Genomic DNA, 72,089 nt, shown 5'->3' on the forward strand with positions numbered 1-72,089 from the left:
CCTAACTTAGACTTATAATGTTGTTCCTTTTTTTATAATATTGTGCCTTTCTGGTAAATTAGTGGCAGGTCATTAAGGACTGTGAGGTTAGATAATAATGACAGACATTAGTAGTTCATAACTAATAACCCTCAAAACATTCATACTAATGAATTATCCATTATTCTATCAACGTTCTAACTTTGTCAGAGGAATATTTAAAATAGTCCCTATTTGTACTTATTTAAATATGTCTTTGCCCAGATGTCTTAATCTGAAAGGTTGAGAGGTATGGTTACCATCTTATTCGTATGCATGTACGTCCATGATAATCACCTACATGACACTGATATAAGTCCCTATGTCTTCCCCAATGGTTTACACAATATCCAGTAGATGGGTTCTTCATTTTTGGAAGGTATAGGCGTGTGCTATACCCACATAGGAATATTAATCACTCCCATGGGGCGGACCTAATAAATCTGTGCCAGCCAATACCTGTGAACCTAGGCCCATTATTGCATACCCATGATTCCCATACCTGACACCCCTCCACAGTACTCATAAGACATATATAATGTGAGCGATAATAAAGTATGAAGACACTTCTAAGCACTATCCACTCTCTGCGTATCGGGACATATGTCATACATTCTGTCAACCCATGTGTTATTACCCTTGCACAAGCTACTTTTGCATGTACAGCTATATTGTAGCTGCAGATGTGATTTCCTTTGCTTCAATCATTATAGGATGGTGCCTTTAGTGGGCTAATTTTTGGAGTCCTACAAAGGACACCTATATCCATGTTTAAAGAGTAGAACTTGCAGATTTGGCACACTGGTACTTTCCTGACAATGGTTTGGAAAGCAGCAATGTATTTACCTTTCTTGCATGTCTGTATGTCTATCCATAATAGCTATGACGTAACCTATTTATGTACATGTGTTATATTTACAAGGACAAATGTTTATATGTTTGTTATGTATATATCGATTAATGCAATTGTGTGTATATATACATATATATATATATATATATATATATATATATATATATATATATATATATATATATATATATATATGTCTGTACATTCTTTATTTCATATATTTATTTAGTGTAAGTCTGTGGAAATATATCTATACACAAATATATATATATATCCATATATAGATATATAAAAAAAGTGTAGAAAACAGCATTCATTTGCTATGCTGCGAGCGGATTACACACACGCAGGCGCACTTGCATATCCTTATTGTTGGTTACATATGTTTACTAAGTCTTTGTGCTTACGTGGGCTTTCTTAATCGTGATGGTACCAGTACAATATCTGTAATCCGGTTAACTGACATATGCGAAACACATGCTCACCTTTACATATTTAAATGTCTTTACAGCACACGCATTCATTAACTCATATGTGCTGTAGTCGTAGTTGACCCGGGACTGCATTCATGTTGGCCGGATGCTGTAAACAGTATACTATTGGTGTTTTGACTCATTTATATGCATACCCATAGTACATAGCTACATTAACATACGCCTCACCGCTTCACTTACAACACAAGCATCCATTCTCCTGCTGGGAAAAACGCGGTACTACATATTACACATTCCCTGTTCCCTACTGCTCTGGACCCAAGCTGCATATTTAATCACTCCAAGGATATGCAGAACTCCAAGGCTTATAGTCCTGGCACATACAAATCTTTGATTGTCAGGGTGTTGATGTGGTGATCTGGGTTTAGGCTTGTCCGCCTGGTGAACGGAACTGCCCTGATCGAGTTCAAATGTCAGACGAAGAATTTGTCCATTTTATAGAGGTTTACCTGTGTTTACAGACACAGGTCTTTCAGCACCTGTCAGCAGCTTTTTATGTTGGCAATACATAATATGGGTAGGGGTGGTTACAATACATAATCCACGGTGAGGGGCGTTCCCATTCACATTTGACTATTTCCTGTATGCATTCATATGATGATTATTATTTTGGACATGAATTAACTACAGGTATGCAGTAGTACAGTAAACAAATGTGAAGGTTTGTTACTGTAAATATGTACGGACCTCTGTAATACACTGTTGTTTTCTGGAAAATCAGTAGCTAGTCATTAAAGATGGAAGTCAGAATGTAATGACAGACAGTTGAGTTTCAGACTTCATACTCTTCAGGAAATTAATGCCAATGTACAAACTGTTATTCTATCAACTTTCTAAGTTTCTAAGAATTATTTTTACAAATTGTCCATACTTTTGGGCCTTTGTCCCACTTTTATTCACAGCTTTGTCCAGATATCATGCTCTCAGAGGTTGACAGGTATGGTCGGTCACACCTACACACACATTAAGTGTCCCTCACACAGTAGATCAAGGTTATCCTGTTTACGTCAGTGCCTTCATCACCCTTATAACATTTGCCACTATGTGAATGTGTGCAATATATTTCCACTTATTTATATCGGGACACGTGCGTCACGGGCAAGGGTTTGATCTTGGGTAGTAGGTTATGCATGACCTCTTAGGGCTGGACAGTGTTATGCACCTCTAATGCACATTCCAACTTCTGTCCAGATATCTACAGGAGTGGACTTCATGTCTTCTGTTCTAATGTTTACACAGGTTACGTATCCCATGAGGGATATCCAAAAATTGTACCAATCCACAACAAGAGGAATACCGAACATCGTTTTGGAGTTATGAAAATGTGCTGAGGTCATGTGCAATCCTGCAACCACCTGGGGTGACACTACCTACTACATATGCGTAGTGGTCACTATTTGTAGCTGTGGCTGCACCAAACCAGTAGGCCATGTACGGCTAGATTTGGTGGACGTTCAGGTACAGGAGCAGGTTGTGTGATGTGGAGGGGATGCTGGGTAGTCCATTATGCATCCAGGTGTGTTGCATTTGTTATGGCCAGTTCCATCCAGGTGTGTTGCATTTGTTATGGCCTGTTCCATCAGGACCAATCTGTGGGTATGTGCCGGTGACATATCTATACATTTGTATTGCACATTTCAATATTCATCTGTTTGTGGGATTGTGTTCTACAATATGGCCTGTCTGCTTGTATTTCAGGTGTTTATACATGTGTTTGTGTTTCTTTCAGCTTTATCCGCTGCTCCCTCATACACCTCCGGTTTACCTATTCTGCATGCAACACAGTATTGCCATGGAGGATTGTACCATTACCCATCCACCCCACACACACAGATTCCTCACACCCCATACATCACTGCTTTGGTTGTTGGCCCATGACACGGCCAGAGTAACACATTGAATACCCTACATGTGTCTGGTACCTGTATGGTTGTGTGGACTACCCTGCCATGTTTGCTTTCCACATGCTATACCTCACGCACATAGGTACACACCCATACTTCACTTTCATTACATGTTTGGTATACCCGGGTACTTCCCGTTTTACTGTGACACATCCTGACAAGTTCGGCTTGTACCGCTGACTTCCGGATTTTGGTGGCCTGTTGTACTCATTGGTAGGATGCCACCTTTTCCTATGTCCAGGATGGAATATATTCCATACACATATCCGACTGTAGTGAACAATGCCTCCCCACAGTCGACGGTAGGGTTGCCACCTTTTCAATTGGCCAAAGTGGGACATTTTTGGTACACACATCACATTTTACAGGCCGACACATACACACGGTCAGTACACAGGATAGAACTTAGACTTCTTGCCTATATAAAAGCTTATTCTTGTAGCAGTTCAGTTGCTTATTCTGTTTCTTATAACATTTATGTAATTTAGATACAGAAAACCTGTTTAATGTAACTATTACATAATGTATAGGGAATAATTTTGTCCTATAATCTCAGGACATTTGCCATTGTTACAGGTTTTTGTCAGGACACAACTACCCAAAGAGGGACTGCCGCTCGCAAAGTGGGACAGGTGGTAATCCTAGTCAACGGTACAGTTAATACTGTTCCTTTCAGCCTACATGTGTCCTTATTGTTGTGGCTGTTTGCACGCTCCTTCTGTTTCGTTTACATGCTTATTCTATTTCCTATCACATTTGGTATGTGAAATACGGACATACCTATTGCATGTGACTATTACATGCCTTGTGGGATATAATTTGGACATACGGTCACTAGATATCTACATTTCTCGTGTATTTTGTAATGGACACATCTGCCCAGCTGTCTACCCTCCCTCACATTATGGGTCAGCTGGTGACCCTCACCATTGGGCTGGACATACCTACTGGTGGATCGCTAATATATGATGCATTTCACTTCCACTTGGTATGGCTATCTATCTACTACGAAAAATAAAATAAAAATAGATGTCGCTGAGCAAGACAATGGAGGATGTCAAGATAACACAGTCACATAAATATCTGGAGTCCAATGACTAATAAATAGAATAGTCCAAAAGCAGGCAAAATAGATGAAAAAGCAGGTTTATTTATAAAAACAGGTGAGCGCTTTCGCAATAGCTTCTTCAGACCATAATACATTAAATCATCGGAAAGCACTTCTTTAAAAAGATAAAAAGGCGCCAAAAACAAATCAACCACTTAAAGGTATATGACTCATTAGAGCCCATTAAAAACGTCATGCAAACACTGTTGTCCCTCACACACACACATACTTACATTAAAAACATCATAGGTGCATGCCCATAAGCAATAGATCTACAAAATAACACATGATTGTTTCAAGACAAGATGCTCTAAACACACTACCATCATTATAGGAGATAGAAGAGATATAAGCAAGGGATATAACAGTGTCTATAGTATTCAAAGCACATATATACATATGCACTATGTCAGATAAAACCCATTGGCCATAAAATAAGATAAAATTTTAAGGTTCTTAACGTCTCTTAACCAACAACCTCCTAGATTTCAGTAAAGGACGTAGGGGAACCCTTCCATTTAGACCTGGGGTAATATCCGCCCTAAACTTGATAATCCATGACGTTTTTTATCTATTTTGCCTGCTTTTTGACTATTCTATTTATTAGTCATTGGACTCCAGGTATTCATGTGACTGTGTTATCTTGACATCCTCCGTTGTTTTGCTCAGCGACATCTACCTTCATTTTATTTTTCGTTGTGCTCAAAGTTCGCTGAGCATTCACTCCACCGACTCATTTGTTTTATTCCTATCTATCTACTACGGTCACACGGTCTTCCATGTCATTTGTGCGCGGGATAGGGACCCTTTATTCCCTACCGTGCATTTGTGTTTGCTTCGTCACTTTGTGTTCGTAGGCACTTTCTTGCATGCTTTGCATACATTTCAGTATCCAGGGACACTGACGTGGTTACTATCTTGCAACTTGTTATATTCAAGCATTTTAGGTTGCACATCGACAGCTGCCATTTCCACGCCTCCGCGTGGCAGTTTGACAAGCCCTATGCCCTCACGTTCCTTTCCTGTGCACGTGGCTGTGTCGGCAGCACGCCTTCATTACTATGCATTTGGCGCTACTGTGACATCTTCACGCCGCACAGTCGGCGCAAGCGCCGGCCTTGTGCCGAGCTTCATGAATCCCGGGGAGTAAGAACATCCAACCAATGAACTTTCTCTTAGCCAGATGTAATATCTGTCAAGATAATTGGCTCTGTATTCAATCTTGTTGAAAATAAAGTGAGAGTGTCAATAAATCTGGAAACTGATATTATACCAAGATTGATACAACTATTCATATGGTGTAGTTTGATGAACATTGAACAAAAATTAAGCATATCACCTGTATATAAAATCCTACATGAAGACGATTACTTTTGACCAACTTTTTGGAATTACTCCATAAAAATTAATGGTGAACCTTCATCTAATGATAATAAGAAACAGTTATTAAATTCAATAAAAAACACTTCATTGTCTTTATACTGGAGACTATATACCTGGAGATTTATTCATAGAAGCTTTTACACTCCACACAGAATTGACCTTATAACCAAGAGTAATGAAAGCAAATGCTGGAGGTATGGTGATATTCTTGAAGCCAACTGGATTCATATGTTCATAGAATGTAGAACTCTCACACAATACTGGAGTGATTTTAAACATTTTGCAAAAGCCCTGTGGTCTGATAACTGTCAAATTACTAGCTCTTTGATATTATTCAATGTCATTACCCCAAGTGTAATTACTAGACACCAGTTACCTGTTCTTTGGTTAATTCTAGCTATTGCTTGAAAAATAATTACATTGAACTGGAAAAATAAGCAAGATCTTATGTTTACTGAGTTGATTTCAATAGCAAAATCTGTATGTAAAAAATAAATGCAAACTATTTATCAGAGATCATCAAATGTAACACACAAAAGACTAGCTTGCCAAAAATTGGAGAGATTGTTGGATAAATATTGATTACTTTTCTTGGATAAAACAATTTTTTATCATGGATGTTTGTATATAGTGTAAATAGTTAAGTATTGGTTTTTAATACATTATGTCCATGTTTATTAACAACATTTAATAAAAATGTTTGTGGAAAAAAAAAGAAATAGTTTTGAGACTACCATTTGTACATTTTTCCACCTTTTCGTAAATATCTTATTCTCATGCCCAACTCCTGGCTCTATAAATTGACATCACTCACTACAGTAAACTCAGAGACAACTATGGATATCTAAATAATATATATATACCATTAAAATGTATTGGCTTGGAATTATGGATTCTGATGGATCTGTACATTTTCTAATAAACAAATTAAAGACAAAAGGCAATCAAAGCCATGTCGTCATAGATAGCAATTGCTAAGAATGGGTACAGGACTTATGTGGGGAACACAAGTAACACACTCAGCCAAGGAAAGTGGGACATGAAAAAGAACATATGGGGTATGAGTGAAGAAGAGAGACACATGAGAGGGATGTTGGAATGGGAAAATCTGAGGGAAAGTCAGAGGGTATGGGCAGTTTTTTTTTGGGGGGGGGTTAGGCCTCATTTTTTTAAGACTAGAAGGAATGGTAAAAATTGGGATAGGGAGGTGAAGGTAATCACAGCAGGTATACCTACAGAATACATAGCACAACACAAGACAGACAAAGCTTGGTAAAAACAGTATGGACAGGTAAGTTACACAGAGCAGACAGCACAACATGGTCAATGAAAAGTTGACAAACAGGGTGGGGATGCATACCAGCCATGGTAAAATACAGAAAAAGCATATTTAGCTATGCACGATCATGTTACAACATGTCACAAAATGTGTGGCCATCATACCTGTATGTGTATGATCAATGGTGTGAAGATAGGTAAAGGCTGCCAGCCTAGCCAGATAGAATTTTGTAGATAATTCTGTCATTTGTAAATATTAATGTAAGCCACAGGCTTGTTTTCTTACATGTGAACAGACTGCATTGGATATTGAACTGCAAAAATGTAACAACAGTGCACTCTGCTGTAACAAAGCTAAGTCAAATCTTTGATGTCAAAATTTGGAGCAGATATGTCTGGATGAAGGACATCTGGCTATTGTCTCGAGACCAGAGTTAATTGTTAGAATTTGCATGTATAATTTCTTTTATTGCCCTGGCTGCCTAACCAGCTGCAAGATCAAAAGGGGCCATTCACCTCTGAGTTATGTTAGCCTGGGAACCAGAAAGAAATGATGTAATCTGAAATGAATTAGTGGTACTGTGTTATCAATTTAAGGAGAGAAAGAATGACAGCATTAGAGCATTTGTCTTGAGAACATCCAACATCACCAGCACTGCCTGTGCCTATATCTAAGTAGAATTTTAGAACTGTGTTTTCTCTTAGGTATAGCTAGGAATTAGGAAGATTAGACTAAGTGTTTTTCTGTTATGTCAGAACTTTTCTACTATATTATTTTAAACATTTTTCTGTGATCTCTGAACTCTTGACTAGCACTGAGTAGTAAGAAATATTGTCTTGCATTTTTATTAATTATTATTAAATATTTTTAAACCTTTCAACTGTGGCTGTTTTGTGTAGAGATAATTTAAGCTCTAAGAGTACATTGCATGTATATAGTGATACTGTACCAAGTCACTCCAAATAAGCTTTGCTGTTCAGTCACACTTACCATTTGGATAATAATATTGCACAGCAATAATTGGACACCCTTTAATAAGGGCCTTTGAGTAGCTAATAAATATTAGCTGGGTGGTGGCAGTGATTTCTACCGTATAGTATGGGTAAAAGGGGCACAGCTGGAGAACCTGTGCTAGCCTTTCCCAGGAGTGTCTGTGTGGTTGTATATAACTCTTATCTCAAAGTAAGTGTTTATGTGTGTGTGTGTGTGTGTGTGTGTGTGTGTGTGTGTGTGTGTGTGTGTGTGTGTGTGTGTGTGTGTGTCAGCTACTTGGGCAGGGACAGGAAGCACTGGTTGTACAGAGAGGGTGCTGGAGGTTTTATCTTGCCCAGCTAAGATCTGGACCCTATAGCTGTACCAGTGGGGAGTCTAATTGGAGACCTGGACAGAAAGGGAGAAACCAGCCCCAGACTCACTGTGATATCTGTGGGCTATTAAGGGAAATTGTACTTTACTGTGTGTGTATTAATTATCCTTTCCCTATATGGATGCACCTCACTGGTGTTAGTGGTGAGGACTGAAGCTCATTGATTGTTAGGCCAGTGCACGGGCATCACAAATTACATATTTGTGTTCCAGGGTAATAAAGTGGGATTACAGTACACATTTGATAAATATACACATATCCAATTAGTCCATCAGCAGTGCACATGTAAGCCAAGCAAAATCACTAAGGAGCAAATGCAGATCTAACAATACTAGATAACTGAAGTGGACAGAACCAAACCTACAACAATGCATATGAAAGGTGAATAACCAAGCACAGTGCCAAACAGAAGTACTGCAAACGAGAAACACATGCTCTTACATACTCAAGTAGGTGTACACAACCCAAGCAAATGTGTAATGGAATGTGCATGTGTTACACACATATGCCATGTCAAAGGCAAAACACAGGTGTAGATATGTATATATGTCAGTGGCATAAATGTAAAATACAGGAAGTCAAGGTCAGTACATATATATATATATATATATATATATATATATATATATATATATATATATATATATATATATATATATATATACCAATGACATGAAATAGTATTTTCAAAAATGTAACAGTACAGCATAATGAATATAGCAGGCTGTACACATGGATGGGAAAGAAATTCTTATTAACACAGAATTATTAATCTGACTAAGACATATCTATTTCATTTGGTTGACTTACCACAATGTCAAAAGTCAAAACATTGAGATATAATGTCAAAAACTCAGAACACTGAAAAGTTATAACTTTGACTCCCAAAACACTGAATTTCTCAAAGCATGTGCTACAATACAATCCTGTCAACTTAAAGATTGCTGCACATAAACACATACTCCATTAAATGATTCTCCAGGGGGCAAGACCCATGCAACATATCCAAACAATTGCTGAAGTATCCACCTGTCCCTTCGGAAAACACATATAAACTACCAACACAAACATTTCCACTACTAGTTACTTTTGACAGAACTGCAAAGCACACTGACACAATCTCCTTTTTAAAAATAAATCCTACCATAACTAAATAAACCTTACTAACCCTTTTCTTCAGAACTTATACTACAAACCTTGACAAATTCTGTTCACCATAAAAAGTAATGTCGCATGTCTCTTTACCACAGTTCACAACTTCTTAAAGCAGTATTCATACCCAACAGACAAGAAATGTTACCATTTTCAATGTTTTGGGAGTTGATGTTATAACTTTTCAGGGTTCTGAGTTTTTGACATTATGATCTCAACATTTTGGCATTCGACATTATGGTAAGTTGACCAAATGAAGTAGATCCACAAGGACATATAGCAAGCATAAGCCAGCAACTTGTGTGTACATGTCCTGCATTGCACAATGGGCATACATGTGGCACATACTCCTTTTGTCAAATTAATAGACGGCAATGGACAATACTGTTAACAAAGGCAAACCTAACTGTAAAAAATAACAGGGAAATATGAAGGTGAAATGAAGGTGGACAACATGAGCACATATCAGGGTAAAGCAGGACATGGTAACTTGACACAATGCAAATGCACTTGTAAAGCACACAGGGTGTTGCAGAAGCCACACAAACATACAGTTTATCAAATGGAAAATATATGTCAAATAGCTAGATGGATTGCCGATATCCACAAAACTGGAAATGTATAAAACACACATACACAGTAATTTACAAACAAGTCACATCAACATGCATAGGTAAGTAAGCTAAAAATTAAAAGCAGCTACAAATCTACTGTCATGCAAACGTCATCTAAAGAAATGCAGGTGAAGTTCAACCACTCTGCTCATTATGGAGCAGAGGGCACCCCTGTGAGCATCATTACAGCACATCATCAGTAAATCACTGAATGCTCACATGTCAGAGGTACCTTTCTGTGTTTGTTTGTATGCGACTATGTGCACACATGTACCATCATTTAATGTGTACAACTGTTTCTGGAAGATGTACATTGATGCTACTATGTTGTGTGTGTGGAAATGCAAACAAATACAGCATAATGTATTGTGAAATAATGTGTTATCTGTAACATTTATTTGTTTATTTGACATTTGTTGACCGGGTTGGTCCAGCTGAGCCGAAGCCCTTTTTCAGTGGAGACCCAAAGAGAAAAGATCCACAAATACATAGATATTGCAATGCATAACTACAAAGACATAAAAATATAGATATATAAAACAAGATTGACAATTTAAGGAAACTGTACAGATTAGAGATAAGATATAAGACTGTTAATAGCTTCTAAGAATCAGGCAATATGCAGGCTATTACAGTACAGAGTGAATGTTACACAAATAGAAAAAATGTCCATTCTTTATCATCAGTTCCTGTGAATAGAAGCAGTGGGAAAGAACTTGTTAGGTAATTTTTTTTGTGTTTATGTGTATAGTAAAATGCAGGTACAAGGTAGAGTAAGATAGAAGAAGTAGGATTAATGCAGTGAGATTAGGTGGAAAAAAAGGAAGTAGGGTGATACTGGTGAGAGACAGGGAGGGAGACAGGTTAGACAGAGAGAAGACTGATCAACCTGCGGGATAATTACACTGACATAGTCTTATATTGCTTAGGTGTTTTTTAGTGCATTTCTGAACTGATATTTGGGCTTAATAATTCAAATGTCAAGTGGAAGTTTATTCCAGTTTTCAGCTGGTGAATAGCTGTAGAAGTTTTTGCTGAAGTTGATCTTTGGCTTGTATATAGTAAGGAGATGTTGTTCAGAGCTTCTAAGTGTTCAATGTGGGGAGTAGGAGGAGATAATAAAGTTAATGCTGGGACAGAAAGATGTCTGGTGCAGTATAGAGTGAATTATCTGAAGCTGAGAGAGAAGAAGGTTATGAGGAAGCTCTAACCAGTTTAGTTTCCTGAGTGTCAAGCAGTGATGAGAAAAGTATGGGAATTCAGCAGGAAATTTGACAACCTTGTAGTAGGTGGTTTCTAATTTAGAGAGGAGTGTGGTTTATAAGTTTATGAGCATTTGAAAGCCATAGAGAAGGGTTTGTAGTACTTAGGCATGAGATAGAGCTGTCTTGGCATTACTAGACAAAAAGTTTTTGTTCCTGTAGAGCAGTCCTAGTTTTGGCGAGTTTTTAAAATATTACTGAGCACATATTGGTCAAATGTTAGCTGGTTATCAATAATGACAGCAAGTAGTTTGGTGTGAGTATTGACTGTGATGTGTGTCATTGTAGGAAGAGATAGAGAAAGAGGGTTTTAGATGATACACTGTTTGGGGGACAAAAAGCAAGAGTTTAGTCTTCTAAGGATTTAAGATTAGTTGGTTTTGTTTGAGTCATTTTTCAGTAGACAAAAAGAGTTCTGAGTTATAATATGTAGATCAGAGAGGGTATCGGCAATGGTGATGACTGTGGAGTAGATTTAGATAATTGATTGTTAAAAATAGTAAATAGTAGTGGGCCTAGTATTGAGCATGGAGGGACTCCCATGTTTATAGGAAGTTCTGGGAGATAGCAGAAGGCCATTTTACAGATTTAAAGCAATTGCTAAGGTGCTAGAGAACCAAGATATTGTAGAGTTAGATAAGTTGAGTTCAGAGAGTTTTGTTTTTAAGAGGAGAGGGTGAGAGACAGTGTCAAAAGCTTTTGAGAGATGAAGATAGAGGCAGGAGACAAGCATGTTCAGGTCTCTGGCTTGAGAGATAGTGTTTATAAAGGAGATGAGGCAATAGAGGTACTGTGACTAGGGTGAAATCCATGCTGGGCAGGGGTGATTAGGTTCCCTTGTATGAAGTATTGTAAAATTTGTTTGTGAGCACATTTTTACAGGATCTTTGAAAGTGGTGATAGAACTGCAATGGGCCTAAAGTTGGATATTTCAGTGGAATTGCCACCTTTGTGGTTGGGTCGGGTGAAGAATTTTTTCAACATTTATGGGACTTTGGCCTCAGTGATAGATTGGTTAATGAGAATAGAGATGGGTAGGACTATGGTGATGGTTGCTTTCTGGAGAAAGAGTGGAGGAAGATCATCTGCCGAGGAGGACCATGACTTAAGTTTAAGAAGTAAGGATTTAATGTAGATGGTAGATACAGTTTTCAGGAATAAGGCTGGAGAGGTGTTGGAGGTTTTTGGAGGGTTGTTGGGTGAAATATAGTAAGAGTTGGAGATAGGATGATTGGTTAGTTTGCTGATGGAGTCTATAAAACAGGAGCTAAAATTAGTAGCAGTTTGGAGAGGAGTGTGTGTAGGACTAGGTTGGGGAGAGGAGGGTTTCCAGGATAAAGGATATGGTGAATTGTATGCCAGAATTTCTTTGGGTTGTTTAGGTGTGTGTGTCAGGAGGGTTAGTATAGTAGTTTCTCTTATCATTGATGACAGCTTTTTTAGTAAGGTTGCATAGGTGTCTATACTGTTGGAGATGGGAGGGGAGTTTGGTTTTAGTCCAGAGCTTCCAGGATTTATCCCTCTGAGACATTAGGGTGTGGGTGGCATTCGTGAGCCAAGGGGATATGGCTGATTTTATTCTAATATTACATATGGGGACTAAGGAGTTAAGTATGTTAAGGAATATTTTTTAATTTCCATTACTGTGTCATCAAGGGGTAAGTTTCTAAGGAATGACCATTTGATAGCTGAGAGCTGGCTGTTGGGTTTCTTTGAATCATAGTTGTTTAATTTGCGACTTGCTTTGATCTTGTGTTTATCCAAGTAAGGAGAAAAATGGAGGACTTTAATAGGGCAGTTGTCACTAAGGGCATTTAGTAGAGTTTCAGGGAAATTATACTTATGGGGATGTGTTACTATTATCTAGTCAAGGAAAGATGAATGATTAGTGGATTTAGAAATATAAGCAGGTGTGGATATTAGTTGGGTAAAACCATGTAAATTAATAGAGGCAGAGGAAGATTCAGAGGAGAGCATTAACTAGTTGATGTTGACATCTCCAAGGAGTATAGTTTCTTTGGCAAGGTCAGTGCAGAGTGAGGAAAGTATACATTCCAGTACTGCAATGTTATCACCAGGTGGAATGTAGATTGCAGCTATATTTATTGAGGTGTGAGTATTCAATTTACAGTTAGCTACAAGGATTTCTACAGGTGAGGCTGGGAAAGAGGGGATAGTTAGTGGGGTAAGGGTAAGTTGATCAGAAAACATGATAGTAATGCCACAACCTTTTTTATGGATTCTATCTAGTCTTAAGATGTTGTAGTTGGGGGAGGATGTTTTTGTCTGGAACATGGGGTTTTAGCCAAGTTTCACAAATGGCTATTATGTCTGGAGAGTGAAGAGATATTCATGAGTGGAATTCAGTGGTTTTGTTTAGTATGCTTTTCATGTTAATAGATTATACAGAGGTGTGTTTAGTTAGGATATAGGAGTGGGGAGGGGTGTATTGTGTGGAGGTTTTACTATGTGGAGGGTGGGCCAGGGGTGGGGTGTATATTGCCTGCAAGTAACAGGGACAGGAGATTATGGATTGGCTATAGAGTAGGGATATATGTAAGATAGTATTTAAGTTTTCCTTTTTGGAAAGTTGACTTAGGAGTGCCTAAATTTATGTTAACAGCAAAGGTTTTAGATAGAGTGGTTGGGAATGTGGTTATGTGTGAGTGGTGGAGTTGTATGAAGACTGGAGGATTGGTAGAGGTAGGTGACTGGTAGTTAGGTTTGAGGGGAAAACTATATGTGGTGAGGTTGTATAGGATGGTTAGGGTAGAAGCAGTTAGAAGTGCTAGGAGGAGGGTAAGGTTTGTCATGGCGGAGTGTTGAATAGATGAAGGAAGGTGAATGTATGGGAGAGATGTAGGTAGGATAAGTAATAAGAGCATGGGGAGTTAGAGTGTGTTAGCTAGTGGAGGTGAAGTATAAAGAGGAGTGTTAAGGTAGACAGGTTGAGGTAGAGGTTGGAAAAATGGAGGGGTATGTGATTGGAGATTAGGGGTTGGAGGGAGGGAAGGAGTAGTGGGTGACTGGCTTACAAGGGGTGAGAATAAAGGAAATGATGACAGGGGTAGGTGGGAATGGGGGTAGGTAGAGGAGTGAGCCTGAGCATAGTGAGGGCAAACAGAGCGGGTTAGCCTGACTGAACCTGGTAAGTGGATTCTTTACAAAAACAATCTGGGAGTTTATACAGGAGAGTATTTCAGTCAGAAATGCAGGAGGTTACTGTAGGAGGGATATAGGGAGATTGATACCAGAAAGGTCTGGCACCTGGATCCTATGTCTCTAGTCAAGGCAGGCACTAGTAGGCAAGTGTGGTATTCTCATTGATGCAGTCAGAAAAGAAAGACTGCACATACACAGGATATATCTGTATATGGTGCCACTTGACATCAATATTGCCAAACAATGACACACCACATCATGACAGTGCGACATCATGAAAACTGTCATCCAAAAACAGATGGAAATGACGTTTGTATGTTGTACATACCTGATATGACAAAACAGAAAACTAAAACATATCACATTGTTAGTGAATGAATATTGTCAACATATGATGTCTGTCACTCACCTCATTAACACGCATGTTTACTGGCAATATCTGAAGGTCAGCTGCCACAATGCATGGACAGTTGAATGTGCGGAGAGTGTTATGTATTAATGTGTGTCATGCACACATTAAAGCCAAAGTAAAAGTAAATGTCACATGATAATAACACATAAGCATGACAGATACATGGTATGCATGCACAAGAGTCCATATACAGTTCACTCAATGAAATGGCATTCACCATGTTGACAAAATAACACAAGTGGAGCACACAGGCAATACTCACTGACTGGAGGGACCAGGCTGATGGGGATCAGACTCCTGAACAAATCCCACGTAGCCCATGTCATAGCCTCAAAAAAAGTCCCCATCATGTCCCTCATCTGTGCTCAGAACACATCAGTCATGACCTGCCAGAACTCCCATGAATCTTTTCTGTCCCAGTCATGTCAATGTCTTCTCCAGGGTCCAGACATGATGTCTTGGGCAGGGGTGGATCCAGATGCCTTGGCATCATCATCATTACTGCCATCCTGAGCAGATTCCGGCAGTGGCCTTACATTTGCACATTGTCATCTTTTGACACAGAGTCATAGAGTCATAGATAGAGTCATAGATTAGTACAAGGCTAACTACCCTTGTGGGCCATTTTAAGCCTAGTGAATTACCCCATGTAAGAATCAGACTGGAGAACATCCATGAGTACTGTGCTCTGTAAAGTGTCATTGCAAAATACAACAGAAAAGAAAAATAAATGTCTACCATGCAGAACAATCCCATGAATATCATAGTACAGCACAATATGATTATGATGGCAATTTACACAGGGGCTGAGACATGACCATTAAGGACAGAGTTATTTATGGCCCTGTATGTAGTTCTCCTATAAAGGGCCACAGTATTCTTTTCTGAACAATTCTATAAGCTTAGACACACACACACACACACACACACACACACACACACACACACACACACACACACACACACACACACACACACACTCACACACACACACACACACACACACACACACACACACACACACACACACACACACACACACACACATCATTATCTTTGTAAAAAATGTGTGAATGCTCAAATCAACATATTGTACTGTCTGCATTCAATGATTTATATGAGCAGCAACAGCATGTCATTATTAAAATGGGGAGAAAGTGATCTGACAATATTGTGGATAACAGGTAAGCCATATGACAAACGTCTGAAACAGACAGCATGATATTTGGCTGAACACACATCTATATAATGAGTACCACACTAAAAACAATCTCATATGTTCATTCAGCAGAATTGTTGACATATGAGAATCTAATAAATATGTTACTAACAGTATTTTATGTCTACAACTGTATTCATTATCTACAAAAACAAGCAGCAGTCAGTACACTGAAAATAAATAATGGAATATGTTTATTGATGCTGAAATGCTGCAATGAAATTTGTATCTGCTCAAGTGTTAGTCAACCTGGGCTGTAAAATATGAGTTTAAAAAACACCCAAGGGGTTAGAGACAGATGCAGTACCAATGTTGACCTGCAGGGCATGCTGAATATGACCAGCAGCACTGAAATATGTATCTGCTCAAGTGTCACTCAATCTAGGTTATAACTGTGTTTCTACAAAAACGCCAAAGGTGTCTGAGGCAGGTGCAATACCAATATGGACCAGCAGGGTGTGCTGAATATGAACTGTTACAATCACATGGGTGTCTCTGGTTCAATTCTCGGCTGGAGAGCCTTCTGTGTGGAGTCTGCATCTCCTCCCTGTGGTCGAGTGTGTTTTAAAGACATGCAGGTAGGTGCGTGTGTGTGTGTGCCATCTGTGAAGGTTGGACACTGGGTTGGCAACTTGACACCATAAAAATACCACTGCCTATCAATCTGTGGACCAGTGATCCACTGTGTTGACCCCTCACTGGGAAAAGATGAAAGACATTGCTTTTAAAAATCAGATGGATGTCTGTTCAAGTGCCCACCAACATAGGCTATAAACATGTTTCTACAAGAACACCCAAGGTATCTGAGGCAGATACAATACCAATGTTAACTGAAGAGCATGACACACAGTCTGCAAACACTAACACAACATATACCCATTCACTCAACGAATAGGCAATCTATGCACAACAGACCAATCATCAGAAAACATGCCCAGACATACAAGTGTGCTAACCTATACAGCATAAGCACTAATCAAAGCACTTAAACTTGTATATATAAAAAGAAAATCCACCTTAATAGGTGTGTGACAGATACACAAGAGCAACCCACAGAGTACATTTAAAAACATGTGTGCTTAACAAATTGCTCAAAGATACATAAAAAAAATCAACATTGTTATACTTAATCCACAGTTATAAACACAGCTACCATGTAATGATTTCACATACCCCACGGGTGCCTGATGGGTATTCCTGCATTCTAATCAATAAACATGTTATTGTGAAAAATAAAGGCCTGAAAAGAGGGTAAGATGTTATTCAGTTCATAAAATACATGAAAAAATCAGTATACCTCTCTCCCTCCACTGATTCTCAAGCCTGTACATCTGCTTGATGCACATGGCTCTGTTTCAACTGCAATCCTCATCACCTGAAATCAAAAAATAGAATGTATGAAAAATGTATTCCTCAAATAACACTTTTATACATTTCTCAACACAGTTTGCAAACATTTCTTTCTGAAAAGCATTAGATAAGCACAGGTCACAGTTAACATTTTTATATTCAGTTGTCAACATTTTTGAACACAGATTGGAGAACAGGAGATTCAAACTAGCAGCCAAAATCTACATCCAATCTCCAACCCTTGAGGGATACTTACCTACTTAAGATATCTTAAGTGGACAAACATCTTTTGCAGGCAATAAAAAGATTTTATGTTACAACATCATCTTGATGAGGACTGGTCTACTAATAATGCTCTTGGCTTGGGACTGCAAAGTGTGAGCATATATTGCTCATATAGCTAAACAGTTGGAAAATAATTCAGGTTATCACTGTGTTCAGAAACATTAACTGTAATACAGAGCATACATTCCTCATGCAGTGTAAATATGTCATGTAGCATACAACTTCTGTGAACATAGCCATACAAGTCACTGTACATTAAGGATACTGAAAGGTTCATGTGAGGACCAATATTCCTTGTTAAATTGCACATCACTAGGAAAATACATATATACATGCTCTGTTCTTTATTTCAGCCATTAGTCTGCCCATTCTAATCCCTCAAAATTTGAAAACGATGTTGTTTTACTGTCGACTTCAATATTTCATGACAAAACAGACCTTCACAGCATTTTTACAAAGTATACAATATTAAAAAAAATTGTTCAGAAATACAACACAATTTAACAAGATGTACTGTCCCCACAATTAAATAGCTAATCTTAATGGAATGTTACAGATTATGGATATATTAGTAGGAATTTGACAAATAACCAACTTATTTGCAACAACACTCAAAATATATATTAACATCAATAAGTGTGTTATGCTCCTATAAATCAATGGTATAGTTATATTAAAGCAAGATACCAGTTTCAGATATATATCCTCCCTTTCCACATTTGAACACACAGCACACCAAAATGTAAACATGCTGGCCTGTTTCTTTACAAGCTGAGCTAACAGCACATGCTTCTGTGAAAAAACAAGTACTGTTCTCCAAACACTGTTCTTTGACAGCTGATATTATCAAAGTATTATGGATTACAGCCATATTTACAGAGATTCAAAGACTATATCAGTGAGTCATTTCCCATAAACATTAATATAAAGTATTGCAATATGTTCTTCCAAAAAATGCTGTGGGTTTAGTTAACCACGGTAAAACATACAGATATATGTTTTCAAATGTAGTTTGGAATCTACAACATGCCAAAATTTAGCTAGCTAGTTGTTTTACAGGGCGAGCTAACATTTAACAAGGGTTTCATGGTAGAAAATAGGTAATACAGGTGTTTCTTAGAAATCCTGTGATAAACAGTTGAATATGGAAAATGCATACAATTTTGGACCTTTGATAGTAATGAAATAACAGCTATCAACACATAACTAAAAACATATGTGTAAGTAATGAGATGGGCATTACTTTTTAAATTAAATAAATGTGTCTGCATAATTGTTTAGGAGTGATGATGTAAAAAAGTTATACATGTATCTGTATTCCAACTTGTAATGGTCCAATAGGTTACACAGTGGGACTGTAACAGTAAACTACAAAATGCACAGTCATCAGTGGCCTAGACATTATAGGAGTTTGTTACACATGAGAACAAAGGCTATGAGAAATGATGTACATAGATGTAAAACATATGTACATATACAAAGGACATACGTATGGATATTATACGTGTCATTACATAAAATAGCAACATGGGTATCAAACCCATAGTTAAGAGAACAGTATTTATGAAGTCTACTTAATTATCCCATGAGCTAATTATCATAGCAGCTAATACAATGTTATAAAAACATTTATATGATATATATGATACAGTGATATATCTGTAAAATCAGTAGCAATGCTCAGGTGTATATAGAATATTGGTACTTATTATAGGGATCTACAGGTTGCCTCAGCCCCTCAGCAACCCCCCTTTGAAGCTCCTCTGCATCCTTCCAATGCAGGACATCATAGTGGTGATGAACCTGCACTCCAGTGCGGTAGATCCCCATCCTCCATCAATGCTCCCTTGCAATCTGGTTCCACATGATGATCATAGTGAAGTTCCTTTGTCTGGCTCTCATCCTCTACTCTAACCCAGCCTACATGGTCAACATCTGGGTCATCTCCTCATCTGTCCAGTTGGACACATTGATATATGTTGGCCTCCTTTAAGTAGCAATCATGATCCTCAAGTAGAAGAAATCTGAAAAACACAAAAACACAGAAATGCTCACTGAGGTGCAACTCATTTTGCAGTTAACAGTAGTCTGATCAGTAAATGTACCAAAATCAGTATTTGAAAGTGGTGCTGATGATATGTTATAAGATCCTTGGAAGATAACAGGCACATGCAACACATGGTACCATCAATGATATATATTTGGTGTTCATGCAGTGTATCTTGGTGTTTTGCTTTATAGCGGCAATTTATGCAGATGTGTGTGAATGGGATTCCAAAAACTTGAAACTTATTTAACCTTATTAATTATATATGCCACAAATGGTTCTTAAAGTTAGGTGGACACAAGGTGCACTTTGATTCTGTGATTCAGAGTGACAGGTACATTGGCAATCGGTAGAATTTAAGTTGTGGTGATTAATTCAGCTGTTCAAGTTACTCATTTCATAAGGTACATGTTTAAATTCATATTTACTCAAAATGGTAATTTTAACAGAGGTTGTCATAAGTTACTGGAGTGATGTTGCCTTGAACTTTATTCATACAGATGTTGTCCTTCTAAATAGTTTATTTCTGTCTCATATGAAGTTGCATAGACAGATTTCCATTGCAAATGTTAACATTATATGAGGGATGATTTATGGATCATTCTCAGTTCTTACTGGTAATTCCTTGCACACTGTAGTGTAAATACGGAAAGCTATGGATTACGACATTATCCATAACTTAGCATGTGATGTTGATATTATCAATATTTTTCATTTCATGTCTCCTAGCCAAACCTTATAAACATGTGCTGTTGCTGTTATGGATATAGCTTCAATGATGTTTCTTTACAAAGGTATTGTCAGTACTGGCTCAATATGCTGCATAGCCGTACTGTCTGTGACCTGGCTCCATATGCTGTGGAATGCCCGTGCATTCTGTAAGTTCTTCAGATTGTTATTTATTGTAGTATTGGAATGTGACCTGTAAGCAGGCACATTTGGCATAATGATGTTGGCTTTGGACCTCCGTGAAATATATATGTATTGTGTGGGGTGTTAATCCCACTCACAATCTGTATATTACATGTTATGTTGATTTTACCAGTGTTATGTATGAAGGCATTGTTATTACTTGTAATAAGTCACATAAGTATTCATCACACACAGTGTTATACAGACGTTTTCAAATCACTGGAATGCATGATGTTTATGTTAAGATATGCTGTTCACAGAATGAAATGCATAAATGGACTCAAAAATGAACATTATCATGGGCGTATCACTGCCTTTCAGATGGTCAAGCATCCTGGCATGGCAACTTCTCCCCACTGGAAAATTACATCATCATAATTGATGCTCTCTGCTGAGACTCCTAGGCTGTTCAAGTGATGCTGTTTGGAGTAATGAAATCTGGAAAGACCTCAGCAACATGATCAATGCAATCAGAGGCCACAACCAATCTGATGAGACTTGTAGATGACACTGCTAGGACATGATTCTTCATGCAGCCAACAGAATGACATGTTATGACAGATTGAGGGATGACATCAGTGGTGGACCACCACTGCCCCCCCCCCAATGACATCCCAATATTTCTGGCCTCACTGCATACAGCAAGAGGTTGAAAGTGCATCCCTGGTAGTGGGATTAAGGCTCGGGTTCCAGGATGGACATGTATGTATTTCTTTCCATTACAGGGATGTGTATTGTGACAATCACTGCAGATTGCTGTAGCACACATGTTCATCTTTTGCTGTGTTTGATTTACAGAAGCAGGGATGAGTCATGAGCACACTTCAACACAGGGTGAAGATGATGAAGATAAGTGTAATTTTATGTATTGGTTCAGGTGAGTTGCAGACAGAGCAGTCCAAACAACATTTGCAATGATGGTTGCATTATTTTTCACAGGTCCATCTACTTCAAGTGCACAGCAGAGATCAAAAGTGAGCGTCTCTGTACTGCCGCTGTGAACATTACCTTGTCAGTGCTTCCACCTTATTTCATGACACTGTTGTTTACTGTCATATTGTTGTTTCTCTACCATTTGACACTATAGGTACATCCAGCCGAGGGGCAAGCCATGCATTTTCAAGTGCAGACAAAACAGGTATGTTATAGCAATATTGTCATAGTTTTCAACAACATGTAGCACATGTGATACCTGACATTTTTAACAATATTTGTCAATACAGGCATTTCTGGTATACAGTTGCAATGTCCATCACATGAGTACTTGCAGATATTACTGTGTTGTATATGTGATGCTGTCAGTATTTTTTTCCTAAATACATGACTGTGCTGTCTTTCTCTTTACTTTGCTTGTGTTATGTGTGATGCTCAGTGTGTACATTTCATTGGAAATTGCCATTAGATACAATTGGTTTTGCTGTGGGGAGGTAACACATGAACATCAATGCTCAATCTGTGTTCTCATGTACGTGAAGGCTTGTCTGGGTCAGATGCTGCCATGTTGCCTAGGCCTGCACTTGTGGTTGCACCCTATGTTACATATGCCTGTCACTTCTGACCCCCATGTCATACTGCTCCTCTTCTGATACCTGTAGGATGTCATGTTCAGACATTTGGGGGTTCTTGGGGTAGTTCACCCACACCTGCACCTGGAAGACTGCCATGTGCTTGAGTCAGCATGTTTTGCTGCATGGTGCACACTGTTATCATCTGTACTGCCTTCTGAGGTATGTATTACAGTGCACACCCAAATGTGTTCAGACATGTGAACCTTGTTTTCAATGCACCATGCACACTCTCTATGGCATTTGTGGTTGTTGAGTGTGCTCTATTGTAGGCATCCTGTACAGGGTTTGATGGTCTATGGTGTGGGGTCATTAACCAAGGCTCAAGTGGATAACCACAGTCATCTGTTGTGGGAAATCAAAACATTGCTGTGAAGGATATCCTTAACTTGCACCCTAGCTGTGTTCCTGCACTTATCCAGTAACAGTTCCTCAGGTAGTTCACCTTGCTGGAATGCAGCCCTGAGACCACTTTCCCTCCAAATGGCAACATCATGGACACTTCCAGGGTGTGTTGCCATGATGTTTGTTATGCTGACATCTGCTTCATACACCACTTGACAGATGGTGGATGGTCATCCCTTTCTGTTTATGAATCGGTTTGCTTCAAGATGTACTAGTGTCTCAATAGGTATGTGTATGCAATCTATTGCACCAAGTACATATGGGAAGTTTGCAATGTTATAGAACTGGTACATTCTAGTTCTCTGCTTCTCTGCTCCATGGGGATGGATGGGAAGTGTATGTAGTCATCCACCTTGCTTCACATTGCTTCACAGAATATTGCCTGGATACAAGTGGCAGCTGTCTGTGATGCTCACACAACATCTCCCATGTGCCTCTGTAATGTCCCAGATACAAGTACACCCAGGCTGAGACACTTTGGTTTCAAGGGGGATGGGGTTTCCTCACTGGGTCTGTACACACATGTGTGGGGCACACATGTTGCAGACAGCCTCTACCAGTTGTTTGCTTAGCTGGTATCTGTCATTATTTGCTGGTCTGACAACTGGTTTAGTTGCAGCCTTGCTCTGGCTCTAGCAGGCTGCCTTCTAAGATGCACAACCACAGCTTCACTTATGGCTTGTGTCACTGCAGTCTTTTGCAGTATATTAACATCAGGTTGCATTTTTATATGATTTTTTTCAGTTTTGTTGCAGATTTTGCTGTACTCTATAATATTCGCTTGAACTTCTTGGCATCTGAAAAGTATGTGCTGGTGATTTTAGAAATGGAGTTGGCATCACTGTTTGCCACAGTTGAGTTGAGTTGTGAGTGCACAGTGTGTTTTGGAATCAGACTCAGAGCCCCTAATTATCCTACACTGAAAACTTAAGTACTCAGTCTACCTTCAGCATGACTTCTGGAATTGCATCCACAGCAGGTGAGCTGACGTCTTCCTTCGGTGTGCTGCAGTGTCCATAAATATCTTCCACAAACTTTACAGAATCCAGCCCAAAGTGTCAGCAAAAGAATTTATGAATAAATAAATGAGTGAAATACTCATCTCATAATTCTATCTGCGGTGGTGGTGCTGCGGTAGTGTTGTCGCCTCACAGTAAGACGCTGACCGGTTCAGCTCTCAGCTAGAGCATCTTCTGCGTGGAGACATGCGTGAATGGGCGTACCTTCGTTGAAGGTTGTGCGTTAGGGCTGGCAACTCAGCACGTAAAAATCAACTGCCAATCATTAGCGGACCGGAGTTCCGCTGTGGCGACCCCTAACCGGGAAAAGCCGAAAGACACTACATCTCATAATTCTAGCTTGGTACTGTTCATTTAAAAAAGTATTTGTTAAGGATTTCACGTCTGCACATTACTTGTCACAGATCAGCCTTTTATTTGTGCCTCATTTTGTGTTATTTTGAATTTTTGAATGATTTATTTTATTATCATTCTTTTCAGACATTTTTCCAGTTTCACAAGCACCACCAGAATTTAATGTATGTCCCTATGATTCTGTTTTGCTTACAGGCATATCTGGCTCATCTGTTTCCTATGTCTTTGATATTCCTCAGCAAAATTTAATGTAGTTGTACTAACAAAAATATTAAATTATATACAGGAAACCCACAAAGAATAGCACACAAATAAAAAAACACACGGTACACACACAGAAATAACTAAAGTTTATAGGAAGGTGACTACACCACTAGCTGCAGTCATTTAGCATGACTTTTTCGTAGAAGAATAAAAACTTTAAAAATACTGAGTTCCAAACAGCTTCACATCATTTGGAGCATATGATTTTAGATATTACTATCTCTACTTCTGCATCCTATAGGAACCTTTACTGTGTTGCATATAGCTTCACAGAATATGAAACATATTGGTTTAAATTACCAATATGTCTTCTTTTACATCCTATGAGAGGCTATTCTAAATTTTATTTATATAAAATGTGAATAATGTTTATACCCACTTTGCTGACTGTATACTAATTGACTGCTTTGTGTTGTTTTGTGCATGTGCAAATGAAACAACTTGCTAAGCAAAAACAGAAGTGTTCATGGAAATAAAACAGCTCATCAAAAACATTTTCAATTATAGTCCAGAGACAGAAAATGTTTTATAGTTCTACCATATACAGCTCTGAAGAACTTTAGAGAATCTGTAACTCCCTGGCTGGAGAAGGAACACAGGGTGTTACTGTATAGGAAATGTCTGGTAAAAAACAAGTCTGCTGCTTCATGGCAACATACCAAGTTGCCATGAAGGACAGGCAGAAAAAAAAACATTCACCATTTTTTATGCTTGCTAAACAAGGATTTGCTATTTAGTGAGCATAAACTTAAAAAAAAAGTGTGTGTGTGTGTGTGTGTGTGTGTGTGTGTGTGTGTGTGTGTGTGAGTGTGTGTGTGTGTGTGTGAGCGTGCGCGTGTGCGCACGCTCTTTGTTTACATGTGGGAGACAGAGAGGGCCTAAGTGAGAAACAGAGACAGTACTTGCTACTAATGTCTTCCAACTGTAACAGAGAGTCCATCAACGTGCATTCTCTAATAAATAAATAGTACAAAATTCTAATGACTGCCATTATTCACTCACTTTAATCCTTAGTCATCTACCAGAAAATTAATCATTCCATGAGTGACAGTACAGCACTATATTGCAAAATCAAGGACAGTAAAACAGGAATTGCAATGCCTAGTATTCTGTGATTTTTTTCCCCTTTTATTTCCTCACCATGAGACATCTGAGGTGTATTCACATGAAGTGGCTGTAATGGCTGGACAACTATGCATGTATGTGTGTGTGTGTGTGTGTGTGTGTGTGTGTGTGTGTGTGTGTGTGTATGTGTGTTTGTGTGTGTGTGGGGGGGTGTGCGCGGGTGTGTGAGGGTGTGTCTGGGTGTGTGTCTGTGTATGTTGGTCTGTGCTTATGAATAAGGTTGCACAAGTGTATGTAGACATTAAGATGTAACATACTTTCTCCAATAGTTACAAATACTACACCAAGTTTGAAACACTAGGTTGGAGAGCTATTTTACATCAAAATATAAAAAAGTATATACTAATAGTAATAATAAAAAACCCCAAAACAATTTAACAGATAGCCTATTCTCAAATGCAATAATGCCTGACAGGGTCTATGTGTTATCGGGAAAATAGATTATTCCAGGGGTATAGAGACCTGCACCACACCCTGTGCAGAGGTTATTTCCCCAATAACACACACCCTGTTCAGCTTTATTGCTTGCACACATGCTTATCAATAAACCTGTCACTGTGAATAATAACTTACAACTGAAGAATTATGTGGTATTATACCATGACCCCCCCCAAAACGTGCACGCTGATTGGCCAGCGTGCCCGTTGTAAATCGAGTTATACTAATGGAAAAAGGTCCGGTCGCCTGGACTTTTTTCCATTAGTATAACTCGTTTTAAACATTGTTCGCTATGTTAAATGGGTTTAACATAGCGAGACAGCTTTAAAATAAGCAACGGAGATCTCTGTTGCTTATTTTAAAGTTGTCTCGCTATGTTAAACGCATTTAACATAGCGAGACAATGTTTGTAACGGAGAAAGCAAGATCTCCGTTTTTTTTATTCGCTATGTTAAATGAGTTTAACATAGCGAGACAGTTTTAAAATAAGCAACGGAGATGTCCGTTGCTTATTTTAAAACTGTCTCGCTATGTTAAACTCATTTAACATAGCCAGACACTAAAAAAAAGCAACGGAGATCTTGCTTTCTCCGTTGCTTTTGCCCACAGCTCTGATGTACTGCGCAGGCACGCAGTACATCAGAACTGCTGCGGATGCCAGACATCTGCGGAAGGGCAGTAAACAGGCATTATACTATGCCATTATTTAAGAAAAGTAATAGTTTCTTTTCTTAAATAATGTCATGGTATAATAGCAATAACCCACTTCTGGGTGTGGGTAATGCTAAATTTACCCACGGTTGGCTTTGTTTGGTCCCTCAGGCTTCGCCCTCGGGACCAAACCACGCCAACCGTGGGTAAATTTAGCATTACCCACACCCAGGTGTGGGTTATTGCTATATTATTTCTTGCTATGCTTTCAATTTTATCCAGACTTCAAAAGAAAGTTTGTGACATCCCGTGTGCCTACATGACATTAGGAGTACTGCTACAGCTATAAAACTTTAGAAATAAATGTAAGTATTATTTTCTGGTTAAAAACATGACACCAACTTCTTGGTTATTCATTGCATGTCTAATGCAGCTGAAAAGTCATAAGAAAATCATTTTCAGTACACTGAGTCAGGCTTTCAGTTTCAGCTAGATCTTGTGCCAGTGCATGTAAAAGCATCATACTGATCTGAATGACAAGATATTTACATATTTTGTTTGCTTATTTGTTTTGCCTCCCCATATACAGCTCTGAAGCACTTTAGAGAATTTGTAACTCCCTGGCTGGAGAAGGAACACAGGGTGTTTATGTACAGGATATGCCTGGTAAAAAAACAAGTCTGCTGTTTCATGGCAACATACCAAGCTGTCATGAAGTACAGGCAGAAAAAAAAAACAGTCACCATTTTTACGCTTGCTAAACAAGGATTTGCTATTTAGTGAGCATAAACTTAAAAAAAAAAAAGTGTGTGTGTATGTGTGTGTGTGTGTCTGTGTGTGAATGCGCGTTTGTTTGTTTACACGTGGGAGACATTGAGGGCCTAAGTGAGAAACAAAGACAGTACTTGCTACTAATGTCTTCCAACTGTAACAGAGTCAATCAGCATGCATTCCCAAATCAATAAATAGTACAAAATTCTAATGTCTGTCATTATTGACTCACTTTAATCCTTAGTCATCTACCAGAAAATTAATCATTCCATGAGTGACAGTACAGCACTATATTGCAAAATCAAGGACAGTAAAACAGGAATTGCACTGCCTAGTATTCTGTGATTTTTTTTCCCTTTTATTTCCTCACCATGAGACATCTGAGTTGTATTCACATAAAGTGGCTGCAATGACTTGACGAGTATGTGTGTGTGTGTGTGTGTGTGTGTGTGTGTGTGTGTGTGTGTGTGTGTGTGTTTCTATTTATGTGTATGTGTTTGTGTGTGTGTGTGTGTGTGTGTGTGTGTGTGTGTGTGTGTGTGTGTGTGTGTGTGTGTGTGTGTGTGTTGGTCTGTGTTTATGAATGCGGTTGCACAAGTGTACGTAGACATTAAGATGTAACATACTTTCTCCAGTAGTTACAAATACTACACCAAGTTTGAAACATTAGGTTGGAGAGCTATTTTACATCAAAATATAAAACAGTATATAGTAATAATAACAAAAAATCCCAAAATATTTTAACAGATAACCTGTTCTCAAATGCAATAATGCCTGACAGGGTCTATGTGTTATTGGGAAAATAGCTTATTCCAGGGGTATAGAGACCTGCACCACACCCTGTGCAGAGGTTATTTCCCCAAAAACACACACTCTGTTCAGCTTTACTGCTTGTATAGGTGCTTACCAATAAACCTGCCACTATAAATATTAACTTGGAACTGAATAATTATGTGGTATTATTTTCTTGCTATGCTTTCAATTTTATCCAGTCTACAAAAGCAAGTTTGTAACATTTCATGTGCATACATGACATTAGGAGTACTGCTACAACTATAAAACTTTATAAATAAATGCAAGTAATGTTTCCTGGTAAAAAAATATAACACCAACTTCTTGGTTATTCAGTGCATGGCTAATGCAGCTGAAAAATCATAAGAAGTTCACTTAGTCAGGGTTTCAGTTTCAGCTAGATCTTGTGCCAAAGCATGTAAAAGCATCATACTGATGCGAACAGCAAGATATTTACATATTTTGTTTGTTTATTTGTTTTTCTTCTCCCAACTTAGCCTAGAAATAAGCATGTGCACCTGCAAGGTGGATTTGTAGCTGATCTGTCAATGTGTTCAGCCATTTTAAATGCAGAAAAATTTCAGCTTGCTTGCTTTTTTCTTACCAAACTTTTGTTATCCACCTCAGAATAGTGTTACCCAGTATGTGTTGGCAAAGATTAAGAGCTCAGAGGTCAAAGGACAAAGGTAGTGTAGTGATCTTACATTTCCAGGAAGAGCTATCAAGGAGTTTGTTTTGAGGTTCCAGTATTTGTGTTACTTTTAAACTCTAGGTAGCTTGTTCTAGAGCTGGGCCATACTTACATAAAAAACATAAGTTTTCAAGCTGTAAGCAAGCTCCTGTATTAGTAATAACAAATCTTTGTACTTGTTATTTGTACTATGTCACATGACATCAAGATTCCAACTATATTGCCTGGAGTCACTAGAAATGGATCTGCACAGTGTGTTTAGGCTGTTAGCTGTAGTTCTTGTGGTACAGGGGTTGATTCCATTATTCTTCATTTGCCCGCTGTGTGACCTTCAACAAGTGACTTAACCAGGCATTGCTCCTGGGTCACCCCTTAAAATGCACTGTGTGCCCAGCAGGACTCCCTGGTTAACAAATAGGTATTGTTATTTGCAAGCTTATATTATATTCCCTCTTTTAAATCTGTGCAAATAATTATAAGTTCAAAGATTACAGCCTTTTCAGATATATGCTCCTATGTTCAGATACAGTGTTTAGGACACTTAGCCATCAAATAACACTAATTCCACAATGTATGGCATGTAAACCTCATTGCCCACCCAAATATCAAGGTTTTTTTTTAAATCTACCAAAACTATTTGAATTATGCAAGCTTATAGGGAGATTGTTCCAAAGTCCTGCAATTTAAACAGTGATAGCCTGCTCTCTGATTTTGACATTTCCTTTTTTAGTACAAACATCACAATATTATTATTATGTTTGAAAGTTTTAATACATTTATTAACCCCAATGGGTGGCCACGGTGGTGCAGCAGTTAGCGTTGCTGCCTCACAGCAAGAGGTTCTCTGGTTCGATCCTCAGCTGGGGTGCCTTCTGTGTGGAGTCTGCATGTCCTCCCTGTGGTCGTGTGGGTATTCTCTGGGTGCTCCGGTTTCCTCCCACATCCCAAAGACATGCTGTAGGTGGATTGGACACTCTACATTGGCCCTAGGTGTGAGTGTGTGCATGTGTGTGCCTTCTGTGGAAGATTGGGCACCGGGCTGGCAACTCGACACTGACAAACTCCACTGCCAATCATGAGTGGACAGGTGAACCACTGTGGCGACCCCTAACCGGGAAAAGCCAAAAGAAAAAGATTAATCCCGATGCTGTATGTATACATATATACCTATAACAGACACTATACAAATTTAACAACTTAAACTGAAGGCCATAATCCATAAATCTGTATTTCTCTATTCTTTTTGTAAACCTCCCTTGGACTTCTTCAAGTTTTTTCTATTGCCCTTTCGTATAAATACATAGTGTTATTCTACTTCGGTAATGGTGTTATATATGTTTTAAATACCAAGTCAATATATGCTCATCCTTAATAGATAATCACTTTAATAGGTGCCCATATATTTGGTTGCCATTATATAAATCTGATCTTCATGTCCATTAAAGGACAACTTAGATGTAATAAGTATACCCAATTCTTTCTATTCCTGTACCTCATTTAATGGGGAAAACACCAAATATACAGGAAGCCTTCAGCATCTAATTGAAACATATATTATCTTATATTTGTTTAGACTGAATATTAAACCATTATCCAGTGTGCAACAATTTAGAGATTGTAAATAATTATTTAACTCATTTGCATCATAGAGATTTTGAATTGAGAAACTAATCTTGCAATCATCACCATATTTATAAAGCCAGAATTTATTATTCTTGGGCAATGTAGCAAACACCATATTAAACAAGACTGATCCCGAGACAGGATTCTGAGGTACTCCAGCTTTAAACTGTGAGTAATCAGAATAGGAATGTTGTCTTTTTACACAATGTTGTCTTCCACGTAATAAATTACCAATTTACTTATGATGTATGTATTAACTTCATGTTCCTGTAAACATTTAATAACAACTTTGTGAAGTAAACTGTCAAAACCTTTTCAAGATCCAGAAAAATAACTCCAGGATATAGGCCCATTTCTAAGGCCATAGCTATCTGTTCACAAAAGCGAATCAAGATAATCAAGTTACTAAGAGTAGATTTTTTCCTTTTTTGAAACCATGTTTCTCTCAAAACATTTTCCCAAGATGGAAGTTAAATTGATGGGTCTAAAATTACTCATCTGATCATTTGAGCTACCTTTATGAACTGGCATTACATGGTACAGTTTCTAGGCTTCTGGAAGGTTTAATAAATATTAAAATTAAGATAGCTAAAATAGTAGTTTTTACTGAATTCAGCAACTGACTTGGGATCAGATCAGGGACCATGGAGGTAGAATATTTTAACTTGGCAAGTGCTCTGGTAATATTCATTCCTATTATCATTGGGGATGACCCTGTTACAAAATATCTATAGACACCATCCCTATCTATACTCTCTGACCAAATGCTTGAGAACAAAAAAGTAATTCACTTGAAAGTTTACTATGCTCAACAATTGTCTCACCATTAATTAACAATGTTGGTAATGAAAAAATATTGTTATTAATTTGATTTATATATTTATAAAAAAGCCTTTTTATTTGAGGTATTGCTAATTAATGCATTCTTAAAATGTATTATGCAGTTAGTAATTCCCTTTTTCAAGTTCTTACATGATACATTAAATTTCTTTCTTTTCATATTTGAAAGGAACCTTACTAAAATTTTTAAGCTCTGCTTTTTCCTCCTGTGCAATCTCAAAATTTCTTTATTCTACCAAACTAGGAAAGTGGAATTGCTTCTGTTTTGTTTTACTATTGTAGTAATTCCCTCCTGAAGCAGCTTCTCCAAAACATTACATCCATAGCAACTATCTGATCTGCCAACTATAGTTATCTAATCACATCTCACATAATGTTCAGCAAAACCTTTTAAATCTAATTTTCTATATTCCTATGTGTTTAAATGTTTGATTCCATTTAACTCATTCACTCCAATGGAGCTCAGGAAGGTTGTACTGTAACTTCCAATGGACGGAGCGTACGCCTTTTAACAGAATCAAATTATGTCCTCACATTTGAAACAAATGTTCATATTTCTGGAGCCATAGGGATTATGAAAGAAGTATAAATGGCAAACTCTTCAGCACAAACTATTTTATAGTAGTAGTATTCTTTAGGTTCTAGGTCTTAAACTGAATTGTATAACTCAAAGTAAACACAGTAACTATTAAATTTGTAATATTTTGTAAATAACTTACAATATCTTAGCAAGCAGTCAGGTTACATACATACTATCAGCAGCATTGTATTAATCTAGCTAAGAGCTTCTATATGAAGCTAAGAAGTTGTGTCTGTTACTTGTTTGTTGAGATATTTAGAAAAATGTGAAAATCATACCTATATAAATTAATATCTTAAAATACCAGTTAATATTGATTTACCTGCACTAGACAGGGATCAGATATTAGGGTCTATATTATAAGATCAAAACTTTAGTTAATTGAATAACTAAAGATTGATCTTGTAATATCAAAAGTTAGAAACCTCAAATGGCTGATTTAATGCAGGGAAATACTTCCATCGGTCACATGAAAAAAAACTTTTAATCCCAAATCAAGTGGGGGGCTTTGCCTCCCACACCACCCTATGTGAGTGATGTGCCCCCCACACACACCCTAACTAAATATACTGACTCTGAGATTGCTACAAATTGGAGAAAAGGGCATAATCCACATAAAAGCCAATGGAAGTATTTCCCTGCATTAAATCGGCAGTTCAAGGTTTTTAGCTTTCGATATTACAAGATTGATCTTTAGTTATTTGCTTAACTAAAGTTTTGATCTTGTAATATAGATCCAAATATTAATGCAGTTGGGTTTACCATTGTGTAAGCATTAAGATAAAATATTTTAAAATCTTGTAAATAGCAAGTTTTTGGAATTATTGATGCAAATATGAACAAGAATATTTGATGCCTAAAGGCTTCAGTAGGAGTTAACTGCAGATGCTCCTGGAGGTGTCACTCAGATCTAATGAGTTAATGAATTATCAATAACAATTATGAGATAATTATGATCTGATGACCCTAATGGTAGGAGTATCTTTATGTATTGAACTTTAGTCAGTATATTAGTCAATCTGAGATCGAGGATATTTTTTCCTTCGGGATTGAATTTTGCAAGTTGAGTCATTCCATAGTAAGAGACAAGACCAACAAATTCTTTAGAAAGTAAGAGCCAGTAGATAGTGACTCCCAACATATTCCAGGATAATTTCTATCACCTTTACAATTCAGACAGTCCTATAAATTATATAAAATTGGTGTACGATATAACAGTGCCATATCTATGTATTTATCTACACACACACACACACACACACACACACACACACACACACACTCATATATATATATATATATATATATATATATATATATATATATATATATATATAGCTATCTTGTTGTACCTGAATGAATCCAAACAATCATTGTCTTATACAAATCCATAGGATATGACAGCTGGTTTACTGAAGTCTCTTGTCTTGTAAAAGCATGTTGAATTATTTTTAGTGTTGATAAAGCTAAAACTGTCAAAAGCTTTTGACAGATGTTGAAGTATATCCATGAGAAGATTCATATCCAAAGTTTTCCTCGGATGAGTGCATACAAAAGATTGAACAATATTGCATGACTGGTCAAATTTAGGCAGTATATAATGAAATGGATATCTCTGCCCTTTATAGAATAACACAGTAAAAGTCTTCCTAAATATATGATGGGCATTAGCTATAACAAAATATCTTCTGTATTCCCAGATCTATATAATGATAATCTGGTGGAAGGAGTTTACAATTATATGTGCACAGATATTCTATATTTTGAAAATCAAAGTAAACAATTCCACATTTCCTGACATCATATTACAGAATGTAACCAGAAGAAAAAATCCAACTCAACTTATTCAAGTGTAAGTTTACTATGCACTTGAATATTAGTATTGTCAGCAAATTTGTTACAGATATTTGGGTTAGATATTGGCTTGAATGTCACAAACTAGCTAAATAACTATTTGACCATTTCAAATTCTTATAATACTTCCAGAGATAGACAAATTAGCTACCCTCAGTGATAAACTATGATAACTAATCTAATTTATTAACCAGTTTATTATAAACCTATTGATGTTACTTTGTTTCATCTGCTTGATAACCTTCTCTGAAGAACTCTGTAGAAGAATCTTAGACAGCCTTGATAAAGCTAAAATTGTCAAAAGTTTTTACGAGAAGTAGAAATATACAGTATATATTACAAGATTAATATAAAATACTTCCATAATACTAGAACTTAATTAAGCTGGTAACAAATGATTGACATATGATGAGTCAGTGTTGATTCATATCAATGTTTTCATGTAAAGCTGGAGGCAACACAGCTTTTATGTGAAGTTTGTGGCAACACTCTGAAAATGATCATTTCAAATATTTTACTAATTGCAATCGAGAACCTTAGCCAATAACTACCATCATTATTCTGCTCACTCTGTAAAGGCTAGTAGCACATTAGCACTCTGTTTTTTTAAAGATTTATCTGACAGATAAGGGTTATGTGGCAGAAATGTCCTAAGAGGATGCATGCCAGCTCTACATGATCATGCACATCTCAATGAATAAAAATGACCACCTTACCTGCTGATCAACACTTCTATTCCTTCACCATAGCCAAACTATGGCACTCACTTCCACCTTCTATTAGAAACTCTGGTAGCACCACAACCTTCACAAAAATACTGAAAAATCACGTCAACTATTCCTGACCATGTACCTGCTCTGTAACCAAGCCTCCTCCTCCTTCTCCTTATATAATAACTAAACTCATATGTTTTTTTCCTGCTGAATGATGATATTTTCTCCATAATTATTATTTTTTATCACTTATTGATATTGGTACAATATTGAATTCATCTGGCAAACAACAAAAGTTATGCTTTTATGTATATATTCTGTATATATTACTGTAATCACTATCCGTAACACTGTACCTACTTTTGTATCAATTAATGTTTAATATTTTCTGTATATATGCTCTTGTCAGAGCTTTTCTCCTCAGGCTTCCACTGAAAATTGTTTTTTAGGCCCAGTGGACTTTACTGGTAGACAAATGCAATAAATAAATAAATAAATAAATAAATAAATAAATAACAAAGAATTAATAATACAAGACTAAGTTTTGGTACTTGTCCATACCATGGAGAGCAAGTTCCTAGCCAAATGTCAAGGTCCTTATAAAATCCTTGTAAAGTTGAATAAATGGAATTATAAGGTAAAATCAATATGGAAGTATTGCCCCAAATAAATCTATCACTGAAATGTGTCAAAACATTGAAAAGGGCAACAAGCTGATATGGTTGAAGTGGGATCAGAAGTATTTAGCCAGAAGCAGTAGAATAGGTGATTCCCTATTCTCCATTATTCACCATGTAGTAATGGATAACATCATATTAAAAAAAAAACAAACAAACAAGAGATAAAGGGGCTCCTTTAAAGGGTTAATGATGTATTTCGTTCAAATTTAAAACATCATTGATTATCCATCATATATAAACCTTATCTGGAGAAAGAGTGTACCTTACAGAATAATGTTGGCCCAAAAAATAAGCCATATGGAAAGAAATTAAGAATTTACAAAAACTGAGGATAAGAGAGAAATCAGCTAATGAACAAAACCTCTGTAGTTTATTATTATGGAAATGAGATATTACTGTCTGGTTCTGTAACAACTCCTGGAATTAAACATCACATCAAAGTGCAACAGTTACCTTATGCCAGTGGTAGATGAGCTGGGAGAACACCTGGCCAAGGCCTGTGCACTCACTTCCCTGGATTTGATCAAGTGATACTGGACAATCCCACTGTGATGTCATCATCCATTTGGTAGATTATGACTCCTGCCTCTGCAAGGTATAGACAGTTTTAGATCCTCTGACATAAAATGGTCTCACTAGTAATATTTCCAAATGCAAAGTGGGTCAAGCTTCATTACTAAGGGTATGCTGTAGTTTGGGGTTAACTATACCTGAAAAAGAATTATTAGAAGCTATAAAAAAGTGGTCTATACCTATACCCCAAATTAATAACACATCCAGGCCTTTCTAGGGGGCTGCCAAATATTACAGAAAATTAACTCAAGATTTTGCTGTGATGGCTGATCCCCTAATCAGCCTTACCCAAGGCATGAAGATGGATAAAGTCGGATGGACCCTACACTCTAATGTAGTCTTTAAAAGTCTAACAACAAAGTTCTGTCTAATGTCCTCTGACTTCAGTAAGCCCTTTGCCATTTATGTAGATGTCTCTGTGGTAGGGTAGGAAAATCCTTACCCAAAAGTTTGACAGTGAGCAACACCCTGTTTATTTAAGAAGAAAACTGAACAAGGAAAAAAAACTTGATATGCTACCATTGAAAGGGAATTCCTAGCCATATAAAAGCACTAAGATGGTTCTACTTGCTAGGCATGGAATTCACATTAGTCACAGATAATGTCCCCCTCCTTTGACCCCACCTGCAAAAAGAGGGGAATGTTAAGATTTTCTGATTGACCCTACCCTTGCATCTGTTTTCTGTTAAGATCCGGCACCTAACCTAGAGTGCACCATGATGCAATGCAGATGATCTGTCCAGGGCTTACAGATTTTCCTGCTGGCTCAAAACCAATGGCTTCAAAGAAGACCAAGGAATATCCTTGGAGATATGGAAGTAATAATAGGAGTTATAATATAGCAAGGTGATAGTTTAGCAAGGTGTTCTAGGGGGCTGACCTTTAAGCAACTACGTGTTAAGAAAGGCAATTAAGCAAAGAAGGAGGTAGCAGCTTGTATAAACTATATACTGTATATACAAATAAAATGTCAGAAGTTGTGGAGTCAAGAAGAATTGCAAAATTAGCTCTGGGTGAGTCTGGAGGAAGACTGCTGGCTATACTTCATAAAAAAAGAAGTAAAGCATCACTATGATACATGCATTCAAGGGTGTGAGACTTAGTTTCTTATTTACCAGATTGGCAGCAGACAACCTCCCAAGTGAATACCTACAAATCACAGCTGATGTTCTGGCCTACCCAGTATCCATCTTGATTAACCGATCTCTGTCAGAAAGTTACGTTCCCAGACTGTGGAAAGTATCACATATAATTCCCCTCCACAAAGATGGCCAATCCACAGAACTAAACAATTACTGCCCCACAGCTATTCTCTCTCCACTCTCCAAAATACTAGAGAGATGCATACATTCTCAGGTCTCAGACTACTTCCTTACTAACAACCTCCTTTCCAATACTCCGCATGGTTTCCGATCAAACCATTGCACCACCACTGCCTTATTCTCCTTTACTAACACTATCCTTCAGCATAAAAACAATGGCTACTCTCCTCTGCTACTTTCCTAGACCTATCTAAAACATTTGACATGGTCCCACACAAACAACTCATCTCTGTCCTGAAAAACCTATCCTTCTCTCAATCAGTCACCAACTGGTTTCAGAGTTACCTGTCTGACCACCATCAATCCATTGTATGGCAGAATTACATATCTCCCCAACTACCTGTCTCCATAGGGGTTCCCCAAGGATCCATCCTTGGACCCCTACTCTTCTCTGTTTTCACCAATAATCTAGCCTCTGCCACCAAACATGCCACACTCATACAATACGCAGATGACTCAACCATCATATGCTCAGCCCAGTCCCTATCCAAACTGCAAAAAGTCAGAAGGAAGCCTTTTCCTCTGTTGAAACTTGGTTATCCGATGCCCAGTTAATACACAACCCAAACAAAACTAAACTACTCATCTTCCAACCCACCAAACATACTCAAAACAACTCTCACTTTAATATCACAGCAAAAGACAACACCACTATATACCCAACTGAACACACCAGATTGCTAGGAGTGGAAATAGACAATAAACTAAAATTTGACATTCACATATCTATGACCATAAAAAAAGTCCACAAAAAACTAGGAGTGTTATACAGAAATAAGCAACTTCTCACCAAATCAGCAAAGATTTCAATAGCAAATTCCCACCTTATCTCCACTCTACTTTATGCCTCTCCAATATATACCAACCTAAGGCAATGCGATCTAAACAAAATTGCCAAATTTGCCACAGGGGCATCCTACCGTAGTCACCACTGTCTCTCACTTGCTGAACTGGGCTGGCTTGAACTCCCTCACCTCCTTCAATGGTATCAACTATCACTCTCCCACAAACTAGTAAACCATCCACTAAATGTCCCATCCCTTCAGAATCTACTCCAACCCTATTGCACCAGCAGACCACTAAGATCCAGCAACAAAAATCACTTGCAGATCACTAAAGTCAATAACTCTGCTGGTGAAGCACTACTCTCTTGCACCATAGCCAAATTATGGAACTCCTTCCCACCCACAATTACCTCCTTCATGCACCCACTTCAAAACTTTACTAAAAGTGCACCTAAAAACATGCTGGCTATGCCCTTGCAACTTCCACTCTAATATCACCCACCCCATCCAACCACTACCTTTCTTTCCACCCCACTAACTACCTTGATTATAGAAAGCTCAGATGCTCATAAGTCTAGTACTTATTATACAGCAGGAACTTCTTATTGCAACATTTGTTAATGTCTGTTATGTACTTTGCAGATAAAGATTCTAGTTGTCTACTGATGTACTATATTCTTCATCTGTAAATATGTTTGTAATCAATTGCTATGTTAAATTGTTAATCGCTATGTAATCCAATGTAACTACTGTCTGTTTATTTTAACTGTGGAGCTTTCTCCTCGAGCCTCTGCTGAAAATGGACCTACATCCAGTTGGACACTCCTGGTCAACAAATGTAAATAAATAAATAAATAAATAAATTGTATACTAGGCTAACAACCACTGGGGTCTTTATAAGCCTAGCCATGTAACCCAAATGTATCTCATGAGTTATTATGTCTTAGAGGTTATTTTAAGGGGTATATGTTGGCTTGTATGGAACTCTAGAATCAAAACTAGTAGAAGGGACTCGACACAGAAACTACAAGCGAGTGTAGAATATGTTTATACAGTAAACCAGTATATGTGCTTTGTCAAAAACCTACCCCAATGACAAAGCAACAGAACCTAACACTGTAAAAGATGTTAGCATATGGGCTGAAAGTGAACTGATAGAAAACTCTGAAGTGAAAATCAGTGCCAGACAGAAGTTATCTAGAGACTTAAAAGTGTTAGCATAGAAACAGCGTGGACAGAAAATTAAGATACTTAAGTGATGACTGGCATAACAAGGAAACTAGTACATGCAAGATATATATTCAAAAGCAGAGTTATGAACCAATTTCTGTTACTAGCAAGCAGAAAGCTCAAGCAAAAGCAGCAGGTATCTGCGTGTAAGGAAAACAGCAAAACCTAAGACAAATTTTGTTCCAATATACCCATTTCAGATTTAGGACAACACGATGAAGAAAATAAAGGTGAGATGGCGGTATCCATGCAAACTAAGATAGGAGAAAAATTTTAAAAAAATGAAAAGGGAATACTCAAGTAGATGATTTTATCTACAGTTACCATTTCTAACAAAATACAAAACCAAAGCTGTAATGTGACTGTTCTTAGCAGAGGAAGCTCTCCCTTCTGCCTCAAGAAAAGCTAGGGATGATAATGACCCTAAGTTGGTAGACTTACAAATATTTTATTTTTTATTTTATTTAACATTTGTTGACCGGGAAAGTCCGACTAGGTTCCACAGATCCTGTTTTCAGCGGAGGCCCAGGGAGAAATGCTCCAGAAATAAGTTATACAAACTTTAAAAAGGCACAAATGGAAGATGACACTAAGTAAGAAAAGCGAGTATATAACCAGTGTCATAGGAGAATACTAACAGGATGTTCCTATTACACCCTACTCCTAGTTCCAGCTGAAAGATTTCAACAACTGGCTAAACTTCTGGTGTCATTCTAAGGGGATCCAGTATTTGTCTGCCTGGGACGACATGATTGACAGTCCACGATGCTTTGCCAGAGATGGCCTGCACCTGTCGCCCTTAGGATTCTGGATACTGGCTAAGACTCTTGCAACCCCTATAGTGCCTTTGTTAGGCAAGGTTCAAATGACAAATTCACCACTGTAACAGGTACAAGCAAGCAAAATCTGAGGGTAATGCTAATCAATGCTAGAAGTCTAAACTTCAAAATGCACTCACTCAAGGCACTCCTTAAAATGGAGAACATTGACATCTGTGCAGTGACAGAGACCTGGTTCAAAACTCCAGAGAGCACCCCTGCATTACCAGGCTTCAATTCATACCACACCATTTGGCCACCTAACCCAGAAAGAAGCACTAAAGGCAGAGGCGTGTCCATATTCATTAAGGATATCCACACCTCCAGGCTAATTGCACAGCATAATGCATCCGAGATTATCCAAGTGCAACTAACTCTGGGCAAGACCGCAATCCAAATTGTAGCTTGCTACAGACCCCTCACCCTGCCGCAGGATTCACACTCCTCATTTCTTGATACACTGGAAAGTATTAGGGTACAACCCAACACCCTAATAATGGGTGATTTCCACTACCCCACCATTAACTGGGAAAACTACTCATGTACCAACTCTTTTGCTCAACGTTTTCTAGAATTCATAAATTCCAATGCCTTGGATCAACTTATTCACACCCCCACCAAGAGCAGCAATATCCTAGACCTGGTCATTACCAACATGGGAAACCGGTGTTCCACACCAGAGGTCAATTCCTCGTTGGTCAGATCCGACCACAAGCTAATCAGCCTAGACATCCACATCACACCCCCAGCCCCAATTAGGGAAACCATCGTAAGAAACTTCTCAAAAGCCAACTTCATACTTCTTAAGACAGAAGTGGCAAATTTCATGACACCCATGCAGACGGACAATAGAGGTATGACTGCCGAATCCTACACAAATGCACTTTATAAGCACTTACACGAGTGTATGGATCATGCTATCCCTAATAGAACCAAGATGTTATCCTCTAAAAAAAGGACGTCAATCTGGTGGACCTCTGCCATAAACAAACTCTACAACAGAAGAAAGAAACTGTTGCAAAAAAGAGTAAAATCCCATGACTGGAGGCACTCCCTGGTCAACCTCAGTAAGAAGCTGAGAGCCCTCATAATATCCTCCAAAGCTAGTTACGAAAACAAAATTGCCACTGACTCTAAAGACAACCACAAAGCATTCTATAGCTATGTCAAGAATATAAATGGGAACACTCAGATCTGCTCTGAGTTACAGCATAATGGCACTAAATATACAGAACCAACTGATATTGCCAACATCCTAGCAGATAGGTTCAGTGCTAACTTTACCTCCATCTCACCCCCTAGAGGGCTCATCTCTATACCTGAAGAATGCAAAGTTCCTATAATCATGGCTGCACAGGTAAAAAACACACTCTCCAAAGCCAAGAACACAGCATCCATGGGACCTGACAATATCCCAGGCTGTGTTCTACATGAACTACAGAATGAACTGGCACCCTACCTAAGTACCATGTTCAATCATAGCCTCACCTCAGGCTTTGTACCCACTTAATGGTGCACCATGACAGTTATCCCACTCCACAAAGAGGGAGCCACGATGGACCCCGGGAACTACCGCCCCATTAGCCTGACGAGCCTGGTCTGCAAGGCCATGGAACATATCATCATGGAACTCATAAACAAAGACATTGGTAATCTCCAAACTCTGGACCCTACACAGTTTGGATTTGTAAAAGGCAGATCATGTCTCCTAAACCTAATTGACTTCTTTGAAGCAGTCACCAAAGCCATAGATCAGGGTAAAATGGTTCACACAGCTTATCTAGATCTCACCAAGGCTTTTGACACCATCCCCCACTCTGGAATTATAGATAAGCTCACTAAACTAGGTATAAATCCCTATTTCACAAGATGGGTTGCCAACTGGCTCATGGACAGAACCCACACTGTGAAAGTAGCGGATTCCAAATCTGACATCAGACCAGTGACAAGTGGAGTACCACAGGGTTCAGTCCTGGGTCCTCTCCTGTTTGGTATCTACTTCTCTGAAGTGCAGGCCAACACAGAAGGTCTTTGGCTAACAAAGTTTGCAGATGACTGCAAACTAGGAGCCATAATCGAAACTCCTAATGATGTGGACAAACTACAAAAGGGCCTCAATGAGACAGATACCTGGTGTCAAAGCCATGGCCTGAAGCTCAATGCCAAAAAGTGTATTGTCATCCCCTTTGGTAAAACCTCTGTACCCATGAACTACCACATAGCTGGTAGTCTACTTAATGCCGAAAATGTGATAAGAGACCTTGGGACACAGGTGGACAGTAGCCTCTCCTTTGATAATCACATCGCCACAGTGGTCAGGAAATCCTTCTACATGGCTCATCTCATCACAAAAGGATTCTCATCCAGAAAAAAAGAGGTCCTTGTTCCCCTCTACTCATCACTCATTAGACCCATTATAGAGTACAACGCCCCTTTTGGTATGTACCTCACAAGACATCTACAACAACTGGAAAGATCACAGAAATACCTCACAAAGAGGATTACTGGCCTCAAACATATGCCCTATGCAGACCGTCTCAAAAAACCACAGCTTTACTCCATCGCATATCACCTACTCAGAGGTGATCTCTGCCTAACATACAAACTATGTCAAACCCAGAGCTGTTGGATATGCTCCACTTAAAGAAATCCCAATCCCTCTGAGCTACATGCTCTAGGGACCTTAACCTTGTCACCACAATAAACAGAACATGCTGGAGGGATAGATGCCTGTCCCAGAGACTTCCCATACTCTGGAACAGACTACCTATCTATGTCAAACAGAGCTCCTCATTAGCACTCTTCAAGAAAAATCTTGATGATTGGATGGGAAATGGGAAATTCACCCCGGGGATCACTTCTGTGGCTCTGCTCGACAGGGGCACAGGAAAATAATTTTCTTGGGTGGCGAAAGCCAGGGTACATTTTTTGTCTAGGCTTGTATCGGCTAGGTCCGATAGCCTAGTACCTACCTATGAACCTATGAAGATAACATCTTACAGAGAATAACTCCATGGAGAAGGAAATTCTACAACAGCAGATTGTCCAAATTCTTAAAGGATATTAGCTGACATTAACATGAGGAAGTCACCTGGTTAGAACTATAGCAAGTGTACAAACCAGATTTTACTGACCAGGTATAATAAAAAAAAAAAAATGTTTTCTGTGCTTCTTGACCAAAATGGTAAAAAGCTATATCTCACCCTGATATTAAGAGTTCATGGATCCCAGTACCTAAAATAGATGTGCCATTTGAGTGTATTGCAATTGAAATTGTAGAGCTACTAGCAAAAATCTATTAATGTGTGCCAGTACATAAGCTGCAATAGTGGATTTATTATAAAGTTTCCAGTAGTAGTGCCATATCTTAAACTAATGCTAAGATTATTTTTCCAAAAAGCAGGTAGTGTTGCTTTTCAGAGGGAACAGGGCATTCCCTTTGTGTCAATGACATTTCAGTAGTATACATAGGATCATAGGATCATAGGAGGTTATTAGGCTAATGGCCCTGGGGCCCTTACAAGCCTAGCCAAGAGTTTATCCCCAAGAAGAAACCTTAGTCAGCACCTGTCACCCCTGTCAATGAGGGACACAGGTAGAACCCCTGGGACAAATTTGGGGTTTCCCATCCATTCATCAAGGTTGTGCTTGAAGAGGGTCAGTGAGGTGCTCTGTTTGAGATGTATCAGAAGTTTATTCCAGAGACGGGGCAGCATCTGGGAGACAAACCTGTCTCTCTATCAGGTTTTGTTGATGTCGCATATTAGATTCAGGCCTTTTGAGTGGGTAGTGCATGAGGAGTTAGACTTACAATTATGGAGCATCTCTAGTAGGGCAGGGTCTGAGATCGCCTTGTAGGTGAGACACAGGTCACCCCTGAGCAATCTGTATGATACTGAGCAGAGTGATGGAGATTTTAGCCTGTCTGCATATGAGATGTGTTGGAGAACATGGATTCTCTTTGTGAGGTATTTCAGTGACCTTTCCAGTCGGTGCAGATGTTTAAAGCGGTACATCCCAAATGGGGCATTATACCCGATTATCAGTCTAATGAGGGAAGAGTATAGAGAGGTAATAACCTCCTTTTTTCTGGAAGCAATCCCTTTACTTATGAGATGAGCCAAGTTAAAGCCTTTTCTGACCACTGCCGCTACATGATAGTTGAATGTGAGGTTGTTATCAACCTGAGTGCCCAGGTCTATCACCACAGGTTGCATGCTTAGGGAGTTGCCGTTGATGTGATAATCAGTAGGGGTCATGTTTTTGCCGAATGGCATGATGATATATTTTTTTACATTTAGTTTGAGGCCATGACTTTGACACCAGTCATTAGTTGCTGCCAGACCCTCTTGCAGTATGTTAACATCATTTGGGGAGTCAATGACAGCACCCAACTTACAGTTGTCTGCAAACTTAGTCAGCCACAGGCCTTTTGGCTTTGCCTGGACCTCTGAGAAATAGAAATAGATGCCAAACAGTAGGGGTCCCGGGACAAATCCCTGGGGAACATCACTAGTTACAGGTCTGCTATCGGAGGTGGAGGTGTCTATTTTAACTTTGATGGTCCTGTCAATAAGCCAGTTGGCCACCCACCTGATGAGATAGGGATTTACGCAAAGTTGTGTTAGCTTTTCAATGATGCCCTAGTGGGGGATTGTGTCAAAGGCCTTGGTCAAGTCAAAGTAAGCTATATGTACTGACATTCCCCCATCCAGGGCCTTGGTGACAGTCTCGAAGAAGTCAGTCAGGTTCAGCAGGCAAGATCTGGCCTTGATGAATATGAACTGGGTGGGGTCAAGTGCTTGGAGATTGCCTATGTCCTTATTTATGAGATCCATAATAATACACTCCATGGCTTTACAGATCACACTAGTCAAGCTAATGGAGTGATAGTTTCCAGGGTCAGTAGTGGCACCACCTTTGTGCAAGGGGATAACAATGGCAATTCTCCACTCTGCTGGAATGAAGCCAATACTTAGGCTGTGGTTGAATAGGGTGCTCAATAGCAAAGCCAGTTCTTGCTGGAGATGGTGCAGAATACATCCTGGGATACTAGCAGGTCCCATGGAAGCTGTGTTCTTTGCCTTGGATAGGGCCTGTAACACTTGAACTACAGAGATGTGAAGTGTGGGACAAGTATTGGGAATGTCGAAAAGGCCTTTGGGGGGCAGAGGGATGAAGTTTGCACTGAACCTATCTGCTAGCAGGTTGGCTAAGTCAACAGGATCAATGTAAGTGATACTGTTAAGTACTAATTTGGAAAAAAACTGATCTTTGCCACAAAGGTTCCTGACATAACTGAAGAAGATTTTATGGTTTCCCTTTGTTATGAAGGCTAGTTTTGATTCATAATTGGCCTTGAAGGTTTTCTCTAGTGATCTAATTTGCTTGTTAAGGCCAAGGAGGGAGATTTTCCAGTTTGGAATTTGTTCCTTTTTATCCTTGGACAACAATTTTGTCCTTTTGTTGTAAAGCCTATTGATAGAGGATGTCCACCAAACAGGTTTGTGCTTATAGGTTCATAGGTTCATAGGTACCTACTAGGCTATCAGCCCTGGGGCCAATACAAGTCCTGCCAAAAAGGTACCCTGGCTTTTGCCACCCAAGAATATTATTTTCCTGTGCCACTGTCGCTTCCTTGAGGAGCAGGTTTTAGTTCTATTGGGTATGGCTGAGTCCATGCAGTTATACAGGTGCTTCTATACTACATTGACATACTGTTCAGCATAGTTGTCTGCATCGTCTGAGGGGGTCGGTGGTGTGAAGCTACAGATACCCTCCATTAGGAGGTTATAGTCAGCTTTTGAGAAGTTTTTTTAGCTTGATTATGGCTGGGGGGGGGGGGTGGATGGGATAGAAACTTTGAATGAGACAGTCTGATGATCTGAACTCACCAGGGAAGAACATACTATGGGAGTGGTCACCCATGTTGGTGAGAACCAAGTCTAGAATGTTATCTCCCCTTGTGGGGATGAGACGAGCTGATCTAGTGCATTAGAATTGATGAATTAATGCAAGAATAGTTCACCCAGTCTATGGTGGGGTAGTTGAAGTCACCAAGGATCAGGGTGCTAGGGGGTACCTCGATGTAGTCAAGTAGATCCAGGTAAAAGGAGTGGGTGTCCTGAGTTATGGAAGGGGGTCTATAGCTACCTATAACTTGGATGGGTGTCTTGCCAACTGTCAGTTGTACCTGGAATAGTTCCAGTGCGTCATGCTAACAAACCAGTTTGGAGGTGTGCCTGTCCTTAATGAAGATAGAGACTCCATCATCCTTAGTCTTCCTAACCTCATTTTGGGGTCAGAATGTGTAGAATGAGGTATAGCCTGGTAAGGCAGGGGTTCTCTCTGCAGCCCTGAACCAAGTTTCCATGACTACACAGATGTCAGCATCTTCCAATGCAAGGAGAGCCTCCAGTGAGTCCATTTTCAGGTTAAGGTTCCTAGCGTTAACCAGCGTGATCTTCAGTTTGTTTTTTGACAGATCTTGTATGTTGGAAGATTTGTCTTTGGGACATTGCCTAAAAAAGGCACAATGGGGGAGGCAAAAGCCTTGGTCAGGATCTGGAAACTCAGTGGTGACAGGGGACGGCCATCTCTGGCAAAGCATCGAGGCCTGTCGACCATAAAATCCCAGGCAGACAGATGCTGGATCCCATAGAATAACACCAGAAACTAAGCCAATTGTTTAAGTCAATGATTTTGTGTTGGTATTGTGGTATCATTCTTTGTGAAAGTAGGATACTGCTTAGGGCTAGGATCATACCTGCCTGGAGCACATATTCTGAGAGTTCAGTCATGTCTTGCTTCATATAGTCCAGGGAGGTAAATCTCAAGTCATTCACACCAACATGTACAATGACAGAGTCATACTTGTACTTATTGTGCAGAGACTTAAGTGTGTGCATGATGTGGCAGATTCTTGCAGCAGACAGATAACTGACCATGACCTTGTCCTTGTCTAACCTGATGAGGGGACATCAGATTGTCTCACAACTTTGTTTGGTTTATTGTTATGTCTTGTGGGCTGCAATGGTTTATTGTTTTGCCTTATGGGCTGTGTTTGTGAGACACTGGTGTGTTGTCTGCTATGTGTGATGTGTTTGGTGTTGTTTGTGGAATGTTTGTGAGCGTCTTTTGGAGGTCTCTGCTGTTTAGGCAAGTTTTTATTGAAGACCTTTGCATAGGAGTGGGTGTATGTTGCTTGGGTATGTGATGTGAGTGGTGGTACCAGAGTCACCAAAACAGTAAGTAAAGAAGTTCACAACACATTCAAAGTAGGAGTGAAAGAATGGACAAAGTGTGCATGGAGCAGCCCAGCAGTACTAGTGCCTAAACCCAATTGATGTATCAGATTCTATAATAAGTTTTTTAAAATGAATAGCATTCCAAATGCAGGGATACTGGCAGATATCACTTGCCACCTCTGCCAAAAGAGAAGCAACCTTTGTAACCACTGATTCAGTGCAAGTTGTCACTTGTCATACAATACTGGATTCCTACTCATGATATAATGTGACATACCTTCATGATGTGGTTATTCATTGAAAGAAGAGGGAGTTTAACTTCCCAAAAGTGCTAGCTGTGCTAGAATCCATAAGAGAAGTGGAGCAGATTATGAATGATAAAAATGTAATTGAATAAGGTGGAAGCTGAGTATTTGATAGCAACTTATAGGAAGACACTCTGAAGCACTGTTACTGATTCCTTATTTCGCTAAGAAAATTACCCTATATGTATACACATAATTAACTTGGTGGTTTGGGGGCAGTGCCTACCCAAGGCATTCAAACTGAAGTGCAGCCGCTGTGCTATACCAACAGAAAACTAAGCAAAGCTAGAAAAATACACTCGACTTTAGAGAGAAATACTGTTTATTTGGAAGGCATTTCAACCTAGGAGCTGATCATTCCCCAGTAGAATGGCTGAGTAAACAGAGAGATGGCAACACAAAGTTGTGCTGATGGACACTATCCCTCAAATCCTCCTAGTACAAATCAGTCCGCATTTCTAAACTGGATGACCAAAATGGCGATGGGTTTTCATGCATCAGTAACTCATTACTTTAAGTCCAAGTCTGATGGCTTCATTCTGGGATGGTGTAGTTGTAATATGTACCGAAATGGATAAAATACTTTAAATGCCTGTCAAAGCACCTTATGAATGTGAAATTGTCATTGCATTTAGTTAATAAATTATGAAGTAAATAGGAGTTACAAAAAGTTCTAGGGCTCATGAAGTTGTCAGCTCAATTTTGTGTGTGTGTGTGTGTGTGTGTGTGTGTGTGTGTGTGTGTGTGTGTGTGTGTGTGTGTGTGTGTGTGTGTGTGTGTGTGTGTGTGTGTGTGTGTGTCTAAGTTTAAAGATGTGGACTGCCATTTTTACTGCAGCTTAGGAGCAGACCTGTCAGAGCCTTCGGCGGTAAGTTATGAGGCAACTTCTTTGCTGGGAGGGCTGCACACAACTAATCTTGTTTGATGAAAACAACCAAGGGTATTGTTAATTCTGAAGTTCAAAAGCAAGTGACGTGTACTTTTTTCTGTTTTTCTTTATTTGATTGTACAGATGTCAATTTATAGATAGATGTACACATACACACACACACACACACACACACACACACACACACACACACACACACACACACACACACACACAACCCTACAGAGAGACAGGTATCACATAGACACATGTTCAAATAACTGTCGGTTTGCTCGTGTAAATGTCTGTAATTTGATGGAGGAAGATGATTAGTTTTCTTTCCAATTTTATTTTATGGACTTGTATTTCAGTAGTAGTCTCTCTTGTGTCAGGGTCTAATTCATAGCAAACAATAACCTAAGGCAGTTTACCTTGGTTACATGAACATAAAGATGTCAAACACAATCTCAGAGTTGAACAACCTAGTTTTAAATGCACCAATTCCTCCATCAGGTGCCTAGATAGATGTTTTTTCAGAAAAAAAAATTATGTTTCTTCAAATGTATTCATGCTCATCATTGAAAACTTAAATCATTTACTGTTTCAGATTTACAGTTTGTATAGTTCTGTATTGTGTGGATGTAAATTCTCATTTTGCTTTCTTATCTATTGTTTTGCATATTCCGTCCTATGTGTCATCCATTTTTAAAATCAGCAGATTAGTTTTATTTGAATGGAGTGAAAGACTTTTTTGGGGAACCTTAAATTCAGGCAGAGATGCAAAAGCTATTAACAAGAAAGTGTCCTACAGAAAAAAAGAAAAGAAAATGTGCAGTCTCTTCTCCTTCACAGTAGGAAATGTTTGCTGCTTCTTTATCAGTTGTGCCTATTTATAATGACAATGCTGCATTCTGCAACAAAGACAAAGGTCACACAGTTATAAAAGAACACTTCTAAAGGAATAGCTCCAAAATACATGATACAAAAAAAAGTAAATTCGAAAATTTTCTGCAGCTATAAATGTAATTCCAGTTTTATAATTCTAATGCTGAAAATGAGCTTTGTATTTCACTGCAGTATATTCTAATTAAAATATGTCAGAATGAGAGACTTGCGCAAATGCAAATGGAGCTTCAAATGGTAGCTTGAGAACCATTTCTAATTTCAATCTAATACATTAAAGAGATTTGATATGAAAGAAATACTGTAGAACTGCTATATTTCAGCAGATTTTAGAAATGTATAATTTGTTGATAAAAACTTCTAATATTATTAGATTTTGGTAAAAAAGATGAAGTGGCTTCCTTCTGATATAGCACCATATACATTTTGAAAGAAATATCCTTTCACATCTCTTCCACCATCTATTATTACATCATATCCTTTTTTTATAAAGATTGTTTAATAGCATAAACAAAACATTAAAAAAATGTTTCCAAATATTATTAAGAAAATGTGCAATTTATTTACATGGCTTATACTGTAAGTATACACCTATTACCTAACTTTCAGCACTGGCACACACACATACAGACACACAGACACACACACACACACACACACACACACACACACACACACACACACATACACACACACACACACACACACAATATATATATATATATATATATATATATATATATATATATATATATATATATATACTTGTATGTGTGTGTGCATGTGTCCATCTTTAAGCCATATTTTCCTGACACATCTAACGTGATCTATGTGCTGTCTTATTTGCTTAATTTAAATTCTCTATGGAGTATAGTTTTAGAAAATTTCCTAAAATATATTCCAAATTGCTTTCTGAGATATAAATAAGTTTTGATCTGTTTATCTAGATGACAAAGGTACCTTTATGATGGGCTGTAGGCAGTGTTTAACTTTGTTACATCATTTCAGATCCACAGTAAGGATCTGAGGAGAGATATCTCCTTAACTGATCCTAACATTTTCAAATATCTCACAATATCTCACAATGTCATGAAATCATTTGGCAACTTTGTTACATCAAGAAGAGGTGATGGTGCAGTAGGTTAAAACAATACACAAATGGAGAAAAGTATGCATTTCTGAAATGTCCTGTGCTCTTGGCTCTCATACATGAACTGCCTGTTTTTGTTTATTACTAATTTGTTAACCAGTTAAACCAACTAGTCATAAATCTCTTCAGGGTAATCTGGGAGTACTGGCTGCTTAAAGGTCTTTGCCCACAGACAGAGTCGACCTGTGGATACAGACAGAATTAGACCCCAAACTACAGGATACAACTGACAAACATCTCATATCACTGAAAGATTTAAAACTACATTTGCATATTACAACAAGTTTTGTTGTCAAAGGGAATATTGTTTAGGAGATAACTAATAAGATTAACAATTCATAGGTAAAACTAGGGTAGGTACCCTTCTGGGCCATTTAAAGGCTAGCCAGTTTACCTTTTTGTGCTTGAATTGACCTATCCATTTGGTGTTAGGCTAACTTTACCTATTCAATGGTCAATAATTATATACTAACCAACTGAGAGTAACCAGCATCAAACTATAGACAATTTAAGGCACCCATGCATGGAATAAAGCATTTAGGAGCTGGGTCTATCCATAAGTAGTACAGGGGACAGTCTTTGCGTAAATATTCTATTACCCATCCTCAGGTCCAAGTTGTGCTTATATATGGACAGGGATGAGTTTTGTTTCACATGGATAGAGAGTCTATTTCAGGGCAGTAGAATGCTCTGTGTGATACTTTGGTTGCTCCAAACCATTCTGTTGATTTTCCAGAAGAGGTTTAGATCCCTGGACCGAGTATTTCTGATGGCATTTGACTTGCTGTTATACAGTAAATCCATCAGTAATGGGTGGGACGATGCCTTGTATGCCAATCACAGGTCACACCTTAGCAGTCTGTAGGACACTCAGTATAGTGACAGTGCTCTGAAGTGGTTCATGTGGGACATATTGTTTAGGTCTTTTATCGGTTTAGTAAGGTAATTTCTGCAGGCATTCTAGTTGTTGCATATGTCTAGACAGATATATGCCAAAGGGGGTGATATTTTCAATGTACAGACTAATGAGGACTCAGTAAAAGTAGACAATGGCATCTCTAGATTTAGTTGTAATGAGCTTGCTTATATGATGACCAATATAGAAGGACTTACTTACAATACTGGATACATGTTGTTCAAAAGTTAGATCACTATCTACATACATTCCCAAATCCTGAACAACCTGTTCACCTCTTAGGGATGTATTGTCAATTTGGTATCTATCCCTGGGATAGATGACTTCCCAAATGATACAACAGATGATTGTATTTTTGTTTTTGATGATGTTTTTATTTTATTTAATGGTAGCGAATATGAAGTAAATTTATTTATTCAATATTTAAATAACACTACAACTTTTTTTACAGTTCACTCATAGATATGAAAAAGATGAAATTTCTTTTTTAGATGTGAAACTTTCAAAAGACCATGAAGGTAATAGTTATAAAGCTACAATTTTTAGGAAAACTACATTTTAAAATTCTTTTCTTCATTATACAAGCTAACATCCCCTACAACAAAAAAGTCAGTAGTAAAGGGGCAATTTGTTTGGGCAGCCAGAATGGTCACAACATAAATGAATTTTTTAGTAGAATGTGAAAACTTGGCTTCTGTGTTTATCAAGAGGGGATACCTGGACAATTTTGTGAATGAGATAAGAAATGAAGTACTGAATAAACGAACACGGGGAGTTTATAAAGCCATTTTGAGTGAGCATAATGCTCAGGATTTTATTTTAAATTACATAAACATGGGTAATAGTGTAACTAATAATGAATTTTCCAACAACTTATTATTCATCACTACTTTTAGCACAGAATGCAGCTGTTTGAAATATTATATATAAAACTAGGCCCTTATTAGCTACAGACACAGTTTGCAATAATTTTAGTAATATGAAACCAAAATTTGTTTTTAAGAAAGGTTTGAATTTTAAGAATATTTTAAATTTTCAGGATTTACCTAATAGTAGAATTAAAGGCATGTTCAAATGTGAATCTTGCCCTCATTGTAAGTACATTGACATAGGAAGTTCCTTCACCATTAGAGATAGAAAGTATGAGACAAGACATAAATATAATTGTAATTCTAGTGGTGTTGTTTATATAGCTTTATGCCAACATTGTCCCAGTTTCTGCATAGGAAAGACAGATAGGAAACTGAGAGAGAGAGACTTTATGAACATCTCTATGCTATAAAGAAAGAAAAGTTAGAAAATGCTTCACAAACCATGTAAAAAACATCCAGGACACTGGTTTAAGTTCAGGATTATTGACCAAATCCAAAAAGAAGAGTGGGGGGGCTGCATCTTTAAAATTAGAAGCATGTGAATTAGTTTGGCAACTATGTTGCCATTCATATGTATTATTTGGGTTAAATTATGTTTGTTCAATTACTTCCATACTAAAGTTAAACAGCTTGAATAGATAGGTAAGGCAGGGATGTTAAGAAATAACTATTAAATATTTTTTTTTAATTTTTAATGGTTTTATGTTTGAATATGGTTTTAAAATATATGTAAAATAATGTTTTATTAACATAAACGTTTTATGTAACAATGAATTAAGCTTTATAGCATATAAAATATGTATGTCTTTAAGTAATTTGTAGGGCAAACCACATGACTAGTATTGGAATTGGATCAGGTGATTGATCACATGACGAATTTTAAAAGAATAACAGTTGAATGTTTTGTGTTACATGTGTTTGTCTGAAGAAGTTTGGTATTATACCAAATGAAAGCGCTCATATAATATTAATAAACGTGGGTTGTGTGCCCTGCTGGACTGAGGCTGCTTCTCTGTGAATTTTTCAATGCCAAGATTTTACTTAGTTTTCATTTTATAAACAACTGCAAACAAGATCAGCTATTGCAACAAATAAAAATACTGAGTACTTCTATAAAATGCACAAAAGTCTAAATAAGGCAAATCAGTGAATACCTTGTAAAGAAGGAATGACTGAAGACTCTGACAGCTAAAAGAAGGAAAAGTCGCAGGGTGGACAAAATGCTTTGGGCCACAACTGCTCTTGAACCCAGTTATGCTTAGTGTCTGCCCTTAGGGTGTGTGTGTGTGTGTGTGTGTGTGTGTGTGTGTGTGTGTGTGTGTGTGTGTGTGTGTGTGTGTGTGTGTGTGTGTGTGTGTGTGTGTGTGTGTGTACTTCATCAAAGACTGACTTTCTGCATTTATGTGATAGGCTTTGCATCCTCTGACACCGGGAAAAGATAAAGTGAGTGTCAGAAAATGAATGAATGAAATACTCATCTCAGAATTCTAGCTTTGTACTGTTCAGTTGTTGAATAGTTTACACTACTCTGTGCTTTCACATCACTTTTTACAGTGCAGGACTCCTTTTTTCATTTGTTCCATATGCTGATTTATAGTGTTTTGATCATCTCAAACATTTTCTTACACTTCCACAGACACTACCAGTATTGAAGTATTGTTTTCACTACCTGCCGTTTTTCAATTTCTTCCATATTTTCCCATCTCAAACTTATCTGATCCAAGAGAAAGATTTCCCCAAGAATTCTGTCTTCCAATAAAGAAGTGGGCACAATGTTTAATTACAGGCTTATTTATTATCCTGGATCATTGTGACAAATGGATTTATATTCAGTACAATCTATTCTCCAGCAAAGTTAAATGAAGGAACAATAATGAAAGTATGAAATGAACTACAGGGAGTCCACAAGGCACATGACATTTGTGGCCTAGATTCCTCATACATGTCAAAGTATGTTGATGACCTTCTTTGAGCACAACCTTTATGAGTGGATGGGAAACCACAAATTTGTCCCAGGGGTTCCATCTGTGTCCCTCAATGACAGAGGCAGCAGGTGCTGATTGAGGTTTCTTTTGTGGGAATAAACTCTTGATTAGGCTTGTAAGGACCCCAGGGCCATTAGCCTAGTAACCTCCTAGATCCTATGATACAATAATAAAATGTCAGCAATATTTATGCTATGTCTTAAATGTATGCATATATTTTTGTTTTGGTTTATACATGTGTACATGAAACAGCTTGGTTCAGTAAGAAGAGAGGTTCTCATGCAAACAAGATAAAACATATTGAGTACAACTTCGCCTTTTGGATGTATCTCACTAAACATATCAGAAAATTAGAAGGACCCCAAGCATCCAAAAGAAAAAAATCAAAGGCTTATATCACTGATCTACTGAGAGCATCTGGAACATCTATCTATTTATTTAGTGTTTTATAGACTTTTGTGGGGGATCTCTGTCTCTCCTACTAAACCATAAGAGAACCAATTAACTCAGACCTCCTGTTTTTCTGCAATGCAATATCCGTACCAATACTAGGGACAGTGACCTAACTCTTCATCAACAGATAAATATAACATGATGGAAGGATATGTTTATGACCCAGTGACCCCCAAACCTCTATAATAAGCTTTCCCTGCATATTAAGCACTGCTTCTCACTATATTCATTTAAACATAAACTAGATGACTGGATGGGTGGTCACAAATTTACTCCAGGAATGACTGGCATGCCCATCTTGAAGAAAGGAGGTACTACCTGTAGTTAGCTACTGACATGGAGGAAATGGTCATGGGACGTAGTAGCCTTGGAATATCTAAGAATCTATAAACATAAAAATGATTCTCACTAATCTAACAGGAATAGGAAACAAATCATTCTTCCATACAGAGATTTGAAGTTAGAAATGACAGAGAATTATTGAACTCACCAATATCATGCTATCACTAACACTGATAAACCTGTCACTGTGAATGATATTCCACAACTCCATTCCCAAGCCACTAGAATGATGTGACTGCATCTCACTGCTGTGCTTTCAGTTCCATCTAGTGGTGCAAAAGCAAGTGTGTAACATTCTGTATGCTTTTAAGCTTAGGACTACTGCTATAACTGTCAAAAAAAAGACTTTGAAAAATATAAAATTAACATCTTTGGAGTGTACTTCTTGGTCAAAGAACTTAAAAAAAAATCAGACTAGTTTCATTACACTGCATCAGACCTTCAGTTTAAGTTGTTTGCTGGAGGTTCTATCAGTACTTATGCAATCAACATACTGATGCGAACATCTTTATATATATATATATATATATATATATATATATATATATATATATATATATGTATATATACATATAGAGGTCTACTTCTGTTTGTCGACAAACAGAAGATTGAACCCACTTAAGTGAAAGTGCACTACATCGACAGTGCACTTTCGCAAAAGGCAATTCACCATAGCACAGTACAGTGGGGATAAGGAAATATATCCTTTTCCCAACTGTAGCGCGATCCCAGAGTTAGTATATTTAAGTAGGGGTGTGGGGGGCACAGCCCCCCCCCCACATGGGGGGTGCAGGGATGCTTGCCTCCTGCAAAATAATGTTTAAAGTAGTTTTTTTTTTTTTCCTATTCGGTGAATTAGCTTTTGCGAAAGTGCACTTTCAATGTAGTGCACTTTTGGGGAAGTGGAAGTGGGGTTTTACTTTTCTTCTTCAAGATTGTAAAATTTCAATCAAGAAAAATAGACCCATATAGATAGATAGATAGATAGATAGATAGATAGATAGATAGATATAAATATAGATATATATTTTTTCTGCATTCCAAGCCTAGGACAAAAAATAGCAAGCACATTCTGAACAGGAAATGTGGTCAGCCATTTTAAATCAGAAAAAAGTTTCAGCAGACCTGATTTTTTGTTAGATTTTAGAACACACGTTTGTTATCCACCTTATAATATGCTCACTCAGTATATGGTTACATAAAGATCAAGAGCATAGATCAAAATTCAAAAGTGTTGTAACAGTTTTAGATCTCAAAGTATCTTTCTAAGTCCTAGTGGTAGAAATGTAATTTTCCTATATAAGCACCCAAAGTAGTTGTAAATTGCTCCAAATTATGTTATCTCACTTATAGCTCCACATTGCCTGTTCCATATATTCATACATGAAAAATAACTTTTCAAACTAGGATTTGGTACCTCTATATGGAGCAATAAAAATTTGTGTCTGTGATCATTATAATAAGTACAGCATTCAGAAAAAAAACAATGGAGTCAATATAAATGGATCTTTAATTGTATATCATATCTCCTCTTAAAGTTTAACTGGTACTAACTTTTTGAAGTTGACAACTAATTCAGTGACTTCAACTTCCTTGTAAAAGTGTGTTGAATACTTCCTAGTTTTATTTCAAGCTTGGCTGAGTATGTTCAAAAGATGAAAGCATATTCTATACCTGGTCAGATTAAGACAGTAGAGACCAGAATCAGTTCTTATGCCCTTTGAATAGAAACACTTTTCAATAAAATATTAAAAGAATAATAGCCTTCATATAGATACTTTGGGCATGAGCATTAAAAAGTAAGTTCTTGGATACTGATATTCCATGATGTATATAATGAGCAGATGACTGAAAGATTTTAGCATCTGATGTGTAATGATATTCAATATTACTGGAACCAAATTCAAGAATTCTCCATCTCTTTACATCACAGTCCAAAATTTTACTAGATGCTGACTTATTTCTTTCAAGTTGAAGTTTAATGTGGACTTTATTCAACACTGGAATTGCTGCTTTAGTATTTTCAAAATAGTTACACATGCATATAGTTGGGTTTGACACTGTCACAGATGACATAAACAAGTTAAATAGCCAGGGGACTGGTGTTGACCATGTAGTGTACTTCAAGATTGCCCATGATTTTGCAGACTATTCCTGATTTTGTTTCATATTTATGCCCAGTTCCTCATAAAATATTTAATTTTCTGTCCACTTCCTGAGGATTGCAATCAATAAATAATGATGATATTTTGCGTTTCTTACTTATTACTCAAAAAAATCCCATTATTGTAGAATGCACTGTTCTGTTTACTTTTTAAGGAAGTTAGAGGAATAGTTAAAACTCATTCTTGATTTTTGGGATTTTTACCCACCCCCATTATTTTTGGCTTAATCAACAATTCTTGAGCAAAGAAGTTGAGACGTATGCTTCTTGGGGAAGGGAAGGTGTTATTTATTATCCATGAAAAACATAATTACTTAACCAGTTTATTAGCCAGTCTAGTATAAAAGTATGGATGTTACTTTCTGTCATCTGGTTTAGAATACCTACACGAGGAATGCTGTCAAAAGCCCTTGTCAGATCTAAATAAAGACAACTTCAACAATGAGAACTAAATCCAAGATTTCAATTGTAATAGAATAGACATAAACTAAGTTAGCAATGAGTGATCAACCTAAGATGAACACATGTTGATTCATGTTGCTATTTCCATGTAAATTAGGCAGAAACCATCTCAAGACAATCCTTTTAAAAGTTTTGCTAATTACACTAGTGAGACATATAAGCCCATAAAAGCCAGCATTGTTTGTTTGCTAGTCTTAAAAACTAGTACTGCCTTTCTTTCATAGCTCTGGTACATAACCACAACAGAGAATACTTGAAACAACATAGTTAAAAGGTTAAAATCAGTTACTAATTTTTTCATAATATTTATGGAAACCGTGTTTGAGTCTGCTCTATATTTTGATTTTATGCTAGCAAGGTGCTAATTTATCATTTTTTTGTAACCTCAAGTCAGTCAGAGACATAAATATTCACCTACTGGTAATGAAAGCAAACTTCCGTTTTGCAGTAGTTGCCAAATTCCTTTGAAAAAGTACATTTGCCATTCTGTTCTATTTGACATTGAATATCAATAACTGCTGTATTCCTTTAACATAACTGAAGAAAGTGCTTTGTTTGATTTTAGCATAATTGGAAAGGGGTATTTCATACTTTGATTTAGTCTGTTGAATTCCATTAGTTATATCTTTTGCTTACTGACTTATCCAGACTGGTGCACTAAAAACTATATATAGCCTTTGTCTTCATATATATATATTTAAATTATATTATTCTGTCACATAGTTTACATATAAAGGAATTTATGATGCACATTGTCACTTTATTTTCTTATATAATCATTATCAGAGATCCTTATATGGTACATAGCAGAGGACTGAACAATTTAAAGTCCTGCAGAGCTATTTTTTATAATTTAATTGATAAAATGTGTAAAAGGCTTACCTAATAGATATGTTATGATACATTTTGCAAGTATTTTGGAGGGAGGATAAGATTGTTATAGGTCTGAAGTTATTAATGCCCGAATCTCCTCCTTTGTACAGAGGAATACTGTGTAACCTTTTCCAGAGAGAGGGAATGTGAGATTCCTAGACTGACTTATTTATAAGGCTTGAGACAGGGTAGGCAATGTTATCTGCTGCTATTTATATTTTATATTATTTGAAGTGTTGCAAAAAGATGGGTAGGAGGGTAGTTTGGTAAGTAGATCAAAATGATACATAATGCTCCCACCTTCCTTGGGGGACTGAACAATGGACTCTCTACACAGGGCAGAATATTATGAGGAGCTAGACAAGGATGCCCACTGTCCCCAGGCCTCTTTCTGTTAGTAATAGAAGAGTTGGCCATGAGAGTACATGAGGTTGTAGGACACAGACAATCGATAGGGGTAATGCTGTGTTCAAGCTCTGTGCTTATGATTGTATCTAAATGGCAGATAAAGTGTCAGGACTGGAACTAAACTGAAATACAACAGCTCTGATCAGAGTAGGAGAACACAAGGAAGGTGGAGGTCTAATCAAACACATAAGAGAGTGATGCTACCACACATACCATGGATTGGTGGTATGGGGCACATACAAAGGAACAGTTATAAGGAAAACTAGAGAATTCATATAGAAGGATAAGCATATTACTACAAAAAGTGCATGGGGGTAATAGAACATGTACTACAGTGAATAAGATAAACATGATTAAGATTATGATTCTCTCTCCTAGTCATTATACACATCACAAGGCATATACCAATGAGATATGGTCAGTCTTTAGTAGAGGTGATACAGAATTTACTTGAATTTGTAGGTGAAGCACATACACAGGAACTGCTAAATTTGTCAACAGAGGAAAGCTGGGGTCTGATACATATCACATTCCAGGTTGTAGTGTTTAACTTGGTGCAATCCAATAGGCTTTATGAGGAAGGCATGGAGGTTTACTTTTGTGAAGAGATATAAATGTGGCCCTTTACAGAGAATCTACATAGTGAACATTAAGAGAGAATTGGAAGACAGCTCTTAAAACAACTAAGTCAAAAGGCATGGAGAGCATCATGTAAGAGAATTTGAGACCACAAAAGATAGCTTTAGTTTATTATAAAGACTGAGCTTTGTCATCCCATTAATTTTTTTTTGAGATTTCATTGGAATAATATTACACTCAAAACATCAGTTTTGAAAAAAATAATTTCCTCATCAGCTGATATACAATATCCAGTCAAATTCCTTTAAAAAATAACATTTTGTCAAGTATAGACTCTCACTTGCTAAAAAGACAAAATAAGTCAACACAATGATTATTATTAAAAATTAGTAAACTGAAAATATATTAAAATGTTTAAGGCATACCCATTGAGTTAATAAAAACATAGCATGTAACTTTTTATAAATATGAAAAACACCATTATAATTTAGATGAATGTAATTTTTGAAACACTAAATATATAAACAATGTCATTCAAGCCAGTTAAATTAGATGCATTTAATTTCAATTCCAAACAAGTTCCCAAGACTCTAGTTTCCTTTCTCAGCATCCTCCTCTGAGGTTTCTATCTACCTTCTCTAATACGAAGAATAACATCTTTTTAAATTTCTTTCATACTTCGGAATGTTCATATCAAGAATGCTTTATTGCCTTTTCCTTAATAGTATAAACATGTTCATATGGGTTCTTTTTCTTTTAATTGTCTTGCTATTTAGCCAGTGTAGAGCCCATCATAAGTGAAGCATAAAGCCAAATAAACTACTCCACTATTTTCATAATTAAAATAGCCTTGGCATCCTATGATTTTTATCATTTACTCTCTACAGGAACATACGGACCTTCAAAAATAAATTTACAATACTTACAATGACCACACCTTGCCATCATATTTTCCTCTCTACCTACTATATAATTTGTGTTACCATTCTCTGATATGTCTTTAATATTTTCCCCATCTAAATATGATTAGTGCTGTGTCAGCAAACCATATTTTTAGTTAGAGTGGCAGCTCTAAATTCCAAATTCATTTAATAATCTTGCATATTATATAAGTATGAAACCAAGAACCAACAGAAAACTTGACAGAAATCCAAAAAAACGCTGACAGTCCTGTACTCAAAAACTTCATGTTATTGTTCTGGAACTATTGTGTCAATAATTGATTCCCTCAGGAGTGAAAAATATATTGGAGCCTTTGTTTTTGTGTGCACTTTGCTGCTGAAGGCTTTGCAAAACAAGAAAAACCAGGAACTGTACCAGCTTGCTTCTAATGAAGTCAGCCTGTGGTTGCTGACGAAAGCGCTTAACCGTTGTGGTTTCCCGAATAAAGGTTTTTGAGTACAGGACGGTCAGCGTTTTTTTGGATTTCTATTATATAAGTATCACCACCAAATGGAAGACTCATGATCCTTGATTTATTATCACACAAATTTAGATTCATCCCACACAGTGCCCTTTGTCATACACGATTGTTTCTGTTCAAGCAGATCAGCAGTTGCCTTCCTTAATTAATCCTCAGGGTGACTATTCTGCCTAAATATACTTAACATTTTATTCATTTAATTCCCAAAATTGTTATCATCAGAATCTACCCTCAAAAGGGGACTTAGCTACTCCTTAAAAATATTTTTTTCTGGTAGTAAGGGTGACAATTTTTAAAATGCAGGTAGAGGTTTGAAAACATTCCCTTCCTAAAGATTTTTAAGGAAAATTTCCTGTTTTCGATGTGTTTAGTAATTAAACATTAAAAAAATGGAAGTAGTTAATTTTTATTTACCAGGAAAGTCTGACTTGGAATGAAGCCAATTTTCAGCCGAGAAAAAATGCTCCAGATGCATGTCTTTGCAACAAAGGAGGAAACCAGAGTACCTGGAGAAAATCCATACAAATGCAGAGAAGACATGCAGACTCTGCAGAGAAGTCACTTCAGCCAAACATTTAACCAGGGAACCTCTTGCTGTGAGGCGACAACACTACTCTGCCTTCCAGTTCCCCAACTAGTTGTTGTGGAAGGAATTAATGAATCCTAAAAAATGTTGCTTGTGATATAAATTCCCAAAATATCTTTAATTCAGTAATTCCTCCTTTGCATAAAATAAATATATCATCTAAAAATCTGTTATAGAACTGTATAAACCTCATAACCTTGGAGTTGAATGCAAACATCCCTCCCTATGTAGCAAGTACAATATTAGTGTAACTTGCATGGGGGGGGGGGTCATGCTGCCTCTATTGACATCCTTTCGACTGGTAGAAAATATTCATATCAAAACTGAAAAAAAACTACTTTTAAACCATTTCTTTAAAACAAATTAAATTATTTACCTGTGTGTTGACATACTTGTTACAATCAAAAAGTAATTCAGCAAGCCATTCCAAACCAGGAGTATGACAGATGACAGTAAACAAATTGACTACATCAGTTACAACAAGCAATATATTTTTGTTATAAGTAATATCTGATAAGTTCTGAAGAAAATGCCATGAATCCCTTAGTATATAAGTATGGTCTGGAAACAGTTTCATTAGCTTGTTTTCAATAAATAATGTGAAAGGTTCACTTTTAGAGCCATTAACCACAACAATTGGTCTTAAGGGTTAGTTTGCAGAGTCCTTATGAATTTTAGGAATGCCAAAAAAAGGTATATAAGGGTCAAAAGCATTCAATCTTTATAAGTGAACTATAACTGTGTTTCTGGTGACCGAGTCTGACTTGTTTATTGATTTACTAATGTTCTGAGACTAACGCACTAAACAAATTTCTGCTAAAAGTTTTGTTTACTAGAATTTGAGACCATCCACACATTAAAGATACAACCTGCAATAAAGTTCAGGATGAATGGGAATAAGCAGGTATAAGCAGTTAGAGACAATTAGTAGAACTAAACAATAATGTTACCAGGCAACAGAGGAAAAGCCTATTGTACCACAAATTACAGAGTTACTATCAAATTAGAAATGAGCCTCTCTGATTTGTTAATGCATTGATAGAAGTCTTCAAAGAGCATACAACACCAAACAGAAAGGAAATAGTAGGGAGGTGGAGTTCAGTGGAATAAATGGGGCAGTGTGAAAAGAGGAGTGGTAGTTTAATATACAAGAACATCAGACAATGTAAGATTGACAGAAAAGGAGTCAGACTTGAGAAGATTTGGAATGTCAAGGAAGACCTGCATGAGGGAATGTCACATACCAAATGGAACCTAATATAGGAAACTCTTCACCTCCTAAGGAAATGGGCTGATGCATGAGAAAACCAGATAAGGATATTGCATTTATGGTATGACATAGTCAATAAAACAATGCATTAAATGGTAACTATTCAAATAAACTGTGATGTGACAGAAAGGATGCATGGATTCTGTTTGCATTTTGGTAATTTAGCAGGGCACAACAAAGATAGAAGCAATAGAAAGAAAGTTGGGCAAGATGTGAATGTACTAATATATTCTTGGTTTGCTCATTTGGTTTATTTACACACAAAATATATAAGCTAGGCTTCTGTTGATGGTCCACATGTACGGCAGGGGACACCTCTCAATAGCCTGCATGATAACTGAGAAGAGAGGTGAGGCTTTCCATCTGTATGCATAGCCTTTATGATTTAGACCCTTATTTATTTATTTATTTTTTATTGAAAAAGCATTATGGTCATTCCAGCTGTAAGGGCATTATAGGCAATAATCAGCCTAATGATAGCTGAGTACAATGGAACAATTATGTGCCTAGATCTGAACATCACACACTTGGATATAACTTATAGGGTCATAGATTCATAGGTGTGTACTAGGCTAATGGTCCTGGGGCTTTTACAAGCCTATCCCATAGAAGTGCCCTGGCATTGTACTGCCCATCATTGGTTCCCAGTGCCTCTGTCAAGTAGAGCCACTGGACTGATCCCCGGGGTAAACTTTCTATTTCCCATTCATTCATCAAGATTTCTCTTGAATTATTAACTATTTTCTTTTATTTTGAATTGTAATTTAAAATTTACTGTATCATAATTTGTCTACAAACGAAAAAAATAAAAATTATTTAGCAAAAAAAAGATTTCTCTTGAAGAGGGCTAGTAAGGTGCTCTGCTTGACATGTATGGAAAGTCTATTCCAGAGCATGGGCAGTCTCTGGGTTATGAACCTGTCCCACCAGCATGTTCTGTTGATTGTGGTAATGAGGTTGAGGTCTCTGGAGTGCGTGGTGTGGAGTGATTGGGATTTCTTTAGATGTAGCATTTCTAACAGAGTTAGGTCAGACATGGCTTTGTAAGTCAAGCAGAGATCGATTATTCATTTAAAAAAAAGAGTTTCATCAATAGTGGCTATATGGTGATCACAGAACAGTTGATTACTAACATAGAATCCCAGCTCTCTAATAAGGGGATCTATTTTCAGAGGGATGTTGTCAATGTGATAGTTAGAAGGGGAGTCATGCTTGCCAACAGATATGATTATACATTTCTTGACATTTAGTTTTAACCTATGGTTTTGACACAAACCATTTTTGGGACAGACCATCTTATAGGCTCCTGGTGTCCCCTGTGGAGTTTAGGATGGCACCAACTTTGCAGTCATCTGCAAACGTGGTCAACCATAAACCCTTAACATTCATTTTTACCTGACAGAAGTTAATACCAAAGAGGAGTTGCCCAAGTTCTCTACCCTGGGGCACTCCACTAATGACAAGTCTTGTAGGAGGTAGAGCCACCCATTGTTATTTTCTATGCTCTGTTTGTGAGTCAGTTGGCTACATAGTGAGTTATATAGGGTTTTACAATTAGCTGGGAGAGTTTATCTACATTTCCTGAATGAGGGATGAGGTTGAATGTCTTTGAGAGGTCTAGATATACAGTGTGCACAAATTTGCCCTCATCCATTGTCTCATCAACTTTTTCAGAAAAGACAAGAAAATTAACTAGGTAGGACCTGTCATTCATGAATCTGAACTAGTTTGTAGTGAGACTCTTTAGGTTATCCATATTGCTATTTATTAGCTACATAATGATCTTTTCCATAGCTGTACTGATGAGACTGGGTCAGGCTTATGAATCTATAATTACCTGGGTTTATTGAAGCATTGCCTTTGTGCAAGGCAATGATTGCTCTTATCCTCTGACACAAGACCTGTTTTGAGGCTAATATTGAATAGCCTCTGTATGGGGTACAAAAAGTCATATTTATGATATACAACTAGGCAGCCTGGTATGTTATCTGGCTCCAAAGATATAGTGTTTTTTGGCCTTAGATAATGCCTTGAGAACTTCTTCTTTGGAAACGTGAGAAGTGCGTGTGCAGATGTGGGTGTTTGTTCTCAGAATATTGGAGCTGAACGTGTCCCCAAGTAGATTTGCTATGTCATCTAGGTCCAAGTAGGTGATATAATTTGCCATTAGCTTTACACAGTAATGGGCACTGTTTCTGAGATTTCTAACATAATTGAAGAAAGCACTGTAGTTATCTTTAATCTGGGTGGCTACTTTGACTTCACATCTGACTTTTGTTGATTTGATCAGTATCCAGATTTCCATGTATTATTTAACAAGAGTGTTTTTGGCTTCCTGAGAGTTAGATGTATTTTTTGTGTATAATGAGTTTTTCATTTATTATAGAAATTGATTATATTAGGGATCCACGAGTGTGATTTATTTTTAAATTTGTTTCTGAAGGAGACAAATGCATCTATGCAATGAATTGCATGTGCATAAAATTTGGCAGGAAAGGATTCTATATAACCAGTGAAATCATCAAAGTTGAAAGAGCTTTTAAATTTATCCAGGTCATCAATCAATTTTAGTAGATTATCTTTTGCATAGTCTTTGAATACATAGGTAGTAGAGGATGCATCAGGATATCAGTCTTAAGGAGGTCACAGTTTGTGGGGAGAAGAGCTGTCCCAGATTGGTAAGGACCAAGTCCAGGATTTTATCACCATTAATTAGGGTGCGGGTTAACTGGTCCAGAGAGTTTTTTACTCATAAAGTCCAGAAATCTCTGGACATATGTTTGAAGACATATATATCTTTCAATTTAAGAAGGGATAGCTGAAGTTTCCGAGGAGAATGATGTTTGGCTTAATTCATAGGGACTGAGTCCAACTGGTTAGGTAGGAGAAATGGGACGAGGGGGACAAAGACTGAGTCCTAAAGTTAACTATGATGTGATAAGGGATTTTGGTTATAGTACATTGAACATGGATGATTTCCAGGCCATTGTCTTGTCTAATATGTCTAGAGATTAGAAGCCATTTTTTTTTCTTTAATACAGAGACACCTCCAACTTTAGTGACTTTATCTTATGTGGTGGGTCTGAAGAAGTGATAGGGGTTAAAGTGTGTTAAAGTGTTCAATGGTCCTGAATTAGCTCTCTGTGATGATATATATACAGATATCTTACAGGTTAAGAAGTGCTTGTAGGGTGAGGAATTTTCTGTTAACACTCTTGACCAGATTCTTTTTAGTTATGTGGGAAGCTTTAGAAGACTGTCCTTATCTAAAAGACGCTATCGGTGGACAACATTTTAATCAATATAAGGAAACCTTTGGGTAAGAGGAGCATGCTATCCCTTGGCAAAGCAGTTAGGACTGCCAAAAATCTTCACTGAAATATATATATATATATATATATATATATATATATATATATATATATATATATACACACACACACACACACACACACACACACACACACACACACACACACACTCACACACACACACACACACACACACACACACATATATATATATATATATATATATATATATATATATATATATATATATACACATATATACACACACACACATATCTATATATATATATATATATATATATATATATATATATATATATATATATATATATATATATATATATATATATATATATATATATATATATATATATATATATATATATATATATATATATATATATATATATATATATATATATATATATATATATATATATATATATATATGTATGTATGCATCCCAAGCTATGCTGGTTGTTGAAGTCTTTCCTGTCCTGCAACCTCATTTTTGGTGATGATAAAATATTTCTCAAGGTTAGGTTCATAGCTGCCTCAGACACAAATTCCAAAAGCTCCATCATGTCTATCTTCTTCATATAGTCCAGGGAGGTATCTCTCAAGTTAAGTGTCATGTGTGTACTTATTGTTTAATTACTTGTGTGCTTGTGCGGCATGGCAAATCCTGGGGCCTGATAGACTAGTGACTGTGACCCTCTCCTTGCACAGCCTGGTGAGTGACACATTGGTGCCTTTCACTATGGAGTCCCTAAAACTAGTACATTGGATTGTGTGGTGGTTTGCTTAATGGGCTTCTGACTTGAGGTAATGTGACTCTTGGATTATGCTTCCTGGTAAGTGCTGCCTCCATTCTGTATTTGTGAGGTTGCTGATGGCACATGTTTCCGATGCTACATTTAGGAGGCCTCTGTGATTTAGGTATGTTACTTTTAAGACCCTCAGCATATGTAGGTTTTGTGCTTGGTTTACTGTAGAGTTTTGTGATGCTGAAAACATGCTTGTTGTTTCTTATGGCAATGTGTGGGAGCTTTTCCTCTATTAACACTGTTTAACTACATCTCTCTCATACTGTGTCTTTTTATTTAAATAGCAGGTTGCTGTCAAGGAAAATGAAGCAAATGCTGCAATGTTTCAGGAGCCCATTTCACCAGGCTAACTACTGAGCAGGTTGGAAAGTAGAAATCCATGGTTCCAGTTTATTAGTAATATGGGCTGAACGGGGAGAAGTACCTAGAGGACCGGAGTTAATTTACTTAAATGTTGTTTGTCTAAAGAAGAAGTACAATAAGGCACTTCACACAATGTTTTATCAACTACTGACTGTTAAGTACAATAAGAATTTGTGGAAAAGTTAGAGAAATTTAAAGTTCTAAGTGAGCACATCTGTACACTGTATGGATAAACATGCCTGTGTGATAAGCAGCACTGCACAAACATAGGCAGCTTATGCAAGCAATATGCCTGACAGGGTGTGTGTTAATGTGTAATTATTGCCCACCCAGGAGGGCCTGTACACCCCTGGAAGGGCATTAATTACACGTTAACACACACCCTGTTGGGAATTATTGCACTTAGAGAATGGGCTCTCTGTAAAATTGTTCTGTTTTACTTACTCATTTATATTTTTTTATTACTATATTACTTTTTTAGATATTTTGGATCTAAAATAGTTCCTCCACCTAATGTTTAAAGTTGCTGTAACATATCTAAATGGTGTTTTAGGAAGCATTTTACATCCAAAATATATCCTTTTTAAAAATATCTAGATATTTGCTTTATTTTTTGGTCCCATACTGCTAAAACGGTTTCTTGCCAGTCACTGGGCATTGAAGTCACTAAATATCACTAAATAATGACATACATTTCACTTTCAGACTTAATTTGCTTCAGAAAAATCCATGTTAGAAGGGGGCATGGCCAAGATGCAGAGGAGATAGACGCAGAATTCTTCAGCTCTTCTATATTTGACATTTTTCTGACAGGAAATTTTATTTCTAAGTTATCGTATTTTCTTTTTTCTTTAAAAAAGTAATAACTGAAGTTTTTATCTATGATAACATATAACAATTATTTGAATTTTTTTAATTTTTCCTGTCAAATAATTACCTAAAATATATTTCTACTGACAAGATGAGCCATTCTAAATCTAACTCTCAAGACACTGCACTCAAAAAGGAACTCCAAATTGTTTTGACTACATCTAGGAATTATCACCAAAAATGGACAGAATAGATATTAAAATAGACAGCTTCAAAACAAGTGTACAAAATAGATGGAGCAAATATAGGAAACTCTTAATTAACAGAAGGACCAAATAACAGGAATAGAAGATCCTCTCAATGATGTGAAAAGAAGACTGTCGGAAGAAGAAAATAACACAGACTACTTACTAAAACAGAACTCACTTTTGTTAAACAAAATAGATGATCTGGAAAACAGATCATGAAGGAATAATATCCGCATTTTCAGTTTACCAGGAAAAAATTGAAGGTAATAATCTAATATTTTTTTTTGACATCTTGGCTCTCTAGTACATTAGAAATACCTGAAGCTATGTCATACGGGATCGAGAGAGCACATAGGTACCTTACTATACCTTCATCTGATAAAACTACTGCTCCAAGATCTGGCATAGTTAAATTCTTTTCTTCACAAGACAAAGAACTAATTCTCAAAACTTCTTGGGCAAGTCTCTCATCAAATTAAATGAAAGAATAGTAAAATTTGACAATGACTATTCTTCAACAGTAATTTTGAAAAGAAAATGCTTTTGTCATTAATCAAAGAACTGAAAAAGAAACAGATCAAAGTCCATTTACTTTTTCCAGCAAGCTTAAAAATATTTCTTTCTGATAAAAAAAAAATCATTTGAGGACTTAGATTCTGCATTAACCTTCATAAAAACAAACAACAAAAAAAAAATAATTGAGCAACTTGAAGAAATGGAATGGAATACCAGCTCTCTGAAAAGAATGGCAGAGAAAATGGATGGAAAATATTGAGAAGAAGAAACTCAAAGATAAATGACTTTTCATTTATATAATAGAAATGCTTTTTCTCTTACAGGTTCCATTCAATCATTTATGCCACCGTCTTGACATTAGAAATGAGAAATACCAAACATACATATATTATCAAGAAAACTAACATATTTAACAGGTAATTCCATTTTTCAAACTTATTTATTTTAATATGTCTACATTCCAAACTACTTAGTTATTGTCATTAGTTAAAAGACTGTTTATCTTTTGACGTAGGAAAAAAGGATGGGTGATTATTAGCAGTGTTTTTCTTCATTTATTTGTTTGTTTTTTCCTTTTTTTTTTCTTGTTTTCTCCTTTTCTTTAGAATGGAAGGAGGTGGTATTGTAGTGGTGCTCGATGTGGATCTATGTTTTTTTTTTCTTTTGGCTTCTTTCATTCCTACAAGAGTGATGATTGTAAATCTTTTCTGGGTGTTTTTGTTTGTGTTGTGACCTCGGAGGCAGCTTAGCTTGTGAACGCTAAATTTCTTGTTGAGAGTGCTTACTATTCCAAGTGTCCATTTCCTTGTTCTGACTGACAGAACATTAAAGGTGCCACAGTGGCCTCTAATGGTGGGACGTTACATGCTGGGAAGGATCCCAAGGAGGTTTGTGTGTGCAGGTCACCAAGATTTAACACTATTATATCCCTGAGTCTTGCAGAGTGTCATTGTTTTCATGACCACTTTCTTTGCTTTATTGCCCTTCAACAGTCAATTTAATTAGATAAAAAGCAACTGAAAATTTCCATAACCTTTTTTCATGAACAAGAAATAAGTTGACAATGGGTTCAATACCGAATGTCAGTTGATGCATCTAGTTATTTTATAGGTTATTCTTTTTTTTTTAAAAAACAGTTTTATTGATTTTGATTATAATAAAAACAATCACATAGACATATATAAAATAATTTACATTATTGATTTACAAATTGATAACGTATTTATAGCCTTTAAATAAGAATATACGAATAACAAAGCAAACAAATTAAAGTATGTACATAGACCTCCAGTATTTATACATTAACATACACTATAACCTTGATTTTGTAACTTGTTCTCATGAATGACAAGGAAAGTCAATTACCTTTATGCAAAATGATCATTTTTTTCCAACATATTTTGCAAGTTAACACATAAATGATGTCTTTCTAGATGTTTTAGAGGTTATGGTTCTTATCTGTAAATGACTGACTTTTTTTAATAAATTAGTAAACTCAGAGAATGTAGGAGGATGTTTTGAAATCCAATGTTTTGTTATAATCTTTATAGCTACTGCCAATATAGTCCATAGTAATGAGTATTTGGTTTTCCTAACACATTGTGGAACAGGTGTATTAAATATGATTAATGATTTATTCAATAAGAAGTTCTGAAAAAAAATGCTTGTAAAAAGTCATTTACTTTATTTCAAAAGATATTTAAGGTTGGACAGTCAAAAAACATATGTGCCCAGTTAATATCGACATTAGAGTTGCATCTATTACAGATGTTCTGTTTTTTATTAATTTTGTCCATTATTTGTGGTATATAAAAGGATCTATTCATGAATCTCCATGTGTAAATCTTCAATTTCAGAGAAAATGATGTTTTCCCAGCTGATTGTAACATATTAACCTTATCTTGCTCACTTGGGGAATTATGAGTAATTAAACTATAATAACTCCAGTGGTTATATGTGCAAGAAAACATTTCTTCTCTTAAAAGTCTATAAATAAAGGAGAGACTACATGAATATGTATGCTGGTGTAATAATGGTGATTGAAGAAATTGGAATAATATCTTGGTGTCATGTTTGCTAGTTGGTGAAGATAGTTTCAGCTTATTATTAAGATATAGCATAAGTGTTTGTATAGCTAACCATGGGGAATTATTAAGTGTATATTCCTGTATAATATGATCCATTTAACTAATTTTGTATTCAAAAGTTAGCTGGAACCAGTATTTGAGTTAATTGTTTTTCAGTTGAGAAATTTTGTTAATATCTGAGGTAACAAAAGTCACTTGTGTATATGCTATAGGAAATAAAAAAAAGTAGTCTTTACATTTAACATGTTTATATATAAAGTTTCTAAATTTAATTATAATATTATGTATGTAACTGGCAGTATCATCATCATCATCTTCTTTTGGCTGTTCCCGTTAGGGGTCGCCACAGCAGATCACCCATTTCCATTTCTTCCTGTCCTCTGTCACACCAACCACCTGCATGTCCTCTCTCACCACATCAATAAACCTTATCTTAAGCCTTCCTCTTTTCCTGTTACCTGGTAGCTTCACCCTTAGCATCTTTTTCCCAATATACTCAGCATCCCTCCTCAGCACATGTCCAAACCAACGTAATTGTGCCTCTCTGGCTTTGTCTCCAAATCTTCCAACCTGGGTTGACCCTCTAATATACTTATTCCTAATCCTCTCCACCCTCGCCACACCCAGTGCAAATCTTAACATCTTTAATTCTGCCACATCCAGCTCAAACTCCTGCCTTTTTGTCAATGCCACTGTCTCCAACCCATATAATATAGCTGGTCTCAAAACGCTCTTGTAGACCTTCCCTTTCACTCTTACAGGTATTTGTCTGTCACAAATCACTCCTGACACTCTTCTCCACCCACTCCATCCTGCCTGTACTCTCTTCTTCACCTCTCTTCCACACTCACTGTTAATCTGAACTATTGACCCCAAGTATTTAAACTCATCCACCTTTGCTACCTCTATTCCTTGCATCCTCACCATTCCTCTATCCTCCGTCTCATTCACACACATATATTCTGTCTTAGTCCTGCTGACCTTCATTCCTCTTCTCTCTAGAGCATATCTCCATCTCTCAAGGGTCTCCTCCATCTGTTCCCTACTCTCACTACAGATCACAATGTCATCTGCAAACATCATAGTCCACGGGGACTCCTGTCTGATCTCGTCTGTCAACCTGTCCATCACCATTGAAAATAAGAAAGGGCTCAGAGCTGATCCTGGATGTAACCCCACCCCCACCTTAAACACATCCATCACTCCCA

Source organism: Protopterus annectens, chromosome 8.part0 (assembly GCF_019279795.1).
Source record: "Protopterus annectens isolate FY-2018-M chromosome 8.part0, PAN1.0, whole genome shotgun sequence".
Taxonomy (NCBI): Eukaryota; Metazoa; Chordata; order Ceratodontiformes; family Protopteridae; genus Protopterus; species Protopterus annectens.